The sequence below is a fragment of the Podarcis muralis genome, chromosome 6, assembly GCF_964188315.1.
Source record: "Podarcis muralis chromosome 6, rPodMur119.hap1.1, whole genome shotgun sequence".
NCBI classification, from domain to species: domain Eukaryota; kingdom Metazoa; phylum Chordata; class Lepidosauria; order Squamata; family Lacertidae; genus Podarcis; species Podarcis muralis.
The window spans coordinates 19,303,682-19,373,916 of NC_135660.1; the positions used below are offsets into that span (position 1 = coordinate 19,303,682).

At 44.6% G+C, this 70,235-nt stretch overlaps 3 protein-coding genes across 10 annotated transcripts in view; 1 reads left to right on the forward strand and 2 right to left on the reverse strand.

Annotated features, from left to right (window-relative positions):
• Positions 1 to 1,578, reverse strand: part of OTOL1 (otolin 1) — a 6,762-nt gene extending 5,184 nt beyond the window's left edge. Inside the window, exon 1 of the mRNA XM_028731853.2 lies at positions 1,212 to 1,578. Within this exon, the coding sequence (XP_028587686.2) occupies positions 1,212 to 1,578 (367 nt within the window). The remainder of the gene's footprint in view (positions 1 to 1,211) is intronic.
• A 17,061-nt stretch (positions 1,579 to 18,639) lies between these two features.
• On the reverse strand, positions 18,640 to 23,740 carry LOC144327954 (uncharacterized). The gene is made up of 2 exons (XM_077929801.1): positions 23,153 to 23,740; positions 18,640 to 19,785 (listed from the first exon to the last, which is right to left on the reverse strand). The coding sequence occupies exons 1-2, from the start codon at positions 23,736 to 23,738 to the stop codon at positions 18,896 to 18,898; spliced, it is 1,476 nt and encodes a 491-aa protein (XP_077785927.1). The 5' UTR covers positions 23,739 to 23,740; the 3' UTR covers positions 18,640 to 18,895.
• A 17,368-nt stretch (positions 23,741 to 41,108) lies between these two features.
• On the forward strand, positions 41,109 to 55,636 carry SPTSSB (serine palmitoyltransferase small subunit B). Of its 8 annotated transcripts, XM_028731455.2 has the most exons (4): positions 41,109 to 41,210; positions 42,931 to 43,143; positions 44,374 to 44,434; positions 53,614 to 55,636. In XM_028731455.2, exon 4 carries the CDS (start codon positions 53,646 to 53,648, stop codon positions 53,886 to 53,888), a length of 243 nt encoding a protein of 80 aa, XP_028587288.1. In that variant the 5' UTR covers positions 41,109 to 41,210; positions 42,931 to 43,143; positions 44,374 to 44,434; positions 53,614 to 53,645; the 3' UTR covers positions 53,889 to 55,636. The 8 variants fall into 8 exon arrangements, with proteins under 8 accessions (XP_028587288.1, XP_028587293.1, XP_028587292.1 ...); XM_028731460.2 differs by lacking the exon at positions 42,931 to 43,143 and having other exon boundaries at positions 41,168 to 41,210; XM_028731459.2 differs by lacking the exons at positions 41,109 to 41,210; positions 42,931 to 43,143 and adding an exon at positions 43,185 to 43,249.
• The last annotated feature ends 14,599 nt before the right edge of the window (positions 55,637 to 70,235 follow it).

A 70,235-nucleotide genomic window follows, 5' to 3' on the forward strand; every position in this document is an offset into this window, starting at 1 on the left:
GCAAGCAGATCACTGCACTGGCATGCAGCTGGTGCAGTGATCAGGCCTGGATCAGGCCTCCTGCCATCATGTGATGGCAGCCAGATTGTTTCAGGATCCAATAGATCCCAAGTTGGCTCAACACCCAGCTCCATGCCCCAGAAGGCCAACATACAGTGGGCAAAAGGAGTAGCTATGTATGGACTGGCCGGATACAGAGGAATGGTGGAAGGGACCAGCTAGGGAACCCCCAGGGAAAGAAGGCTCAGAGCCCAGGGATTGGCAGTGTTCAGAGGGAGAAGAGGGAGAGGACTGGAGGGAGGAGGTGTTGGAAGCTGAAGAGCTAACAGGGTTCAGTGAGCGGGAAGAGCCTCTGGCAGAGAGAAGTCCAGAAGGAGAAGCAGGAGAGGAAGGAGGCCAAGAGGCAAAGATGAGTCAGGTTGGTGAAGAAGCCAGGGTATCTCCCCCTCCTGCTGCGACAAGCTCTCCTCCCCTCTCAGATTGCTTGGGAAACCCTGGGAGAGGAGGAGACTTAGGCAGCTGTGGGAAGGCAAGGACTTTCAGTCTCCACCTCATAGGGGCAAGATCAACCAAGAAGAGTTGCTGTACCCATTAGACCTGGTACTCCTGAGCGGACCTTGCTTCTTCTAATAGTTAACTCCAGTTATTCCATGTGATTTATTGCTGGCTGGATGCTGACACTCTGCTCCAGTGACCCTGGCATCAGCCTGCAGGTGGCCAATGGAGGACAGCAGAGCTGGACAACTCTCCCCAATCCAAACCACCACCCCAAAGCAGGTTTGGACTGCTCTCCCAGAAAGTTACAGGGGTGATTTGGTTAAAATTGAGGAGCAGGGCTTAAGGATTTCAGCAAGCTGCTCTTTTTTACTCACCAGCCCCCAAATAATTTAAGAATTGTTTCAGCAACAGTATACTTCCACCAGATGCTTGAGACAAACAGATCCTGTGCTGCCTTTTTAAAAATCTATATTTTCATATATTCTAGCTTTACCTTGATCATGGCACCGCATCGCTCTTCCCCAGTGATTGACTTGTGATGAATTAAAATGTTTGCACCTATTTCTCTCCCTCCCTCCTTCCTTCCCTCTCTCTCTCTCTCTCTCTCACCCACCCACCCACACACACACACACATCCTGCTTATTTCAGTCTGGAAATAAGAATGACAAAGGGCCATGGTAAATCACTCAGTAGTGCATTAGCCTTTCCATACCTGGCAATCCTCGCTCTCCGGGTTCGCCTTTCTCCCCTGGGGTGGCAGCACAGCAATCGCAGCAGTTAAAGAAGAAGTCGGATGAGTCGAGGGTGAAGTTTTCAAAAGGGAAGAGAGTGGTGGCTGTTCGGAAGGCGTAGTTTGGAGTGGAGAGCTCCAAGGTGGAGTCGCTTGTCTCTGCTGGTTCAGTGAAATGGTTGTCTTCAGTGGGTGAAGCATCAGATGCACCAAGGCCGTCTCCGTCTTCCACGCCAGCCACTTTTATCTTTGTGAACTTGGGCGATGGGGTACTTTTGCCCTCTGTGCTCAGTTTAGCAACAGTGATTACCACTGCCAAGACAGCACACCACCAGTGCATGCTCCACATTTCTGCAGCTGCTGGAAAAGATTGATGCAACAGTCACACCTTCAGAATATTCCTACCACTACTAGTAAATATATATATATATATATATTCCCTTCCCTTCACCAGCAGGTCCCATGGAGGGTTACAACAATTCAGAATTAAACGCAGTTACAGAAGATTACAGTCGCAGGATTAGGATGGGTCCTGGAAAGACATGTCTCAGGTGCCAAAGGCTTGTGTCTTCATCATCTGCTGAAAGCTGCATAGCAAAGAAGCCAGGACCATCTTTCCAAGAAGGCAATTCCACAATTTAGGGGCTACCACAGATAATGCCCTCTCCTTGGCCACCCACCCCCATTTCTGAGGAAGATAGAAGTACCAAGAAGAGGACAGTTCTGCTGACCTTAACATCTAGGAGGATCCAGAGGGATTTGGGTGACACACTCTCAAACATTTGGGGCCTAAGTCATTTAGATCTTCAAACGCTAATGTGTTTTGCTGAAATAGCAAGGGCTTCTACCTTGTATTTTGCTGAAATAGCAAGCTAGTGCACAGTTAACGTTGCCTCTAGGTTCGCCACCTTGCACCAAAAGATAGCAAGGCCTGACTCTTAAAGCACTGTAGGTCTATCTCAACTAATTAAACATTTCTTTACCCTATATGCTTCCTTATGCATAGCCTTTCTTTATCTCTAATAACATTGGCCCACACCAAAGCAGCTGCCTGGGGACCATTAAAAAAAAATTTTTTCCACACTCCACTCAGTTACCCAGTCCCTGCTCTTTCCTACACAAGATAAGAAAACTCTTCCAAGAACTAATTAATCGCATGAGTACAAACTATCAAATACGCAAGACTGTTGGCTTCAGGAGCGGCGCCGGTTTCAGCATTATTTTCATTACAGAGCCCCAATTATGTTCTCCATAATAACTGCGTCCTTTTATCAGAACAGCCCAATCTCTGTGGTCAGTTGTATCTCTTAGGTCAGGGCTTGGCCAGTTGTCCATATTTTTTTCCCTTTGACCTATAAACAAGATGGGCATAACAATCCAAAACTCCAGCTTCTGCTGGACTGGAGGGAATTGGATTGCGTACAAGTGTCCCCTCTGCCCAGCTCTGGTGTCTGAGTCTGCCTTCCCCTGACCAATGGAGTAAAGCAAGTATTACTTTCCTTGTGAGGAGCTTCCCCTTCCACCCTCCAAATGTAAGAGTGGATGGAGAGGTAGGTGTGACAGTCAGAAGGCCCTGAAATGAGGGAGAGAGGAGGAGGGACTGAACCAGCCTTGCATCTATTGGATCCTGAGTTGGTCTGACTGCTCTTGCAAGGCACCATTGGGTCCGATCACTGTGCCAGTCTGAAAAGGATCACTTGTGTGCATATACTGGTAGGTGCATAGGCTCCCCACATAGTCAGAAGCCACATGAAGTTCACAATTACACAGAAAGCCTTCCGTAGGGAGAGGGAGAAATTCAGCTCCCAGTTAAAGACAAATCGGTCAAGCTGAACTGAAACTGAAATGCAGCCATCTGTAGACACCTGCAAATTCTGCAATGCAGTTCTCCGACCAGTGTTTACAAAAGTTGATGTAGAAATGTGGTGAACTTAATTTGAGATTGGGAAAATGAGAAATAGAGGGAAGTGAAAATGACAGATCCTTCCATCTCTAGTGTTTAGTTAGACATTTTCTTCTGAGACAGTCTAAGGGAGAAGGCAATAATTTCAGAACAGCTAGAACACACTATAGAATCTGGAGAGCACCGGTTTAGAGAAGACTGGGCTAGCATCTTGTTTTTCTAATGAAAACTGAGAGTTCAGGAAAGGATCCTGGAATATCCCTGAGTGGGGCAGGCCCCCACTGCCCTCCCTGTAGGGATGGCATTGGCTGGGGCTACAGCCAATCATGGTTTCCTCATAAGTGGCACGTATTTTTGGAAATGCGCGTGCATCTCAGGCTTTCTATTTTTAGGTGTACACTTGAAGCATGTGAAGCTTTCACAAAATGTAACATAAAGTAGCTCTCCAGTGCATGCTCAACAGGGAGAAACAGTCGATTCCATCTCCCTGGCTTTTTTTCAGCCGGAACTCTCCAGAATGGTGTTCCAGCACCTCTCAACTGGGCACCGGACTCGTGGGGAGAGAACTGACCAGCCTCAGCAAAGCCCTACTGCACCTCTGGCTCATGAGGAGTTCCTCTACAGATCCCAAAGGGAACATCCTCTACAGTCTCCAGAGAAGGTCTCTTCACAAGCTGGACGTGCAGCTCAGCTTTGCTGAAGCTCGTCAGCCTCCCAGCTTATAGCTGGTGTGTGGGGAAACCGTGTCTTATCTGATCAAGCCCCCATGCTGCTCTGGCTCACAGGAGCTAAGTAGGTGGGGGGGGCTTGATAAGCTGCTCAGCTGAGGCACAGAAACCTCTCTCCATGCCTCAGCAGAGCAGCCTCAACAAGCCTCAAAGATCCTCTTTGGGGTGGGTCTTCTGAGGAAGGTGTGTTCTGGCACCTTTTTCTCTAGGAAAAAGAAAAGGCACTGATTATACTTGTTTGGTATAAGTACTTCTTTGTCCTATTCAAATAGCTACGTTTTCAGCTATTCTCCTTTTTAAAAACTGTGTGAAGAAGCCTTTAATGCCTGCTACCTATTGCATATAGTATGGCTGATTCATTTATACCAAAAACCAGTGAATTCCATTCATATGTTTAAGGCAGGGGGCCTTCTTGGTAGTGGCACCCACTCTGTTGAATGCCCTCCCGTCAGAAGTCAAGAAAATAAACAACTACTGTATCTGACTTTTAGAGGACATCTGAAGGCAACCCTGTTTAGGGAAGTTTTTAATGTTTGATGTTTATCGTGTTTTTAATATTCTGTTGGGAGCCGCCCAGAGTGGCTGGGAAAACCCAGCCAAATGGGCAGGGTATAAATAAATTATTATTATTATTATTATTATTATTATTATTATTATTATCTGGGGGGGGGAGAAGTATCACATGGAGGAGGAGAGGGGAGTCGTGTTTGGAGAAAAAGCACTCATCTTTCTGGTGAGGAAACTTTGACAATTGCCCATATGTATGATTTTAGAGAAACCCTAAAAAACATGAGACTGCAAACTCACTATGCGAGGAGATTAGTGCCTTGAGCTGCATTTTCCTGACATTTCCCTAACTGTTTAATTTCTGCATTACGTTTGCGCTTTCGCGTGCCAAAAAAAAAAAGCCACTTCCAGAAATACAGCAAAATATAACACGTGTTTAGCACTCATTTCCGGGGCGGGGGAGAGTGGAGTTTGCAAATAACATGGAAATGAGAGATAACTTTGTGTTGTGCTTCAGTATCCCTAGTGAACCAGCCTCCACTGGGTGGGTGGAGCCTAGATGTGTGATCCCACTCCACAGTCCACACACAGGCTGCAACATTCTCCATGGTACTCCAGAATCTGTCACCTGAGAATTCCTCAGGTCTTTGGATCCCTTGCAACAACAGACCGCCTTGTGCTGTTTTACATCCAGTCTGCAGTTGTGGAAATCTGCAGCTGTGGAAATTTCAAATCGAAAGAAGATCAAGCATGAGATCCGATACTTGCAGCAATACACACCCGCTGATACAACATTGACTACTCCAACGTTCTTTTAATATTTCAGGAAGACAGTTGCCTTTGTTAGAAGTCTGTCAGTTCAGAATTCCAGGCTTTTTACAAGAGGACAGAAAGAACACAACCAATATCCAGCTCAATTATCTTTTCTCCACTGCGACATTACTAATACCAACTTTAATAAAACTTGGGGAAAAAACATCTGGTGCATAAGGTTGAGTGAGCAAGAACATTCTGAGCAGCCGAAGAACATTCAGAGTAGCTCATTCAGAGGACGGCACAGCTGAATCCCTATCAGAGATAATTCCATAATGATGATCAAGTCAAGCATAATTACACACGTTGAAAGGTTTTAATAGGAAGGAATAAATGGAAGCAAAATTAGGCCCTTTTTACTCAGTGCATTAGGAAGGTGCAATCATCTTTGGACCATATCATCTTTGGACCATATCTGATTCTCCATTTTCATAAAATTTCACATAAATTACTTATTATGGACATCTTGGGTTCAGGAAGGGTGGTGAGAAGACTAAAAAAGAACTCAGCACATTGTTTCACAGATTTCCTATCTATAAAAAAATACAGTGGTACCTCGGGTTAAGTACTTAATTCGTTTTGGAGATCTGTTCTTAACCTGAAACTGTTCTTAACCTGAAGCACCACTTTAGCTAATGGGGCCTCCCGCTGCCACCGGAGCACGACTTCTGTTCTCATCCTGAAGCAAAGTTCTTAACCTGAGGTAATATTTCTGGGTTAGCAGAGTCTATAACCTGAAGCATATGTAACCTGAAGCGTACGTAACCCGAGGTACCACTGTATACTTTCTTCAGGGAGTGCGGCTCCCCTCAGTTCAAAAACATGCAATGCACAATATGTGGTTTCATACAGTCCATTCAAATATAAGATGGTACATTATGAGGAGGCAGCCCCAATAGCCATGCAGGGGGGGATGTGTGCAGTGTCATGTGTGTCCATCCTCCCCCCCCCCCCCCGCGAGCTGTAATTCACACACACACAAGGATTGGGGGGGGTTGAAATTTTGTGACATAACCGAAAATGACAACCACTATTTAAACAATGACAGCTTTTTTTAAGAACAGGAGAAAATTAATAATAGGATCCTCTGGAAAATTCAGGGCTGCTTGGTGTTATGAAAAATCTTGAATTTTGTTTTCCTTCAGTGTTTGCGAAGAAAGTTATTGAGATTCTAGAACCTGTAGATAAGGTCTCACAAGCCCAAGAAACGTGGCAGGGGGACTTTTTTTGTATTGATGTTGTCATGATACAAAATTCATTTGAATTTTTGAGAAACTAGCTCCACACTAGTTTTTAAATTGTTAATCGTAGCATAAACTATTTTGCTTGAATTACACCTTCTGGTACCCCTTAGGTCACCTGTATCATAAGCATCCTTTTTTCTTATGAAGCAAAACAATTTGTGGGTCATTTAATTCCTGGTGTTCATAGTAAATTTCTGTGAACTTGACCTTTACATGGCCCGTCATGTAAGTTAACTCCCTCTCTCCATGTAGGTATTATTATTATTATTATTATTATTATTATTATTATTATTCAGGATTGGAAAAATGGGATTATAAACTATCCTGAGGTTGAGTACTTACTCCTAAACCCAGCCTCATGTGGACCTTCCTACCAGAATCAGTGTATGTGACAGTATGTTAATACGAAGCTGTAGAAATGTACTTTTTATTATTAACTCAATTGTACAAGTAACCAAATTCAGGGGGGTTTAAAAGAACAAAATCAGGAGAGGATTATCCAGACTATTTCTCCTGAAGGTTCTTTCAGATCTTGTCCAAATGTGATTTGCTGTCATCATGTGCACACAGAAGTCCGGCCTGCTTACTTCATGGAGCACTTTGTCTCCAATGCGGCGAGAGGGCTTTGCGCCAACAAGCTGATAATAAGGCACACATCTGCAAAGCCCCAGCTTCAGAGTCAGCCAAGAGCCAAACAACAAAAAGGCTGTTTTTCACGATGTTGGCAACAGGTTGAGGGAAGAAGGTTATGTGGTCACTTCCCTTTTCAGGAGAAGCCCTGGTATGTTCTGCTCCAAGCAGCTGAGGACAATCCGTCCCATTGTATGAACTCCCGTAACCCAAACAATTAGCAAGGTAATGGCCTGTGAGGTTTGCTGAAGCAGAACATCACCTTAAACGCGCAGGGAGGAAAGTTTGGAAAGGCCCATGGCTATCAAATGCTACACCCCGAAAACAGAAGAGAAGGGTGGTAACAGTGGCGATGCCGGGATTATCAAAGAAAAGAGAGAAAGCTTGGAAGCCCCTGAATAGCTGCTTCTTTCATGGGGACGGCACAGAAATGCAGTCAAGAAGCATATAGAATACAGTGGTACCTCGGGTTACATACGCTTCAGGTTACATATGCTTCAGGTTACAGACTCTGCTAACCCAGAAATAGTACCTCAAGTTAAGAACTTTGCTTCAGGATGAGAATAGAAATCATGCTCCAACGGCGTGGCAGCAGCGGGAGGCCCCATTAGCTAAAGTGGTGCTTCAGGTTAAGAACAGTTTCAGGTTAAGAACAGACCTCCAGAATGAATTAAGTTCTTAACCAGAGGTACCACTGTATCTGCAAATTCAGCCCTGACCCAAGTACCAGGGAGAACCTTCTCTTTTAGGCATTGGAACCTAAATATTTTAGGACCTTCTGCTCCCCCTCCCCCTTGCTCACACACTACCAAAGGGTATTTCAGATATAACACAAGAAGAAATTTTCAGATTTTTTATTAAGGAAGCAATTGTTTTGGGTTTTTTAAAGAGCATTATGCACTTTTTAAATATCTCCCCAAATTTGCCACTGGAGATAGCTGCCTCGTGACAGAAGTTCTGCGCTATGCCTGGGCACATGGCCGTCTTTACCTGGGGGTGCAAGGGGTACAGTACCCCTGGGCGCCGAATCTGGGGGCCTGCCAAGTGTTTACCTACTGCATACCGGTCTCTCTCGATCGGCGGCAGTGAAAAGCAATGGAGCGGATCCCCCCACCTCTGTTGCTCTGTTACTCCGTAGTGTCAAACAAAAGCAACTAACAACTTTAAGTTCACCCCCCCCCCCCAAAGAAAGGGGGCGCTGGGCAGATCTTTGCACCCTGGCAGTGCATATGCTAAACACGCCCTGCCTGGACAGGAAATGCCAACGTGTCAGAGCCCCAAGGTTGCATGCAGTCTCTAATCTAAGATTCTGTTTTTATCTATGTTTTATTTATTGTATAGGTCAAGTGTTTGTGTACGATTCTGCTGTACAATTTATGTTCATATGTTTCTGTTTGGCTACAACCTGTATTTTGTTGACTTATTGATAGATCTGAATTGTTCCCAATGTCTCCATCCCTGACCTTGCTTACTTTCATTCATCGTGCAGGAACATCTCTTGGGGGCTTCTAAGTGTGTTCAGCTTAACATATTTTGAAGCCTCCTGGGAACTCCGTGTTGCCAATGTCTCTGATCCTGGAGAGATTTCTAAGCATGCTCAGCAAAACACACTTGGAAGCCGCCTTCAGATCTTCCCACTTGTCATAGGAAGTGTCAGGTCAGCATCATAGCTGTCAATGTTTCCCTTTTTTTAAGGGAAATTCCCTTATTCCGAATAGGATTCCTCGCAAGAAAAGGGAAAAGTTGACAGCTATGGTCAGCATGCGCAGGGTTATCAAAGAGGGAACCCCTGCACTTGTTGGCATATATATATACACACACACACACACACACATATACATATACATACATACACCCCCAGAAATGCTAGAGTATTTGCTAGTGCACTCATGAGTTGGCTCTAGACTCTGTAAGAATAGAGTCATCAAAATCAGTAGAACTTCAGTTACTCATTACCAACTTAAGTGCCATTGATTTCATTAAATATGACTAAATCAAGATCAAACCTAATGTCTTCTTCCCCTTATAATAGAACATTGACCCCCCCCCCCCAATTATTCATTAGTCCTTGTGGTGTCAACGAGGCCCCATTGTATAAATGTGCATGTCAGTGGCACATCTAACCATCTCGTCAACTTCCTATAGACATCTGGTTGGCCACTGTGGGAACAGAATGATGGATTATATGGGGGTTTGATCTGATCTGGCCGGGCTCATCTTATGCATTTGTGTACATCCATATCTAGTCTGCATCCACATCTCCCAGTCCAGAAAAGGAATTTACATGAATCATCTCTTTTTTAAATTGGGCTAATTCATCAACCAGGAATATTGGTGTATAGTCAAATATCCTATGGGATAGATAGAAGATAGATGATAGATAGATGATGATAGATAGATAGATAGATGATAGATAGATAGATAGATAGATAGATAGATAGATGATAGATAGATAGAGATAGATATAGATAGATAGATGGATGATAGATAGATAGATAGATAGATAGATAGATAGATAGATAGATAGATAGAGATAGATAGATAGATGATAGATAGATAGATAGATAGATAGATAGATAGATAGATAGATAGATAGATAGATAGATGATAGATGATGATAGATAGATAGATAGATAGATGATAGATAGATAGATAGATAGATAGATAGATAGATAGATAGATGATAGATAGATGATAGATAGATATAGATAGATGATAGATAGATAGATAGATAGATAGATAGATAGATAGATGATAGAGGCATTTGAACAAAAATAGTGCCCATTCCATGTTTATCTGGAAGTATAACTTTGTTCCATGGGGCACATGGCTGGGATTATTTATTTACTTTATTTTTTATGTTACTTTTTAAAAATAGGGTTTACATACTGTTACATAATCATCAATAAACCTCTGTGGTTTACCTAGAATATAAACCTTTTCATTAAAAAAGAATACTCATACGATCAACCATAAAAAGAAGTTAACCTGAAATATATCAGAATGCAAGTTTTTACAAAACTTCTGTATATGTGAATAAAGCTGCATGTTGAAATTGCAGGTATAGCAGGATTGTAGACTTCATCATCACACGTAAGTCCAATTTAATAAATGGAGCTTAAGGTACTTGCAGTTTATTTGTACCACTAAGACTGCAATCCTAACCCCACTTATCCGGGAGTAAAACCCATTTACAGTGGTACCTCGGGTTAAGTACTTAATTCGTTCCAGAGGTCCGTTCTTAACCTGAAACTGTTCTTAACCTGAGGTACCACTTTAGCACGATTTCTGTTTTCATCCTGAAGCAAAGTTCTTAACCCGAGGCACTATTTCTGGGTTAGCGGAGTCTGTAACCTGAAGCATCTGTAACCTGAAGCGTATGTAACCTGAAGCATATGTAACCTGAGGTACCACTGTAATTCATTTCGGATTTACCCCTGAGTAGCTATGGTTAGGATTGCACCATAAGTCCTACTGAGCAAAGTTGCCCTGGCTGGCTACTATCCCCCCCTTTCTTCTTTTTCCATCACTGCCTTCACCTTGTTATATCCAAATGGGACCAGGGAAGATTCCTATTTGAAGATTCCTGCAGAGCTGCTGCCAGTCAATGCAAGCTGAGCTGGATGGACCAATATTCTGCCTCAATATAAGGCAGTGTCCTTACAGTGTCTTTGTAATATTTTCTTGATACAGGGATACCTCAGCAGGCCCTGGAGGGCTGCTGCCAGTCAGTGTAAACTACACTGGCCTAGGCGAACCAACACTCTAACATGGCATTAGGCATCTTCCTGTGTTCCAAGTTCATTGTATATTTATCTGGGTACCATTTGCTGTAAGAAACTATCTAATCAGCTGCCTTGAAGACCCTGTATTTCATAGAAGCCCCTTCCATATAAACATTTTTTTTGCCAAAATATCCAAATATATTTAGTTACATTTAATTTAAGTTCAGTATTCTTCTTTCCCCCCAACTCAGCTTTAATATGTATTATTATTATTATTATTATTATTATTATTATTACTCTCTAATAAAATTGGATTGTTCATGTTTTCAGAAGTTGTCTATAAAGAAAAACCTTAAGAAAATGTTTGCTTGCTCTAGTTCTTTCTCCTTTGGTCTCAGAACCTCCATCTTGAACTTTGCTCCAGGAAAAAGTCTTGTTTCATACATAATTGGTTTCATGAATCAAACTCTACTGACAACGACAGTTGCAGCCCAAAATGTTTGTTATAAAAAACCCTCCTTCAAAAGAGTGAAACGTTTTGTTATTTATCTCCTACCTTATGAATATTCCTCTAATCGGGACTTCTCACCCTGCATAGTACATTGAAGGAGCCAATCTTATTCTCTGGTAGGTTGCAATCTATTTTATTTCTTTAATTACTTTAATCATAGCCAATGAGAGGATGCGGTAGACAGGGAAGAACGGGGATTGGCGACTTCTCTAGAAAGTCAACAGCATGACACTGAAATTGGAGTAAATGCAAATTCAATGCCAACTGCGGGTCAGGAGTCGGTTTTTCAGCTGGTTCTTTGTTCTTTGGGCACTTGCTACTTACCTTTAGAGACAATAGAGTTTTCCTCTAATAGCTACATTAAAAGCAGTTGCTAGTAACTAGACGGTGGGGGGGGTTGTCAATTTAGAAAGTTATTTACAGCATATGATGTGTCTACCTTCATAACGATGCTATAAAGTAGCCTCTGTTATAAACATCTCACAGACAGACAGCTGAGGCACCCAAGACGGCAACTTGTAAAGGTATTTGTGGTGTGCAATGAGTCCACCTTCACTGCAATGCTGTAAAGTCACTTATGTTATAGTCATCTTGCATACCCTCCAACATTTTGGGAGGGCAATTCGGGGAATCCCCACCACCCCGCTGCCCCCTACCCCGTTCCTCGCCCCCTCCCTGCCACCGTCTTAGGGTCCTTCGCTCTGGCGCAACCACCTCAGGGGAGCAAAATTAGGACATTTGGGATTGGGAACAGAAGCCCCGTGGCTTCTGCCAATCCGTGATGTCCCAGGTAAATTGGGCCACTTAAGGGGTCTGAGACCAGCCCACGTTTATCATCCTCACAGATAGCATTAATCTGCTTAAGGCACTTGCATTCTATTTGCTTTCCTTCCATTTCACCAGAAAGCTTCCAAATAAGGATAACAGTAGAAATATACTCTTGTCGATTTTCTTTCATCAGCTGATGCGGGAGCAAAACCGATTGCCAACTCCAGTGTGCGCAGGGGTGTAGACGTGCAATAACATCACTGTTGCTACACTCTGAACTAAACGCACATTTGCTGGCGCAGTAAGTTTTAGGACTAGGCTATTAATCATCATGGCCTCATAGTCAGTGTGGTTTGTCAGAAATATGAGGGATTGGTGGCCTTCCATTGGCACCCACTTAGGAACTCCTGACCCAGAGCTCCTGAGGTCAAGATTTATGGGGGGAAGTGGAAAGCCGAGCAGATTCCAGGCCTCTTCGGAGCAAAACGCCTCACTCCTGTCTGTCTTTGTCAGTGAGTGTGCCTGCTAGGCTGCTTAAGAAGAAGAGTTTGGATTTGATATCCCGCTTTATCACTACCCGAAGGAGTCTCAAAGTGGCTCACAATCTCCTTTCCCTTCCTCCCCCACAACAAACACTCTGTGAGGTGAGTGAGGCTGAGAGACTTCAGAGAAGTGTGACTAGCCCAAGGTCACCCAGCAGCTGCATGTGGAGGAGCGGGGAAGCGAACCCGGTTCACCAGATTACGAACCCACCACTCTTAACCACTACACCACACTGGCTCTCTTAACTGATGGTTAAACAAATCTTCACCTCTGCACAAAAACTCTGGGCGTCGTGAGAGTGACATGCTAAATGGAGAAAGGGAAATATGCAGCATGCAAGTCAAAATATAAATGTATTTATTTAAAACATTTATAAGCCACCTTTTTTTTCAAGTGGTGCATTACATAAGACCAGTAAAACAGCAATATAAAAGCAAGGATTCAAGGAATTAATATGGATTTTTTTTTAAAAAAAGGGCCCAAATCTTATGGGTCAGAGAATTTACTTATTGCGTTTGTATCCTACCTTTTTGTCCAAGGAGCTCAATACGGCATATATAGTTGCCCCCCTCCTCATTTAATGCCCACAACAACCCTATGAGGTAGGTTAGGCTGAGAGGCAGGCTGCCCCAGCATCACCCAGTGAGCTTCATGGTCAAGTGTGGTTTGAACCCCCATCTTCCAGGTTCTAGCCCACCGATGCTCTAACCACGATACCACACTGTCTCTCGAGGAAAGCCTAGGCAAAAAAAAAAAAGGTGTCTACAAGACACCTGAAGCAACTGATGGCTGCTGCTGCTTCATGCATAAGATAGGGAAGAACATTCCCTAGTACAGGGTCAATAGCAGGAAATACCCACTTTGGGGTTGTTGCCCTGTGATATTCTGTAGGTACCACAAGTGGAATTTCCCCAGGTGATTATGTGATCTTATAGATCTATATAGAGGCAGGTGGTCCTTTAAGGTAGCCTGGTCCTGAGCTGTTCAGGGCTTTATATGTTAACAGTTAAATCATTTGTTTGTTTGTTTTTAAAACTTCCTATTTAGGACTTCCAGAAGCTGAGCATGACGTGGGTGGTGCTGTGGTTAAACCACAGAGCCTAGGACTTGCTGATCAGTTCGAATCTCCGCGACAAGGTGAGCTCCCGTTGCTCAGTCCCTGCTCCTGCCAACCTAGCAGTTTGAAAGCACATCAAAGTGCAAGTAGATAAACAGGTACCACTCCGGTGGGAAGGTAAACGGTGTTTCCGTGCGCTGCTCTGGTCATGCTGGCCACATGACCCGGAAGCTGTACGCCAGCTCCCTCAGCCAATAAAGCGAGATGAGCGTGCAACCCCAGAGTCAGTCACGACTGGACCTAATGGTCAGGGGTCCCTTTACCTTTACCTTTATGCCCATCTACTCTGCATCCAGCATGCACCCACCACTGGTTTGGGAAATGGTATACACAAGGCATTAGCTACAATCCATAACTATCCTGTCATTTCTTGTGGAATACTGCATTTTTGTTACGTTTCCCCCCCCCCCCCCAAACTAGCTTCAATCTGAATTCAGAAAAAGGAGGACCTAGCTGGTAGGTAATGTTTGAACAACCAGCTTTTAGGACAAAGTCTAAGCTCCTGCCACAATGAACTGCTGGTGATGCATGGGCAAGAATCTCCCTTTAATGGCTATAGAGTTTAAAATGTTTCTAATTACACTCTATTGTAAGTAGCAATAAACAGTATGAAACCAATAAAGTGCATATTGCCTTTCATTTATTGTTCAGGGTGATAAATCTACTGCATTATGAGAGGGGTGGTGAATCTTTTTTTTTTTCCCCTAATAGCTTTGCATCCAAAAATTGGAAAGAAAATGAAATATAATAACAGACGCAAAAACTGCAATGTTGTTACAAAAGGGCAATTTGCACTTGCAATTTGGAAGGAAATTGCTTGCTTGGGTTCAATCAATTGCATCTTAATTATGATGCACACACACTTTGAATCAAAAAGTTTAAATTTTACTTGTGCATCAGCAAAGTTACCCACCGCTTTTAAGAACAACATCTCGATTTCATTCCTCATCCATTCCTTGGCTGGCATCATTTTTCTAAACAATACCGTTTATCTGAATTGCTTTATGGTGTGAATATCTAAAAGAAGGGGATGTCTATAATTATGTCCAGCCCTGGAAAGCGATGAAGTGCAATCTGTTTTAAATAGTAGATCAAGCTGCTGATATGTTTCTTTTCCCCCCTCCCTTTTTTTTCATTTAAAGTAAGAAAGTTCGGGACAGTATCACATTCATCTCTCCTTTTTCAAACGACTTACTTTTGCCTGCAATACTCAAAATGCTTCTGCTCCCTTGATCTTAATTAAAGCTGCCTGAAAAGACTGCTGAAGGAATCATTGAATCTGGCTTTTTTTAAAAAAAAAATATTAGGATTTGTTGTCTCGTTTTTTTATTATTTTATTGATAGGATTATGATTTATGGATTGTGACCTACTCTGGGAGCCTTTTTAAACTGAAAGGTAACATTGAAATCACTTGACCGTGATTCCTGCATTGCAGGAGTTTAGACTAGATGATTCTTTGGGTCCCTCCCAACTATACAGTTCTGAATCTATGACACACTTTGCAGGGGGCAAACCTATTAGCTACAAAGAATCGTCAAAGCAATCCTATGCATCAGGCTGGGCAATCTGGGGTCCTTGGGCCCAATATGAAAAGTCATCTTCAAGCAATTAGTTCAGATCATATTCCTTCCATGTGCAGCCCTCCAGATGTGGTTAGACTTTAACTTCCATTGATCTGATGTGTAGAGAGCTATTCCTATTCTAATTAATTCAAGAGGTTTCTGGAAGCTTCTCTGTGTGAAAGAAACTGGTGCAAGCTGGAAGTTTCTGGCTGACATGTAAGTTTCTATTCTGCCTAGAAACAAGCAGAAGGTTCATAATGTTTGGGTTATTCCTTCCGAGAAGCTGAGTGCAGCTGGCTTAAACTGGTTCTGTTATCTCTTTCTGTCAAGGTCATGCTGACTATAATATTAAAGCCAGAAGGAGCATGGGTTTTCCTTTCTATCTCTCTTTCCTTCTGGCGTGATGGTTTGTATATAGTATGCTTAGTGTTAAAGTTTTAGTCTTATTATAAGTCATTGTAAGTTTAAATTAAGTCTGCTGCAACTGGATTTCTTATGGACAGTGCCAATCCTGAATGTATTGGATTTGTGACCGTTATGTTCATTTGCCTTCAGTAAAGCTCTGCTGGATGAAATATGAATTGCCTCTGGTCTATTTTCGGGAATCCTGCAACGTGTTTAAGTTTTTACTCTGCTGACTATACGTTGGAATCTGCTCTGAATCAATATGAGTAGAATTCACGTCACCATCAGCCCCAGGCAACATGGCCGATGGCCGGGAATGATGAAAACTGTAGTCCTAAACAGCTGGATAGCTCAGTTGGTTAGAGAACGATGCAGATAACGGCAAGGTTGCAGGCGTGATCCGCGTAAGGGTTATCTGCATATTCCTGCATAGCAGGGGGTTGTACTAGATGATCCTCAGGGTCTCTTCCAACTCTATGATAATGACCTGGAGGGCACTACATTAACTACCTGAAGCTGGAGATAAGGGCAGAGTGTGTGGAATCAGCAAGGGACTGAAGACAGGGACAGCAGACTAAGAAAAGGGGAATAAGAAAGGTGGGACTTGAGAAAGCAGAGACCCAAGAAAGAGCTCTGGGGAAAGTCAGCTGAGAACAGGAAAGGGAAGCTAGGAATGGCCTCACCCTCCCACTCGGCCACAAACTATCTTTCAGTGGGTCAATTTATGCTTTCCAGGCCAGGTAAGGAATTAATTGGTCTATAGGAGCAGTGCAAGAAACACAAGGATCCCCGCAGAAGCTTTTGGAGTCATCATTCCAGGTGTCTCTGTTAGAACATCAGCAGTTTTTGACTAGTTGGAGGAGCTGTGTAATGTGGGATCCATGAAGAAGATGGCAGCTCTGGGGAATATCACTGCATGACAGAGAACTGAAGCACGTATTCAACGAGTCTAGAGCAAAGTAAACTCAGGAGTCAACAGCTGAAACAGCCCATGCTCAGAATTCCAGTTTATTATTTTTAAGCCATCAACTTATATAGATCAAACCATCCACATAACACAAAATAAGTAAATCGTTTTGCACAAAGGTTCGACAAGACACTGCAGTTCTGATAAAAAGGGGCAAAGTCATGACGCTTCACTAAAATTTTATTTCTTAAAGAAAGGAATCAGTTACCAAAAAGGGAGAGTCAATGCATGACTTTTTACCCTCCACGACCATCACAAATGAACAATGACAGATAAATACCTCCAGGTAGGGCTGAGGAAAACTCCTTTGAGAACCACTTGAGAGTCACTGTGGACAATCCTGAGCTATGTGGACCAATGGTCTGGCTCTCTATAAGGCAGCTTCATAAGAAGATATAAATGGAAGGGTGTAAATGTTCAGTAATTCAGGACAGGGTGGGATCTTCAATCTTGCAATTCAATCCTATGCATTTCTACTCAGACTTAAGCCACATTGCATTCAGCGGGGTTTACTCCCAGGCAGGTGTGTGCAAGAGGGGGTGCCAACAGTTTTGAGGCCTGTGGGCACGTTTAGAATTTTGAGAAAGTGCCCTGAACACCAATCACAAAATGGCTGCCATGGGGCGTGTAGCATGACACAAAATGGCTGCCACATATTAAAGAGCAGGAAAGGAGACAGGGCCACAAAAATGTGCAGCCATGCTCCCCCATCTGCCATACCCATCAATGGGAAAATGGCAACTACATCAGTGGCCACAGCACTTGCTCACCGAGGCACCCATGGGTACCACATTAGTGAATTCTGAGATGGTGACAGATCTAAAATCTTCACGTGGACTTCATCCTCGAGTGAGGATTTCAACCTGGGTCTCCCCAGCTCTATGAATGATTTTACTTTATTTGGTCACAGGCCAGCATAAGCAAAACATCTAAATAAATAGCATAACAGTATGAATCCAAGTGAATAATTATTAAATAAATGGGAGCAAGAACCAACCATAGATTAAAACATATACATAGAATATTTGATTAAGCATTAAAAATGGGTGAATAAAAACTTATAAGAAGAATGAAAAAAGACCAGTTAAAACAGCTATATGGGGTGGGGCTTCAATGATACAGATCTAACAATATGGGGCTTCATTTTGGGACTGATTTGTAGCATAGACCTTCCTTCGATGAGTATCTATCATGGCAGCACAGGATCTGGCGACTAAATATGTGACTTCTGGGCTTCCGTCCTGTAGTAATAGGGAGATGTTGTCTTGTTCTGAACGCCCTGGGAATTATATAGGATGGGCTGGATAAACCTGGCTCGAATCTCTATATAATACTGGCAACGAAGAAGGGCATGCTCTGTTGTTTCCTGCTGCCCAGAGCCACAGGGGCATTTCCTCTCCCCGTAAGGTTTCTACCTATAACGGTCTTCCTGAATTGCTGAAGGCAGGGCCTGACAACGGGCCAAGGTGAAAGCCCTTTGCTGTTTTGGTATTTTGAGATTAGCTATGTATGGCATTTGGGAAGTCACGTATCTTCTAGTTTCACTAATTAGAAATTTTGGGACCTGGCTAGGTCAACCTGTCGTTTAGTATCTACCACTCGCTGTTTAGTGTTGTTTTTTGCTTGTTCGTACCCCATGTCAAGTAAGATCTGTGGATTAAATCCTAAAGTTGTTATTATATTTTCCACTGCTTGTTTCCATGTTGTTTGGAAATCGTCTTTAATGGTCAAGGAAGCAAGGCTGCTCGGAAGGAAGCCTGGTCTCAGCCAGTAATTAAGAGTGGCGGTCCCTAGGTCTAATCTAAGCAAGTAACAATGATACCACACTGACTCTCAATGATGAAATGCTGCTTCATAATAATAATAAAAATAACAAAATAAAAACACAGTAATTTTAGAACTGACAATAAGCCACTGTCAAAGCAAGAGTGAAGAAGTTTAACCTTAAAGTCACCCTTTAGGGAACAGTTTAATCAAAATCTAGAAATCTAGTGTAAAATCTCACAAGTCTATTAGAGTTTCTGGTTTTAGGCCTCTAGAAAGTTCTGCACGTGCTAATCTAATGGTAAAGCTGGAAGAACTGGCCACCGCTGTTCTACAGCTTAGTACGCTAGCAATAAAACTGAAACTGTGAAATTGAGAAAAATGTGAAAATATTAGGTATGCTATGTGATCCAAGACACAAAGCTGTCAGGTGTGGGATGCTTATTCCCAACCCTATATGTAATAATGTTAAATTTCATTAATCAGGGTATAACAGAAACCCTGAAAATACAGAATCAGTGGTTTCATCAGCCACCAGCCCGTTTTGAGAGCCATTCAAAACCTGAAGCCAAATCTCATCATCTTCAGAGAGGTGAACCAGCATCGATCCAGAGACCTGGGAAACGCTCTGTGGAGGCTGCCTTACGCTTGACACCTGCATAAGTCTTTCACCGTTGTGGAAGAGCGCCGCCCTCAGCGCCTTGCCAGAGACACTCAGGTGATAACTGAAAGAATAGACTCCTCCAGTGTTGGCAGTAAATATGCCCGATTCCTCGTGATATGCTTCATTTTCATTCAGGAAAACCTTTTCAAATCTCACTGGGGATCCTGGCAATGGGAAGCTTCTCCTTTTCTGAAGGCCAGCTGAAAAGGCTACAGGTTCAACCGATCTGCAGTCCCCCTTCTGGCCCTTTTCGCCTCTTCGGCCTGGAAGTCCAGTTAGCCCTTCTCTCCCAGGGGCACCAACTGTTCCCTGCATCCCTGCATCTCCTTTTAAACCAGGAGCTCCTTGAATTCCTGGTGGCCCTCCTGGTCCTATCTCCCCCTTCTCACCTGCTATGCCTCTTTCTCCTTTCTCCCCAGGGTCACCTTTCTGTCCAGTGTCACCTTTTGGGCCTGGTTCTCCACGTTCCCCTGTGTCTCCCTTTGGCCCCGGAATTCCTATGGGGCCAGGGCTCCCAACCTCACCTTTGTCACCTCTTGGAAAAGAAAAATCGGTAGAGCCACCATATTGTTCTGCCTGATGAGGGGACACTGGTCTACCTACAGCAGCCCTGGATCTGGAATCCCCCCTTTCCGCTGTTCTGCCTTGTCCGACGTCTACCAAAGACCGCAGTTCTCCTCTTCTCCTAGCAAGTCTCAGCACATCTGGAAGGAAACAGGAGCAGATCTTTATCCACTGTCATATAAACTGAGAAAAATTCTCAATCAAAACATATAGCAAAATTGCACTAAGCTCAAGTATAAACAGTAACATGCTTACACACACACAGGACCAAACGAATCTCAACTAGCATCATTGCAGGTCCTCATTTATGTTCCAGTTTCCCCTCTATAAAACATGCAGCTATAGGGGAGGGGGCACTTCAGTGGAAGTGCTTTGTATACAGAAGGTCTCAGACTCAATCCTTGCATCTTTCCTTTAAAAATTCTGGGGAATGTCGCTGCATGAGACCCTGTGAAGCTATTGCCACTTCACAGTAGACAGATCTGGGCTTGATGGACAAATGATCTTTCATGGTGCAAGGCAACTGTCTGTCTTCCATGGGGGCAAGAAACAGACTACAAAATCTATTACTATAGACCTCCCAGTTGGGTTGGTCCTGTACCTGCAGCGTAATGCAGCAAAATGCAGCTCTTTGATCTACATTGACACTATTCGAGGAGGAGCAACAACAAATAGTACTGCTACATTGCTATATAACTGAAATGCCATAACCCAGCCCTTAACTGAACAACTTCTGCCCAATGTGTTCTACCTTCACCAGCCTATGAGTAACCCTTACATATTGCTTTGTGATGGGTGCTTAAATCTAACACCCAAAAGGTCCAAGAAACAGCTTCAAATTTTACAGTTAAATGTATGCATGAAAAGATGGTATGAGCATCATGGTAACTATCATCATACTTTGGGTCAATGACTGTAACCATAGGAGTCCCTGAGGTCATATTTAAAGAATCATTAAAATGTACTCATTTATATGATACTCTGGTGTGTCTCCAAATGAGCCATTACAGCTCCGTGTGGTGAATTATGCACCCCTCTAGAAAGGATTGTGCTTTTCTCAATTACTGCACAGGAGGTGCCGAACACATTCATATTCCACGCTGAACTGAGCACCACCAACACTTCTGAAACATAATGGTTAATGCCAGGACATGAATCCCCTGGCATTTTCACATGAGGCTGAAACCACCTTTGAATATATCTTATGCTGTTTGTGTTAATGGTAGGGATGCAATACAATTAATAGTTAATAGTTAGGTTAAATGTGCCTACACTTACAAACGTGTCTAACCAATAGTTCTGATTTTGCATTGCAACAGAAATCATCTTAAAAGATACAATCTTCACTAGGTAAGGGAAGGGGATTTGTTTAAATGAAGAATGCAGTCTGAAGTTTTATAAGCATTTCCAAAAAGGTGTGCTGGTTTAATAATATATCAAAAGTTTTTAAAGCAATTAGTCTGGTGGATTAATCAATAAACACCACAGCCACAGTTCATAGTATTCATGCAGAAGAAAAGAAAAAAAAGCATTTGCAAGCCTCATGAACATTCTGCCCAGTGTAGATCAAAGAGCTGCTTTAAGCTACATGTGGGAAGCTTAAACCCCCACCATGCTTTACTAGCTGGGCTGTAGCTCAGTGGAAAAACTCATGCATTGCATGCACACACAAGGTCCCAGTTTCAATCCCCAGTGTCTCTAGGTAGGGCTAGGAAACACACTTGGTTCAAAACCCTGCAGAGCCTACTGAGGTGGATGGACCAATGGTCTGACTCAGGTCCCATCTGTACAATACATTTAAAATAGTGTCTTGTCCCTTTAAAGAACTCCCTGAATCCTGGGGAGTGTACAGTGGTGCCCCGCAAGACGAATGCCTCGCAAGACGGAAAACCCGCTAGACGAAAGGGTTTTCCGTTTTGGAGGTGCTTCGCAAAACGAATTTGCTATGGGCTTGCTTCGCAAGACGAAAATGTCTTGCGAGTTGCTGCAGGGTTTCCCCCCCCCCCTTTTCCCAAGCCGCTAAGCCGCTTATCAGCTGATCCGCTAAGCCCGCTAAGCCGCTAATAGCGCTAATCCACTAAGCCGCTAATGGGCTTGCTTCGCAAGACGAAAAAACCGCAAGACGAAGAGACTCGCGGAATGGATTCTTTTCGTCTTGCGAGGCACCACTGTAGTTTGTTAAGGATGTTGAGAGTTCTTGGGAGACCCCTATTCTCTTCCACTCACAGAGCTCCAATTCTTAGAGTGGTATAACAAGCAATGGTTCTTCCCAGGGAACTCTGGGAATTGGAGCTCTGTGAGGGGAATCGGCGTTTCTTAACAGCTCTTAGCACCCTTAATAAACTACAGTTCCCATGATTCTTTGGGGGGGAACGTCATGACTGTTTAAAGTGGTAAGATACTGTTTTAAATGTATAGCACAAATGGGGCCTTAAGCCTTGGCCTAACACTGAAGATCCAGAATGCTTTTCTTCTGAGAAGCCATGATGTCTTCAGAACCAGTCATTGTTAGTCTGTTGTCTATCCCAATAGTTTTCCAACTTTCTACTTCCCAGGAACTCTTCCCACATTGACATTCGTCAAGAATCTCTTGCATGTCTGCCACGGAGACCCTGTGGGTTGCAGAGGAGTCTGGGAAATGTTTTAGGCTGCACACACATACAAAGTGCATGAAGAACATTGGCCATTCCTGGTGGGCCTCATTACTGCTATGCATATACCCAGGGCTGTTTGTTTGTTTGTTTGTTTGTTTGTTGCAGCCGGAACTCTCTGGAACTCAGTTCTGGCACCTCTCAGGTGGGCGCCATTGCCATTCTGAACGAACAAGGGAGGTGTTTGTGGTGAGTTCCAGGACCTTTTTTTCCTAGAAAAACAGCGCTGCCCCAGATTGCTGCAGCTGAACATTTTGTAGTACCATCAATAGTGGAGGGCAAGCTTTCCTGAACAGGAACTTGGCAGTTGTTACTGAGGTTCCTTATTGAGGAAGCCTTGCTAAGATTACAAGGAGCCCTGGGATTTCCCAGAACACTGTTTGAAAACCACTCATTTATCTCAGTCACCTCACGCTGTAGTTACATCTGTCCAAGTCACGCTGCTTCATTGCAGGTGCTTCATGAGTTCAGCAGAGTCTTGGGGCTTATTATAAAATTGCAGATGGTCTGCTACCAAATACTACCAGATTATGAGAAGGAGAACATGGGTGTTATGGGTCAGGCAGCTCTGCTGGCGTTTGGTGCTCTGCACACCGGCAAGTTTGTGTGCGAGACGCGAGGGACACAATTTGTCCATTTACCCGCCGCCGAGTATCTCTTTACTTCATTGCACAGAGCATTTGGATTTGGGGGGATTTTCAGTATGATACTGATCCGGTTGTTTTTAATTAGAAAATAAATGAATGGCGTTCAGTTTTGGTTTTTTTGTTGTTGTTTTTAAAAAAGGAAAGAAAGAAAAAGATTTTGGCAACCTGAAGGCATTAAGCGATACAATTACCCGCATTCTCTTTTTCACCTTGGTCTCTCTTTTGTCCTTCGGCTCCTGGAATTTTACAGAAGCAGCGTCGCTCAGTATCGGTGCTGTTTCCCTTTGGTGCATTTGAGAAGGCAGGATCTACGCGGTCGCCAACTGCAAGGCCTTTGTTAGTCGCAGAAAATGGAACCAGGCGGGTAGTACGGTTTTCCTCCCTGGAAACACCCATAGCTGGGGAGGTATGCTCTGTGTTTGGAGCAGTGAACAATTCCAGGGCCACCTGTTGTCTGGATCCAATGGCAGTGGTGGTTGTGGTGGTGGCCCCTGGTTCCAGAAGGTTCTTCTTGCTTCCACCCACCCCGTTAAAGAAAGAGGTTGCCGCAGGTGTCACGGCGATCTGGGAACTCGCTCGACTCCCACCATCTGTGACCAGATCAATTACATTGGTCTCTGGGTCCTGATCAGGGGGAACAGTGAAGGCTTGTTTAGGGTCTTCAGTTTCAGCGACACCGCTGAGTGACTCCATTGTGAAGAGAGGGTAGGGAGAAAAGCTGACGATGGCTGATGTCCTCGCGGGGCTCCAGAGGGCGCTGGAGAGCAGAGCTTGGATCAGGAGTATGGGAATCATGTCTGAAAAGGTGCAAATATAGATAGATGATAGTTAGATGGTGATAATAGATGATAGATAGATATAGATATAGATAGATGATAGATAGATAGATGATAGAGATGATAGATAGATAGATAGATAGATAGATAGATAGATAGATAGATAGATAGATAGATGATAGATAGATGATAGATAGATAGATAGATAGATGATAGATTAGATAGATAGATAGAGATAGAGATAGATAGATAGATGATAGATAGATAGATAGATAGATAGATAGATAGATAGATAGATAGATGATAGATGATAGATAGATAGATGATAGATAGATAGATAGATAGATAGATGATAGATAGATAGATATAGATAGATGATAGATAGATGATAGATAGATAGATGATAGATAGATAGATGATAGATAGATAGATAGATAGATAGATAGATAGATAGATAGATAGATAGATGATAGATAGATATTGAAATGAACGTGACTGAAATAAATTACTATTATAAACCACAGCTGGGAGGAGGGCAGTCATGTTGTTTTGCCGGGGTTGTGTTGATTATGCCGATTCACAGGGCTCATGCCTCAGACCATCAAGAACCAAGGGTAGCATGATGCTCAGGATGCCAGACTTGGACCAGAGATGTCATGGTTCTAACTCAGGGGAAGAAAGACCAGAACATCTGCCTTGCATGCAGACAGTCCCAAATTCAATCCCTTGCATCTCTGTGTAGGGCTGTGGATGTTTCCTGTCTCAAACCCTCGAGGGCCACTGCCAGTCAGAGCAGACAGTGCTGAACTTGATGGACCAATGGCCTGACTTGGTGTAAGGCGCCTTTCTATGTTCCAGGGTAACTCCTGCTCAGCCATGGAAGGTCACTGGGCCACCCTTCTCAGTCTAGTCTGCCTCACAGGGTGGTTGCGAAGGAGAGAAATTCTGTGCCTCCCCCTTGAGCAAATTTAAGATGGACTTGGGCTGAGCAGTCCTTGAAATACAGAACAGTCCTCCGGGACATCTTAGAAGGGATAAAGGACTCTCCCCCACCCTTCCTTTACTTCCTTACCCTTTGTGCTATATAAAGGGGCTAAAAAAAAAAAAAAAAGGTAAAGGACCCCTGACAGTTAAGTCCAGTCGCAGATGATTCTGGGGTTGTGGCGCTCATCTCGCTTTACAGGCCAAGGGAGCCGGCGTTTGTCCGCAGGCAGTTTTTTTAGATCATGTGGTCAGCATGATTAATCCGCTTCTGGCGCAATGGAAGACCAAAACCAGAGCAGCACACAGAAATGCTGTTTACCTTCCCGGCGGAGAGGTACCTATTTATCTACTTGCACTTTTTGGCATGCTTTCGAACTGCTAGATTGGCAGGAACTGGGACCGAGCAACGGGAGCTCACCCCATCGCGGGGATTCGACCCGCCGACCTTCTGATAGGTAAGCCCAAGAGGCTCAGTGGTTTAGACCACAGCGCCACCCGTGCTCTAAATCTGAGCATTATATAATTATGGGGCGGCGGGGGGGGGGGTAACACAGTTTTACATACTGAACCATTTCATATATAAAGTGCAAGGGGGGGAATTAAAAACACATACAAATTCCAACACCATTCCAATACCCTTCTTCTTCCAGGATAATTATTATAAATTGCTAGGGGCTTGAGCAGGCCAGTTCCTTCTCACCACCATCCTTTGTGTTCCTTTTCTGGAAGCGTGGGCACCCTAAAATTCCATTTCTAAGCTGCTTATTTCATTCATTCATTCATTTTATTTATATCCCACCCTCCTTCCAGAAGGTGCCCAGCGTGACAGACCCAGCAGTGATAAAATATTAAAAAATACAACAGCAACAAAACAACAACACCAGCAACTAAAACAGTTTAGAACACTCTAAAACAATTTAAAACAGTCTAGAAACAATGGGTGCCAACTTGAATAAAATATTGGGGGGGGCAGGTAAGCCCTACCCCGCATAATCAGTCACGTGATACAGGGCATGCACACCATATGAATGGGGGGCTCTAATATTTTATGGGGGGGCAAAGGGACCTCGACCCCTAGGAGTTAACTCTTATGCTAGAAACCACCTAAAACACTCTAAAGACTACATTAGCCATGTTACAGTGTTATAAACATGCGGCACTAGATGGCGCTACAGAGCACAAAACTTTGTCCATGCATTTTGCATAGAGTTTTTTTTCTTCTTTTGTTATAATGATTTTATTTATAACTTATTTGTAGCAGGGCGGGGGGCTTCCCTGTGTGTAGATCCAGCCTAGGAAATACTTTAAAATGTTCTCAATCAGTGATCTCATGTTTGCTAGGAACAGTGCTTTTCAGCCATCAAATGCCTGGGGAACCTGGAATGTTTTTTTTACATTTTTCCTGAAAGTCAACAATGAGGGAGACACATGCACCTCACTAGGGAGGGCTTTCCACAAACTGGGAAACTCCAACAAAAAGGCCCTGTCATGGGTTACTGCCAACTACCTAGACTCAATAGACCTTTTGTTTAAACACCAGTCCATCTGACAGCCCACCAATGGTTTGATTGTACAACATGGAAGCAAAATCATTCTGAATTCCTGTAGGGGGGGAATGGTTAGTAAGCACAAGTAGTAAATTCAAGATGGATGGTTTACCTGGAATGAGTCTTCAGAATACTCAGATGCTTTCCCCACCACATCCGTGATGCTGAAATGGCAAACTGAGCTGACTTAAATACTAAAACCTCAAACAAAGATCACGTATTTCGTACAATAAAGAAAAGCATGCAGGAGGGGCTAAGCTACTCTTTGGTATAAATAATTGCTTCCTAGAAAAGCCTGCAAAATGCACTGTTTTGTTGTATTTTAATAAATAAAACTTGTTCTTAATGACCTCTGTTGTCTGAAAAGATAGGTTAGTTTTCCAAACCGGTGATTGCTTCTCAATACCTGTTATTAAGAGGAATAAGGAGCGACTGTTTCCGCAGAACTTTCCGCCCTCTTTTTTGTTTCTTTCTTGAAAGAAATTAACTTTTTAAGGATTAGATACAACATTTCCAGATGTATTAAAGGCCCAAACTAAAGCGTTACATCAAGAATTATTTTTAACTAACTGTGCTTAGAACTGGTTGCAGCCCTTTGTTTGGGGAGAGGAGGACAGATACAGGGGACCCAATCCAAAGAAGTGTCCTAGCATGGTAAAAGGGAGGGAGGGGTTTTAACCCTTTCTGCTCCCATGCCATTTCACTGCTCAAATTCCCCGCTACCAAAGCCACTACCAAGGCTGCTACTTCTCCTCAATGCTGCTATTCGGAGGCAAATGACATCTGGGTGGACAGGTTTTGGAAGAAAAACAGCACAATAGAAGTTCAAAATAATAATAATAATAAATCATTCCCCCATCCCATACAGTTGCACTCTGTATCAGAGGTCCCCTTGGCTAATTTTTTTTCTGGGCACGCACACTAGTTGAAAATGGTTTCAGCCAAAAGTATTGCAAAAAAGGAAAAGAAATGGAGAGGAGGCTGAAAATATAGTCCAGAAGTCATGGCCTAATTATGAGAAGAGCAAGTGATCCCCAGTTTGTTTTATTACTTACTTACTTACTTACTTACTTACTTACTTACTTACTTACTTATTTCATAGAATTTATATACTGCTTGATTGTAAAATAAAATAAAATAAAAGAAGGTGGTTTGCAAAAAAAAAAGATAAACAATAAAAATGTTAGCAAAAACAAAACATTCAGAAAATTTTGTTGTTGTTGTTTAGTGATTTAGCCATGTCCGACTCTTCGTGACCCCATGGACCAGAGCATGCCAGGCACTCCTGTCTTCCACGGCCTCCTGCAGTTTGGTCAAACTCATGCCGGTAGCTTCGAGAACACTATCCAACCATCTCGCCCTCTGTCGTCCCCTTCTCTTTGTGCCCTCCATCTTTCCCAACATCAGGGTCTTTTCCAGGGAGTCTTCTCTTCTCATGAGGTGGCCAAAGTACTGGAGCTTCAGGATCTGTCCTTCCAGTGAGCACTCAGGGCTGATTTCCTTAAGAATGGAGAGGTTTGATCTTCTTGCAGTCCATGGGACTCTCAGATTAAAATGAGCAATAAAATAAAAACACTTCGGGATTCTAAATATCTAGGTAAGCATGTCTAAACAAAAAACATTTTTGGCAGGTGCCAAAAGGAGTTCAATGAAGGCACCTGTCTGATATCAATCGGCAAGGAGTTCCACAGTGTAGATGCCAACGCACAAAAATATCAGTTTCTTGCAGATGTGGAATGGGGATGATGTGGGACCTGTAGAGTCTAGCTCAGTCCTCTCCCCACATACACAACAGGGTTTCTCCCCAAAGATGTGGAGGGAGAGCCTCAGTATTTGCCACAAGACCCCTGATGTTTACATAATTCAGTGACAACAACAGTCTGTCCTAAAATTCTATAATTGCAGCAATAGGCAAAAGGAGTACTATGGATTACCTGGCAGCACCCACAAAAAAAGAAAACAAGGAACAACTGCCAACGTCCCAATGAATGAGTTCCTTATTTATCTTTCCCAGCAGCAACTTCTATTGTGATTGCAGGTTTAGCACATTGCAGGTAACTTCTAGTCCACTAGAGAGCAACAGTAGACCATTTTTTTTATTGCCTTGTTTGCTTCACATTTTTGGAAAGGCATCTCTTCAGAGGCCCACACATTTATCTCATTTATTTATTTATTTATTCATTCATTCATTCATTCATTCATTCATCCATCCATTCATCAAAAAGTGGAGAAAATCACACTAAAGTGATGGTAAATTTTCACGGGGACTTTAAAAAAACCAAAAACTATGTGGAAATGTGGAGTATGGGGAAAAGGAGAAACTGAAATTGACAGGTTTGCCTATATTACCACAGTTAATTTATATGTCGCCAGTTCCCCATGGACACTAACACATGCCTCACAATTTTCAGGTGAGACCTTTAAAAGACAACACAGAGCAGGATGCAAGGTATACTGCAATTTCGGTGCTGAGTTCTGTGAAAGCATGAAATGTCAGAAATAGTCAGGCACTTGCACTAAATGTCTCATGTGAATGCCAGGGCCTGCCCCCATCCCTACCCCCAACTAAAATTGACCATGTTTGCCTATCCTTAGGGCTGGTGTACATGTACGCGGGTGGCGCTGTGGTCTAAAGCCCTGAAACTCTTGGGCTTGCCGATCAGAAGGTCAGCGGTTTGAATCCCCACGGCAGGGTGAGCTCCCATTGCTCTGTCCCAGCTCCTGCCAACCTAGCAGTTCGAAATCACGCCAGTGTGAGTAGATAAATATGTACCACTCCAGCGGGAAGGTAAATGGTGTTCCGTGCGCTCTAGTTTCTGTCACAGTGTTCCATTGCACCAGAAGTGGTTTAGTCATGCTGGCCACATGACCGGGAAAGCTGTCTGTGGACAAACACCGGCTCCCTCAGTCTGAAAGCGAGATGCGCACCACAACCCCATAGTCACCTTTGACTGGACTTAAGCATCCAGGGGTCCTTTACCTTTTTACCTTTACCTGCATGTACCCACTCCTCCTCTATAACCATGCATGCTCTCCTGAATGTATGGAATGGCTTGTATAAACAACCAGGGAGGATCCAGACGAGAAAGGTCTTCAGAAAACTGGAGTGAAATTGTTTTCTCCCTTCCTGCATTCATTACTTCCCTGGAGCAGAAGCAAATCACAGTAATAATCTTTGCCCAAAAATGCAGCACTCCCACAACAGACCCTGTGATTATCCCATGGAAGAAACTATACTTTACAGACTGAAAATTAAGCTCATTTCCTCTTGGGCGTTCTGAGCCTCTACCTTGGATATCCTTGAACGAACTGGAAAGTTGCCATGAATCATTACCTCCCACCCAAAAAAACAAAAACAAAAAACCCTCAGAGTAATAGAAATTGGATTAAAAGATTATCTGTTTTTTAGGTTGCAATCCTAAACACTCTTTCCAAGGAATAAATCCCACTGATCTCTCAAAGGGGCTTATTTCCGAATAGACATGCAAAGCATTTTTGCTGTTATTTACTTAGATACATTCAGGGCACTCCCAGACTGTTACAATTTCAAGTGGGATTCACTTTCCTAACAGCAAATTCAAAGCGTACAATTACAGTTTGTTTTATATTCTTGGACATCAAACCCACTTCCCCAAAAAACCTGACTTTTTTGCAAAAAGGAAAATGACAGGAAAATGCAATGGAGAGTGTGAAGTAACATCATTGATACAACATCATATAATCTCACCAAAACCAAATAACGATGAATGTTCAATAAAAACAGGTCATCTGGAAGGGATCTCAGAATGGCCTTTTGCACTATTAAGGAAATCGATAGCATTTAGCCTCTTTGGGGTCTGTTTTACAACTATTGTTTTGGATCTGCTTTTAGTGGTTCACGGCCCAGGTGAGATTTGCACTTGGGACTTCACCGCTCAGAGTCTTCAGTACTGCATCAAAGATCACAAAGGTTTGTATGATTTGTTTGTGTATTGTGAATTTTCCCACAAAGCATTTGGAAAATATTTTATGACTTGCATTGCACCAGAAGGACCTTAAGAAAAGCCCTGTTCGCCAACTGATTAGAAGGAGAAGAGATAGCAAAGTGATGCCAACTGAAAATAATTGAAGGCTTATATGAGAAATGCTGCGGTAAATGGAGCCAAACAAACAAAAAAATCTGAATAAAAGCAGCCTTTCACCATCCTCAGGAGGAATGCTGAATAAACAGATCATCTTAGTTGTTTGTCTCTACTCAGGTTGCCATATTTCAAAAAGTAAAAACCAGGACACCCAGAAAGTTGTTGAGCCTTTTTAATTAGAAAACCACTGCATGTGCTAAATGAAGACATTTGTGAAGCTATTCAACCCAAAACAGCAAGATATATCCAGCAGATGGCAACCTTACCCAATCAGAAGCATTTTTGCGATGAAGAAGGCAGCAATACTTCAAAGCAAACTACCTTTATGCCATGCTTATTCCACTTGCATAATATGGATCTATTTTAATACCACATAATCCATACTGCCTGGTACTATAAGGCTGGCTTGTCTTGTGAGCCACAGGCTCCACTGATTTGTACATTGCTTTTGTCCTGCTCCATTACATTGCAAGGCTGGTCAACACGGACTGAACATGTGCCTGCAAATTGTTTTCCACAAAAACTGAACGCTTTGTAAAATAATGCCCCTGAAACAGAATAAAAGGTAAAGGTACCCCTGCCCGTACGGGCCAGTCTTGCCAGACTCTAGGGTTGTGCGCTCATCTCACTCTCTAGGCCAGGGGCCAGCGCTGTCCGGAGACACTTCCAGGTCACGTGGCCAGCGTGACAAAGCTGCATCTAGCGAGCCAGCGCAGCACACGGAAACGCTGTTTACCTTCCCGCTATAAAGCGGTCCCTATATATCTACTTGCACCCGGGGGTGCTTTCGAACTACTAGGTTGGCAGGCGCTGGGACCAAACGACGGGAGCGCACCCCGCCACAGGGATTTGAACCGCCGACCATGCGATATAGACCGTCCAAACAGAATAGACCGTCCAAAGTTAGCAACAACAACAAAACGTGACAGTAATCCATGGTGGGGGTAGATTTACTAGCAGGATAAGGAAGGGCCAAACCAGATGTGACGGTGGCTTCTAGTTAGTGTGCTTAAACCTGGATCTACTACAATCATGGATGCGGGTAGCACTGTAGGTTAAACCACAGAGCCTAGGACTTGCTGATCAGAAGGTCAGCGGTTCGAAGCCCCGCGACGGGGTGAGCTCCCGTTGCTCGGTCCCTGCTCCTGCCAACCTAGCAGTTTGAAAGCACGTCAAAGTGCAAGTAGATAAATAGGTACTGCTCTGGTGGGAAGGTAAACGGCATTTACATGTGCTGCTCTGGTTCGCCAGAAGGAGCTTAGTCATGCTGGCCACATGACCCGGAAGCTGTACACCGGCTCCCTCGGCCAATAAAGCGAGATGAGCGCCGCAACCCCAGAGTTGGCCATGACTGGACCTAATGGTCAGGGATCCCTTTAACTTTACTAGAATCATATAGTAAGCAGAGGCTGACTCTAATTTAAGGAACAATAAAGTGATGGGTAACGGGAACAAGGAAGTGCAAGTAAGGAGAAAGCGAAGTGTGTGTGCACTTGTTTGCTTTCTGTCTCTCTGGGCAGCTAATCTGGAGGAGTGGGGAGAAAAGTGACCAGAGGCAGTGGCACCCACAGCAGTCACTCAAATCCAGAGGTGCCTGTGAGCCTAAAAAAAGCTTTGCATGTACATGGGGAAGTGTAAATAGCAAGTCGGGGGCGGGAGGGGAGCGAGTCTGATTGATAGCACAACAGGGCCAAAGGACTAACACGCCCAGTTTTTCCCTAAGCCAGTGCCCTGATCTATCTCAGTACTGCCCATCCCAAGGCTGTTGCAGAATATTTGTTAAAGAAAACTACATAAAGGCTAGCTACATGAAAAAGGTCACGTCAATTTGGGCCTCAAGGCTTTGTGCAAAGTATGCCTCCGTGAGCAGTTGTGGAGAAGGGTGACCAAAACTGTTAAGCAGCTGTAAATAAACCCGAGGCCCCAATGAGAGATGAAACCATGAGGGGGCTCGACAGCCCTTGAGGCAAGTTGAAGGGAGCCAACACTGCTACAGACATCACCAGACCTGGCCATTAGAGATGAATAGACCCACAGCTGTAAGGAATATATGAGCCTTCCCTAGCGCTGTGGGCAAAACCCTCAGGCACCGGTGAAAGAAATACTTGTACTGTTTGTTGATTATCGTTCTCTGCACTTTTCCTCATTCTTGTTTGTTGGCTACAGCTGTTCCCTTGATTTTTGTTTTGCTTCAAATACTTCCGCACGTAAACATTTGGAAATGTCATTCTTCTAATGCCAACGTTTGAGGAAACCCTGAAGGCAAGAATTGAAGTGGCACACCATCTCCCAGGGTTAAGGTGGGAGAGGACACTGCTCTCACAACACAAACACTTTTGTTTGTTTGTGTTAGGTTGTGGGAGAACATATCAGACGACACAGCAATTCTTCAAACAGCTCTTCTTTATTCTGAGGCCAGAACTGAACAGCAAACAGCTCAGCCGGCCTGCTTTTATAAGCAAGCCGGCTGTCAACATTGTTGCAACAACAACCCAGGATTTCCCGCCTAAAATAACTGACGTGGACCTGAGTGAAAACTACATACACAGTACTCCTGGTGGCCAGGGGGAGAACTTCAATACATAACACCCCTCCCCACCGAGATAAGGCGTTAGTTACAATCGTAATGGTTTCCTTATATACAGCACTACACGTAATGGTTCAATTAGGCACAAAGCATATCGGTTACATTTCACATGCTTCCATTAGACCAACAGTGTTACATGTCCAACAACATAGTCCTTTAAATACGGTCTACTGGCCTTGTGGATTTCCTGGGCGGAGAGTTCAACAGCTTCTGAGGCCACGGCCTCCTCAGTGGCTTTCTGCAGCGTGAGGTCTGGCTTGGCGAGGAGATGCCGTTGCAGACGGATGTCCCAGACCCCGCAGACGATTTGATCCATCAGGGCATCGTCTAAGTCTCGGAACTCGCAGTGCATTGCAGCCTGTTGGAGGGCGGTGGTGTAGTTGTTGATTGACTCCCCCTCTGCCTGGTTCCGGTGGTAGAACGCATGGCGGGCAGCAATCTTGGACGGCTTTGGGGCGTAGTGGTTGCGGAGCTTCTCTTGAATCATGTCCCAAGGTGCTGCCTGGACTGCTAGAGGCGCAACCAATGCTCGGGCCGTCGCGAACACTTCGGGGCCACAAAGGCTGAGGAGAGGCCCCGCTTCTGCTCTACAGACCCTCTTGTCAGCTCATTTGCTTGGAGGTAGCAGTCAAACCGAGCAAGGTAGGAGTCCCATGATTCAGAGGCTGGGGCAAACGGCGGTAGAGGCACGAGTGAAGCCATGGTTCCGATGCCGACGTGGAGGCAATGGATGGAACACTGTGCTCTAGCCAGAACAGTCAGCTCTGAATTGGTTCTACTCCGCAATTTCGCTCAGTGTTTCAGCTCCGTGATTCAGCTCATCTCAGAGGGTGGCTGCATCTGGCTGTGCTCTGTTCGCCAGTGTTAGGTTGTGGGCGAACATATCACACGACACAACGATTCTTCAAACAGCTCTTCTTTATTCTGAGGCCAGAACTGAACAGCAAACAGCTCAGCCGGCCTGCTTTTATAGGTAAGCCGGCTGTCAACATTGTCGCAACAACAACCCAGGGTTTCCCACCTAAAATAACTGACATGGACCTGAGTGAAAACTACATACACAATACTCCTGGTGGCCAGGGTGAGAACTTCAATACATAACAGTTTGTCTGCTTTGGCTTTTCATTGTGCAGTTAACTCACAAGTTATGTGCATTTCACATGCGTGATCTCAACTGCTGAAGGCCAGCTGGTTGAAATTGCACAAGTCGAATGCGCAGAAGGCAGACAGCTTAAAAGCTCTTTTGTGCAGGCGTTTCCCAGCACAGAAGGAGCTTTTCAGCTCTCTGCTTTGCTTAAAAGCTGTTTGCCTTGTTTGCGGGAGTAAGGTCCATTTGGTGCACTGACTTTGGAAGGTAAGACTGCTCGCACAGGGTGGTTCCAAGGGGGTGGCGTGCAAGCATACACATTTTTGCATAAACACACTATCCCCAGAACATAACCCCTGCGTGAGATGTGGGTTACCTGTAGCTTGAGATGTATGGGGTGTTAAGGGGAGGGGTAGTACCTCTGGCGGAGGACACCTGCTCCTTCTGGGGTAGTTTGTCCACCTTTGGTCCCCACCCTGCACTCAGCTCTCAACTGTGGCTTCTAGAAGCTGTCAGGATGCGACAGTGGCCACACCCCAGGAAACAGCCGGGCTGTCATGGGGTTAATTACCTTTGGATTTCTTCCATCTGTACTTTGTGTGTTCAAGGGGAATACACTAAGATGGAATGGAGAATCAGAGATTCTTGGTCCGTGCTGCAAGGGGCAATCACTGCCTCATGGCACTAGCTTTACTATGCAGCCTGCTAAAGGGGTTTGTGGATGCAGAAAAATATATTTCTAGCTTTCAGCCTGCAGCAGTGACCACAAACACAGAACTCAGCCACACCTGACCAAAGGAATATTCCACTCCAGCCAATGTTGTTTTTCATGGACATTATTACTATGTTTTCTGGACCAAATATTTTCTTTCTGGTTTTCGCTTTTCTGACATGCATGTGTGTTTTTCCTTCTCACCCCCCTCTAAGGTAAGAAAGGAGCTCCATACCTTTGGGTAAATGACAGTTCTGCCTAAATAACCTTGGAGCAGAATCCTTCCCAATGTGGCCGCTGCTGCCACACTGACCAAGACAGCAAGTGGAAGTGCCTGTTTCTGAATAAAACTGCAAGATTCTCATTTACAAGTAAAAGAAGAAGAATGTCCTGATCGGCTGCTTGAAGGAAAGGGTAGTAAATGTATGTGCAATGTATTTACTCCCTCAGGTTTACTGGAAGTGCAGATTACAGCCTGGAAAAGGGTGTGGTCTCTTCTCAGGTACACATATACACCTGCATGCTATCTTACGTTTACTTGTGTTAAACCTTCAGCATACATAGATTGTAGCCAACTGTGGGTGGCCCTGAGATAATGCTTCAGGTTATAGCCAAGAGAACAGTCCCTGAAAAACAAAACTAGGGTATGCACTAAAAGGTTCAAACACATGCCAATTTCAAACCCAGAGCAAACCCTCAGGCAACTGGTGAACTTTACAGCCAGAAGCATGGTGGAAGCCTCAAATATAGGCAAGGCAGTTCGCAACATAATGTACAAAAATGAGAATACAAAATACAACCAGGTTTTTTTGTTTTTTACTGTGCAAGTTTTATACTCCATTCTAATGAGCTGCTACTGAGCAAAATCAAACCTCAATTGCAATCCGATGAATATTGGTTCGCTGGCCAGTTTTGGGCATGATGTTGATTGACTCACCAGATTAACACAGAGGACTAGAAACTTTCAGGGGGGAAATTGTGTCCACCATCCCGGGGTTGTCCCCACTTTCGGTGTTTCTCCCAACCACTGAAAGAAAGTGTGGTTTTATGGAAGTAGTGGGCACAAACTTCTGGGTCATATTTAAGCAACACATGCATTGCACATCTTTCCATACCTTGTTATTGCTTATGCAAGATGTTAAGTTGTGGGTGAACATATCAGACGACACAGCGATTCTTCAAACAGCTCTTGTTTATTCACAGGCCAGAACTGAACTGAAATGAAGGGTTCAGTCAGCCTGCTTATATAGAGCTCCAGTACAACGTAACTGTAACAATTTTCTAAAACTATCCAATCACTGAACGTCACTTTCGATCCCTTATTTGCATAACTATCTACAGTATCCCCCTGCTGGCCCAGGGTGAGAACTTCAGTACATAACACAAGATCTGCAAGTTTAAGGGCAAGGAGTCTTCATGTGAGATATCTGTGCTTGTTGGAACATGAGTGAATCTGTATGAGTAGTCTGTTTGCCCCCTTTTGAGCAGGTGGATTTGCGGGTGGGCCCTGGACCTCCCTGGTCAACTGGCCTATCGCAGGCCAGATCGTATTCCTGCAGCCAATTGGGCCAATGGCTCTGAACAACCACAAGCAACACGTGGCTAATAATGCACTCACAAAATATTTATAACATTATACTGTTTCACAATTCATAAACAGAAGACATGTAATCACAAATAATAGGAGTCAAATAAACAGAAATGGTAGGTGTGGTCAGTCACTATCAAAGAACACTAAGATGGAGGCAAAAATGCCTTTCCACAGTCAACACCCTGCAAATGTGTGGTGATAGGTGCTCCAAACATAGCAATATGGTACTCCGAGCACAGCAGCAGACAGAACAGTTCTTCCGGGATAATGAACTGTTTCAATGATAATTCTTCATCAGCTGGCAATAATATGAAATAAAATCCATTATATTCAAGTAATACAGAAATTGAAATGACAGACCTGCATTTAAACAACCAATAATAAATACATACCAAATAAATTGTCCTTGCGGGTACATCAAATAGCCATGGATCAGCAATCACTTAAAAGTGTAGTAAGCGGATACTGTTGGCAGAATCCTAGTAGCATTATAAAGGCAACCCACAGGTGCACTGATTCACATACAATTTCAGGAAATTTAAAGATACAGTATCCAAAATCTAGCATAGAGAACACAAACAGTAGCCATCTTGTCTGAAAACTTAAATAAAACAATTAAAATCTAATTCAGTGTTCAAACCCCTGGGTGCAGGGATTTAAATAGGTAAATCAATTTAGTTTCTTGTTGGTTAGTAGTAATTTGTAGTAATTTGACGTGATCTCTCCTCATCCCAAATTTTCTCTGATTAACCCACAGGACCGTGTAAAGTAGGTTTGTATCTGCATGATGGTCTTTTACAAAGTGCTCAACTAAAGGTGCCTCCATGACTTGATTCCTAATGTGAGATCACAGACACCGACCGCTTGTGTGGTCAATCCAATGTATAGCAGATTGCAAGGGCATCTTATTAGGTATCCCTAATACCATCTTTGGTCTGACACGTACTGAAATGGCGGGTGGTAAATCTAAAGCTAGAGTGAGCATCATAGATCTCTTTCGTCTGTAAAACAAGAGGACAAGATACACATCTATCCCATTTATGATGACTCAATGGGCTGGAACTAGTGGGAGAACGTGCCAATGTAAGGTCAGAATGGACCAATATGCCTTTAATTGACCGAGTTTTTCTAAGGCCAATAAGTGGGAAATCAGAACAGCCTTGGACATTCCACAAGATATGCCAGTGTTTTCTTATGATCCTAATGATCCTATCTGAATACGTGGTAAATTCTAAGGATTCCGTGATCCGTGTACTGGACGATGTTTGTGGCGTTAGGGAAAAAAGTGATGAGCAATCCTTAGCTAAGGATCTTTTTTTCGCCAAATTAATCACTCGGTTAGGATATCATCTGGAAAGTAAAGAATTGAACAGGCCATCAACTCTACTTAAAAAAATCATTCTGTAATGAGGAATTCCTCTTAATTCTCAATAGTTGGCCGTACAGTAAGTTATCCTTAAGATGCCTGGGATGGAAGGAGGAATAATGCAATAAAGAATTACAATCAGTGGGTTTTCTAAAAGGTTTCACAAGTAAGTATCCATCCTGTTTTACTACCTCAACATCTAGAAATGTAGAGGAAATGGTACTATGATGTCCTGAAAAAGAGAGTTGGGTGTATTTTTCCCTCATCTTCCTCTGAGCTGTGACCTCCCTCAAACCCCTGTTGTAATTCTGAACTGTCTTCTTCTTCTCTGGAAGGGTCAGGCTGGGGAGGTGGTCTCCACCATTCCTCCTCTGCCCAGTGCCTGACATGTCCCTACCTAATCTTTCTAGGAGTAGTACAAATGGAGCAGAACAGAATTCAGAAAACATAACAGAGCTAGGGCAAAATTTTCCAAATTCCTGATGGCCAGGTCACAGTTGTTTTTCTGGATTAATGTGGAAACATGTTTTACTTGTTCAAACCCAAAAAATGATGTGTCTTAAATGTCTTGATCAGCTCCTAGAACAACAAGCAGGCAATCTCCTTCAACTGCAGGTCAACCCAGCTAACATTGCCCTCTTACATAAATCAGTTTAAAGATGGGACTATACTTTAATTCTGGGCAATAGTGATGGATCTGAGCATCCAATACCATCCAATTCAAAAAACACACAGAGTACAGTATAAACAGGGTTTGGATTGCACCCTTACTTATTTAAATATACAACAAGAGTTGTCAGAGAAGTAGTAAGTCTTTGCAAGCCAAAACAATATAATACCTGCCTTTTGTAACACAATAAAACAATATGAGGCTCACCCACACAGCACTAAACTATGGATTAAGTTAATGTCAGAACATGGCATCTATTAATTACACTTCCTTGTGATGGAGTTGTAGAAAAATTACATCCCTCTGCATCATTGGGGCCATTGCCATTTAATAGCATTAGAGCAACTTTTATTCAGCGTTCACTAGGCTTTATATAAGACCTATTAATCTTAGTCCTTTGAAGGTATCATTATTGCAAATATGACTCTTCTTTTTGCAAACCTAGCAAAGGGTTACGATTCTGACTCATTTGAACTAGCTCCAGGTTGTCAGTCTTCTGACAAAAAACTGGGATCTCATTTGTTAAGGAATTGCTGTGACACTCACATTTCCCATTTAATTGTTTTTAAAGCACGATTCAATCTACTGGAGCAAAGGACAAGATGTTTTTATTTGTGGCTTCCAAGAGTCTTCTTGGAACTGCTTTCCACATAATGAGGAAAGGAGAGTTACTCAAAGTGTAAAGAGAGAATGTGTAAAGAAAGAGTGTAAAGAGACACCCAGAGAGGAGCTCACACCTGTTTTGCTCTGCCACTTTCCTTTGAGCTCAGGGCAATGCTGAGGTGAGCCTGAGTGTGTCATCCGAACCTAGGATCACGGTTCTATTCCTTAGCAATTATTAGTAATCAAGAACACACCTTGTGCAGTTAAGGAAAACAGTGCATAACCACTACCCCAGGTTTGAGTGGCATGCTAAACCAAACCTTGGTTTAACTGCCATCAGAGCCGGCCCACCAATGAGGCGTGGTGAAGCACCTGCCTCAGGTGGCAGAAGTACAAGAGGTGGTGCCCCACACTCCCTACCACTGCCGGAATGCCCGTCTCACCAGCAAAAGGGAGACATTCCAACAAGCAACAACACTTTGTGGAACGCCACAGCTCTTGCCGAGTTTGGTGAGAGGTGGTGTGCCTGAGAACAGCATCACCGCTCATCTTCTCCAGCCCGGTTTGGCAAGACGGGGGCATTTGGGGAGGAGGACAGGGAGCTAAAAGGACTGGGAACGAGCAAAGCAGCTGTAATTTCCTCCCTGTAAGCCAGCACATTCACTCTAAGTAAGCCATGGTCTTCACACATCACATAGTTAAACTTTGGAACTTGGCCCCACAGAAGGAAGCGATAGCCACCAACTTCTTCTTTTTTTGTAAATGCTTTTTATTGGTTTTTCCTTTAATACAGACCAACAAAATACAGTGAAATTTAACAGTCGTTTACCCACATTCTTTCCCCACACTCTGCCGAGTGTTGACTTACTTCCCTCCCTTCAACAGGCTTTCTTATTTCAATTACCACCAACTTCGATGGAGAACCGGGCAAATTCAGAGAAGATAAGGCTACCAATGGCTGCTACCTGAGATGGCTATGCCTACCCACAAGGTCGGGGGCAGTATGCTTTGGAATATCAGTTACTAAAAACCACAGGAGGGGACAATGCTGTTGACTCAGGTCGTGCTGGCAGACTCTGGTTGGCCACAGTAAGCAGAGAATGCTGGACTAGATGAGACACTAGCCTGATCCAGCCAGCTCTTGATACATTATTATGTTTTATCTTATCATTACATTTGTTCCCATGTAATGCTAAGATAAGCATTACATAGCATTTTGTTCCCATGTAATGCTAAGATAAGCATTACATAGCATTTTGTTCCCATGTAATGCTTATCTTAGCATTACATGGGAACAAAACCAATGTGTGGGATGATGGCAGACCTAGACCACATTGTTTTTTAACCAGCTATCTGTGTGAATTAGTACAGGTCTGCATAGTTAAAGCTATGGTTTTCCCAGTAGTGATGTATGCAAGTGAGAGCTGGACCATAAAGAAGGCTGATTGCTGAAGAATTGATGCTTTTGAATTATGGTGCTGGAGGAGATTCTTGAGAGTTTCATGGACTGCAAGAAGATCAAACCTCTCCATTCTTAAGGACATCAGCCCTGAGTGCTCACTGGAAGGACAGATCGTGAAGCTGAGGCTCCAATACTTTGGCTACCTCATGAGAAGAGAAGACTCTCTGGAAAAGACCCTGATGTTGGGAAAGATGGAGGGCACAAGGAGAAGGGGACGACAGATGACGAGGTGGTTGGACAGTGTTCTCGAAGCATGAGTTTGACCAAACTGCGGGAGGCAGTGGAAGACAAGAGTGCCTGGCGTGCTGTGGTCCATGGGGTCACAAAGAGTCGGACACGACTAAATGACTAAACAACAATTAAGAAGCAAGCTCCACCGTAGGACTGGTTTCCAAGTAAGCATATGTAGTGCTGCAGCCTTATACCCCACCTTTCCTAAAAGTCTGAGGTTGTTCACATGACACCTGATTGGCTCTGAGGACACTAGGAGGGTTGGTTTTTATGTATACAGGAAAGGACAGTTAACAGCAAGAATCAGGAGCTGTAACTGTTGAGACATCTAACAGCCTCCAACTGTCAAGTTCTAACCTTTTGTGATCCACAGTACATCAGCCTGCTGCGCTGTCCCATCATCTGCAACGTAAAAGATCGCCATGAAACAAGTTCAAAAGTGAAAAAGCAGCCTCAGTTAAATCCTCAAAGAGATGTCCAGCATTATAAAGTTTGCAGCACAGTGATCTTAACATAAAAAGGAGTGGCTGGTGAGTGTCCCTGGGTCACCTCCAGGTTCCTTAAATAGGTGCCACCTGGTTCTTCAGTTAACAAAGAAAGGGATGGGAGGTTTGTCACCACAGGCCTGCAAGTGCAAATGGGATAATACACACCTAATTGACTTTGAGGACACTAAGAGGGTTGCTTGCTATGTATACTGGAGAGCAAAAAGCAGAAACTGTAACTGTTGAGACATCTAACAGCCTCCAGCTATGCACTTTTGAGGTAACCTATGCAGGGCCATCTTTACCCTGTGGTGCAAGGGGTGTGGGGCACCTGGGCACCGAATTCTGGGGGCCCCAGGCACCTGACGTTGAAGCCACCTAAGCTCTTAACTATCTACATGTAATGAAATAATAAATAATTATTATAATTATGATCAAGCTAGAAAAACAAAATACATATATACCTAGGTATTACCGAAATGTATCAACTTTATGTGCTCATTTACCAAAAATGCGCCGCGCTAGCGGCGGCGCTTGTCATTCACAATGGTGCCGCTTGTTAGACTCAACGATTTGGGGGTGCTGGGCGGATTTTTGCACCCCAGCGGCACATATGCTAAAGACTCCCCTGAATCTATGGAGAAACATTTGCATGTTCCCTCTTTTACAAGTGCAGGATCTCTTCATGATAGTCACAGCCGTGCCACTTCTAAGATCATGCAATAATCTTATATTTATACAATTATACAATAAAAATTAGGGGTGCATTGCAACAACTGTTGCTATTCTCCACGGGTTGCCTTTCTGCAAGATCTACTATTTTCTCTGTGCATGCGTGGACAAATTATTGCGAGTACGCCAACATGTTCTTGACTTGTGTTTTCTACGAAGTTCCATTGATCATGACAGAGCATGTAGACCATTCTTATGAAATTGAAGCACATGGTGTCCTCACTCTGTGTACTTAAATGCTTGACTTTGGAGCATACAGCTGCTAAGAAGATCCCCTTTCATGTGGCCCTTTCCAACCGCATTGGGAACATGTTCCTTCCCTCAAAGAATTCTGGGCACTGCCGTTTGTTGACGGGGGTGGGGGTGGGAATTCTAACTCTGCAAGGTGTAAACTTCAAGGCCCAGAATTCTTTGAGGGAAAGAAAGGGTTTCAAAGGTGCTTTGAAGGCACAGTGTGTGGTGTGAAGGAGTTTGCAGTTCTCTTTTATACAGGTATCTCCAAGGTGGTTGGTGGCAGCAGGCCTTTTCTCGAGGGTGGGGAGTGGGAGCAGCCTTCAGCCTACCAGCTATTGCTGGACTGGGACATGGGTGGCAGTGTGGTCTAAAGCACTGAGCCTCTTGGGCTTGCCAAAGGTCGGGGGTTAACAGGGTGAGCTTCTGTTGCTGTTCCAGCGTCTGCCAACCTAGCAGTTTGAAAACACACCAGTGTGCATAGATAAATAGGTACCACTGTGGCGGGAAGGTAAATGGCATTTCCATGCACTCTGGTTTCCATCACATTTGTCTGTGGGCAAATGCCGGCTCCCTCGGCCTGAAAGCGAGATGAGCGCTGCAACCCCAGAGTCGTCTTTGACTGGACTTAACAGTCCAGGGGTCCTTTACCTTTACCTATTGCTGGACTACATCTCCCATCACCCCCCAGCACTGGCCTGGCTGGCGGGGATTGAGAAGTCCGAGAACTCCTGGAGGGCCACAGGTGCCCCCCCCCCTTTTATTATTTTTTAAGGATGGCTGCTTGTTATTCCATTCATAGCGTAATGACCGGGGTGCTCGGAATTAACGCAGCGCAAGATTCCTCCCCGGGCGGCTTTCTCCTGCCGAAGGAAGCTAGAAAGCGTCGCCCCCGCGCCCGTGTGCCAGACGCCGCCCAGACGCCGCGCTCCCTCGAATCGAGGCGACGACCCTGCGGCCGGAGGCGAGCGCTGGGGATGCCCTCCTTCGGCATGGAGCAGAAGAGACTTTAGAGGTAGGCGGCGGCGGGTCGAGGGAGGGATGCTCTCGCGTCTCCGAGCGCGGCGGGAATCCCGAGGGGAAGGAAGCCCGCCTCGCCTCCGTCGCCATGCGCCACTGCGGTAACGGCCTCCTTCCCCCTCTTCCGAGCGCGGCGCTGCCTTTGCGCTTGTGTCCTCCCTGCTCGGAGCTCTTGCCATGCTGCCGTCTCTCTTTTTCCTCCTCGCTATGCAACACGCAGCAAGGACGGCCTGGGGACGAAGTAGCGAGCTGGCCCTTCCCTTTTCCCTTCCTTTCCTCCGGGCTGCGGCGGGGATGCGGCTTCCCTTCCCGAGCGAGGCGGTTGGAGGCTGGGCAGCCCCACGCCAGCAGCGCTGGGGATGATCTTAATAGGATGATTATTATCTGTCGTAGCAATGCCAGCAAATACTCCTGGGCACCTATTATTTTATTTTTTTAAAGAACAGCAACAACAACTTTAACCACGCTGATTATCATGCTCTTAAGTTGCTGTGGAGCCCAAATGCTCGTGCCATAAGAACGGCGTTAAGCCGTTTAAGGTGCTTAACTGTTTTATTATAATAAAGGTTGGGGGGCGGAGGGAGCGATCTTGGCAGCTTTTACTGCTGCCTTTGAGTATTGCGGTTTGGCGCATCCAACAGCCTCCCCCCCCCCCCCGAAAAGGTGGGGGGAAAGAACCTGCTGAAAGCAAAATGAAAAGGCTTCTTCATTTCTCTCTCTCTCTCTCTCTCTCTCTCTCTCTCTCTCTCTCTTTAAACGCCTGCAACCTTCCTGGTGTTTTTCCTTCTCCTGGTTTCGTAGACACACGTCTGTCTCCCTCCCACCTTACCCCTGCCGATGTGATGCCCTCCTTCAAATATCTCTGGCCATAGAGGAGGAAACAGCCTTTTCCCAATATATGAACTGAAGCTGCAGTACGGTGGAAGCATCAACAGTGGCTCCATGTGCTCAGGGTAACACCCACACACCCAACGGTATAGGTGGTGCATTTTTGTTGGTTGTGTTGGCTGTTGGGGAGGGTGCTGCTTGGCTCTCAGCCAGTAGTGGCAAAGGAGAATTCGCATGCTGAGAAGCTGCTTCCTAGGAAGGTGGACCAAGTCCTGTGTGTGTGTTTGCGCTGTCAGTTATTTGTTCTGGAACTGGGTTGGCAGTCAAAGTGGGTGGATAGCAGCCCAGAGAGTAGGTGGAGAAATTCCTTACTCGGTTCTCTAATCTCTCTGTGCAGTGAAGAGTCCAGTCGGTAAAGAAGTTTGGAGCATCCTTCGCCTAACTTGTGAAGCACTGTGGTGAGTTCTTTCTCTTTTTTTCTATTTCTATTATTATTACTATTAAGGAACATACCATACTTTCTAGAAGAAAGGTAAAGGTACCCCTGCCCGTACGGGCCAGTCTTGACAGACTCTAGGGTTGTGCGCCCATCTCACTCAAGAGGCCGGGGGCCAGTGCTGTCCGGAGACACTTCCGGGTCACGTGGCTAGCGTGACATCGCTGCTCTGGCGAGCCAGAGCCGCACACGGAAACGCCGTTTACCTTCCCGCTAGTAAGCGGTCCCTATTTATCTACTTGCACCCGGGGGTGCTTTCGAACTGCTAGGTTGGCAGGCGCTGGGAACGAACAACGGGAGCGCACCCCGCCGCGGGGATTCGAACCTCCGACCGTTTCGATCGGCAAGCCCTAGGCGCTGAGGCTTTTACCCACAGCGCCACCCGCGTCCTTCTAGAAGAAAAGCACTGGTTAAAAGTGTGGCACGTACTATAACAACTTCATGGTGAGTACTGGCACCATTTGTTCTAGAAGAAAAGCACTGGCAACACACACCCCAGATTATTCCAGGAATATATTACAATAGACACAGTGAGATTTATGGTGCAAACCTATGTATGCTTACAAAGAAGTAACCATGTCATCACAACCCTTGCTGAGCTGGGTGTGGCTTTCTCCAAAATAAGTGGTATCAGAGAGGATCCTAAGACAGCACTCTTACCTGCAATTACCTGGGAATTAGTCCTGCTGAATCCAACAGGACTTACTTTTGAGTAGACGTGGTTAGGATTATGCTACAGGTCTGCTTATCTCTTCTTTTACTCCATCTTATGACCCAGCGCAGGGGCTTGTGGCAGCAACATCAAGCCAGCTTTGCCAGCCCGTCTGGTGAAGCATTCTGGAGAACTAGAAAACTTCCCCACATTGCTAGAGTCAGAGTGGTGTGGTGATCAGAGTGGTTCAGATCTCTGCTCAGATATGAGCAGATACGACCTTGGGGCACCCACAGTCTCTCAGCCTAACCTACTTTACAGGGTTGTTGTGAAGATAAAATGGAGAGGGAGGGAACCAGATATGCCACTGTGAGCTCCTTGGGGAAAGGGTGAGATATAAATGCAATAAATAAATATTTTGTGACATTATCGTTGGTCTTCATAAAGGTATTGCCTGACTGGATTTGGGAATTTTTCTTGTGGACTGACTTCCAAGTTAGGCATAGGATTGTACTGGTAAAGCACTATTTATGTATGGACTGCATCCTTTTAAAAAAGTATAATCGGTGAGGCAAGCAGTCTCTTGCTTGGTCAAGCTTCAAAACACTGCTCTGGACATGAGCTTTTGACAGCCACAAAACTGTCCTTCGGGGATAAAGGTGGTGTGTTGTTCTTTAGGGAAAAAAACATTATTTTAAAATTGTTGTTGCATCTTGTGGGCTGGTGCCTTGATGTTATAGAACAAAAAGCTTCACGTGAGTTCTTAATTGCTTATAAACTACCCAGCCTAATGTGTTTCACAAAACCCAGGAACAAGGTAGTTGAAACATCTCTTCCCCAAGAAATGGGAGAGGACTCGTAAGGCTACAATCCCACCCACCCCTTTGCTTTGGGCTGGAGTTGGGGAGAACCTCAGCTAAGCAGAATAAATGGTTGGACAGCAGATGAGCCACTCAATCCAGGCTGGCCTTTCTTGCTTCAGGTTAGCCCAGTGATTTATCTGCTCCACTTTCTGCCCCACAGTTTTGTTAAACCTTGCCACTACTGCCTCTAGCTGTCCAACCACATAATACCCCAGGACTTTTTTCCTGAGTCCATATAATGCAACAGTCTTGCTGAAGCTAAGAAGGTCTGGTTGGTTCCCATGTAGGGAGGACTAAGGAACCCAAGGTATAACACACAGAAGAAAGGTTTGGTGTAAAATGTAATAAAGAGGTTGTAAATTTCCATTCTTGCACATAACGGGATGGTAAAATGACGGAATTCTTGAACTGTGCCAATTCTTAATGCAAGAGGAGCTGTGTGTGTGTTTTAATGTGGCTGTAATTAGACCACTTCCCCAACTTGCCAGTTTACAAAGTTTTTTCCATAGAGGAACACTGAACATTGAACACAGCGAGACCCGCTAGCAGTGGAGACTAGACTCTCAGGGCAAATGGGACACTGCCCCACCAACCTCAGTCTGCCCTCAGCCTCCCCCAGCTACCTGCCATCTTTACTTACAGCCAGCCAGTCTCGCTCTGTCTCTGTCTCCACCTACTGCTTGCCTCTCTGCCCTCCCAGTTGCAATGTGCACCACCTACTACTGTTTCTAATCCAAGATGCACAGGAGTGCCCCATGAAATAGCACGGGCATGACACCGCAACTGTAATCACTCATGGAGTAAAGTTTGCTTTGCCTGAGTATACAGGAAACAGTATCATAGTGCCTTTATCGGAATGACCTAAAACCCATAAAGCAGAAAGCTAAATTTTGAGTTTTGCAGAACGCTTCTTCAAACTTGACGTGTGTTCAATTTTTGCTTTTGATTTTTTTATGGGGGCATTTTAGAAGTCCCGTTTTGTTTAGGAGTGGAATATTCTGAAAACCTTGATATCAAGCTGATTTGCACAGATTCTCTCCCCTCCCACCCAAAAAAAATCTCACACCTTGACCTCAACAAGAAGTGAGAAACTATTCCTGTTTGCCTCTGTGGCGGGGGACCTTAGCATGTGTCTTGAATTCTCCTAAGCCACTATCATTTTGACTGCAATTTGCACCTCACGTCTTTATCCTCTGCATTACATTATAGAATTGTAGAACTGGAAGGGACCCTGAGGTTCATCTAGTCCAGCCCCCTGCATTGCAGGAATATGCAGCTGTCCCATACGGGGGTCAGATCTGCAGCCTTGTCGATATGAGCACCGTGAATGGATGTTTTAATTATCATGTTTTTATTCTTTGTCTGTTTTGTTTGAATGAGTCTCTGCCCATATAATGAATGATGGATTGAGTCGTCCTGAGCCAATGGCAGCCCAGGAGCCACATTGAGGGCAGATAGAGAGAGGGTGAGATTGCAAAGAAGACGCATGGGGAAGACGCATTCCAAATGGGTGCCAACTTGGATAAAATATGGGGGGGGGACAGGTAAGCCCCATCCTACATAATCAGTCACGGGATGTGGCTCTCACACACATCATCTGAATGGCAATGCCCATCAACTTGGAGGCGGCAGCCCCCTCAAATATTTTATTGGGAGTTGGCTGCTATGAGTCCAGAGATGCTCAAATGCTTTTTTTTTCTTGACTGTGGACCACTCTGAGGCATCACACATGTGACCTCTCCAGTATTAAAGGCATGCAGATGAAATACAGCCTGCAACCTGTGAACCTGGTTGGTTTTAAACCCTGATTCCTTTGTTTTGTTGTTGTGTATGGAAAGCATATGCAAATATGCTTATCCTGTGGCAAATATGCTTATCCTGTGGCAAAAGAAGTTAACACTTACAGAACAGGGATGACCAACGTGGAGCTCTCCAGATGTTGTTGGACTACAACTCCCATTATGCCTGACCATTTCCTATGATATTCGGTGTGTGTATGTTGTTAATAAACCCGGTACAGTTGGGTTTCTCTATGGTATATCCTAAAATAATAGCTAAACAAGTCTTGCAAATCAGGTTGTGTTCCCTTAAAAAAAAAAAGTGTTGAGAGCAATGAGTCAGTGCGTCCGGCTGTTAACCAGAAAGTTGGTGGTTCAAGCCCACGTAGGGACAACTGTGGGCAGGATTCCTGCATTAGGGGAGGGTTAGACTAGATGACCCCTGGGGTCCCTTCCAACTATGATTCTGTGGATATCCACTCCCCCATGCTTTGCATTGGATAGATAGATGTGGCAGTGATTTAAGATGCAGATCTCAGTGTCATTTTCTCCTTCCACCCCTACCTTTTTTTAAAGCACGTGTTCATGTAAATTCATTGCTTTAAAGGTTTCAAAAACAACAACAAAGAGCTGGAAAGCTGCAACTGGAGAGTGGGTTCATGATGTTACTTGAGACAGTCAAACTTTATTGTATACAATTGGTTACTGCTTCACATTTGCAGGTCTGGTTGCCTGTGAACTCAGTCCTCTGCAGGGACTATTTTCTTATGTCCATTGACAATTTATCGAGTGTGCTTTCACAGCTCAGATTGATGCCTCAAGCAATGCCTCGAGCCAGTGTGGTGTAGTGGTTAAGAGCGGTAGTCTCGTAATCTGTGGAACTGGGTTCGCTTTCCTGCTCCCCCACACGCTGGGTGACCTTGGGCTAGTCACACTTCTCTGAAGTCTCTCAGCCCCACTCACCTCACAGAGTGTTTGTTGTGGGGGAGGAAGAGAAAGGAGAATGTTAGCTGCTTTGAGACTCCTTCGGGTAGTGATAAAGCGGGATATCAAATCCAAACAACTTCTTCTTCTTCTTCTACTACTACTACTACTACTACTTCTGCACACACTGTAAACTCATAAAAGTTGCTAGCTTTGTTTTGCCAGTTTTGTTTTTTACTAGCCTGCACATACATACATGCATCCCTCCATCAGCCACGTGTGGCTTGACAGAAGAAGATGAGAATGGGGGTGGGGGAGGGAGGGAGAGAGAGAGAGAGAGAGGAAGAATTTGTGTTTTTATGGCCTGCCTACCTTGTTGCAAGTGACTAGACCAGCCTGGTCAAGTACGCTCTGGTAATTATTACTTCCAGTGGTGCTAAGATTCTTCTGAGTGTCAGTTCAAAAAAATGAAAATAAGTACAGTGGTGCCTCAGGTTGCAGACGCTTCAGGTTACAGACTCCGCTAACCCAGAAATAGTACCTCGGGTTAAGAACTTTACCTCAGGATGAGAACAGAAATCGCACAGCAGTGGCACAGCAGCAGCAGGAGGCCCTATTAGCCAAAGTGGTACCTCAGGTTGAGAACAGTTTCAGGTTAAGAACAGACCTCCAGAACAAATTAAGTTCTTAACTCGAGGTACCACTGTAGTTGCAGGTAGAGGATGGAGCAAGCTTGTTTTCTCCTGCTCTGGAGGGAAGGACTCAAACCAATGACTTCATCTGATTCCTACTAAACACCAGGAAGAACTTTCTGGCAGTAAGAGCTGTATGACGTTGGAACAGACACCCATGAAAGGTGGTGGACTCTCCTTCCTTGGAGGCTTTTAAGAAGAATTTGAATGGTCATCTGCCATGAATGCTTTAGCTGAGATTTCTGCATTGCAGGGGGTTGGACTAGATGACCCCCGGGCTCGTTTCCAGCTCCACAATTCTCTGGTTCTCGGTTGCTGTAATCTGACTAAACTTAACAAGGAACAGTAGAAGAGCAATGGATAGTTGGTGTGATAACCCTGGGAGCGGGGCGCTCCTTTCCACTTCTTGTGCATAAGGTGAGATACTTGACTGGTACCTGGAATTTTCCAAAACTGCTGTCAAGATGTGGCGAAGAGAGCTAAAATCAAACAAGAGAGCAAGCACAAGTAAGGGTGTCTCCTGCCTCAAGTTGCTTCGTTCCAACACAACAAGCCAAAACTCTACACAGTACAGAGACCAGTGATCCACTCTCTGGCTGTTTTGTTAAGCCTTATAAAGGAAGGGCAGGATAAATTAGGTTGGGGCATTGTGACACTAGAGTTAATCCTATCTTTTTGGCCAGGGGAATCGGGCACAATGCAGATGCCATAAGCAGGACCATAAACTGTTTGGGTGGGTGTTGCCATCAGGAAAACATTAACTCTTCTTGTGGCACCATCCTAATGCAACCTGTTCCTATTCTCCATCCACGACAGAGCTGCGTTGATTTCCTGCTTGGCAGGGGGTTGGACTCGATGGCCCTTGTGGTCTCTTCCAACTCTATGATTCTATGATTCTATGATATTTTTAGTTATCCTTTTAGTTACCCATATTTTTAGTTAGTATTATGTGTAGCTTGCCGCTCAGGCCCCAATAATTAAATGGGAATTGACCAGGAATAGAAATATTTCTCTAAAGGAGACAGGCAGTAAGCAAGATGTGAGCCTCCCCTTCAGGAAGAAGCCCTCGATCTTTCACTTAGTAGATCAAACTGATCTGAGCAGTGGTATGCAACAGATAAGCTGGAAAATCTGGTTTTGGGTGCAAGGAGCCAAAGCCATTTTTCAGATTCTCCTTATAATGTTTTGCTCCAAGGCTGTGGTGCAGTGGCAGATTCTGAAGTGCAGGTGCTCTTTTACGACAACCCTCATAGTTATGCCCCTGTAGCCATGCCCCTCCTGTGCAACAGAGATAAATGTTTGGCCAACGCAGACATTATGGCCTCAGTACCAAGACAGCTTTTTCTCCCCATCCCATCCACGCTTCTGTTTTGTTAAAATTCAGCCTGATTAAGAGTTTTGGTGGGCTCAAAAGCTTAAACACACTTCTGGTTCTGGTCTCCCTTAATGGATGCCACTCCCATGATAGCGGAGACCGTACGATTCTGGGATTCTATGATTCTCCTGCAAGGAAGTGAAGAGACCCAGCAATATTTTGTCGCACTTCCAATAATAATAATAATAATAATAATAATAATAATAATAATAATAATAATAATAAATTTTATTTATATCCCGCCCTCCCCAGCCTTAGCCGGGCTCAGGGCGGCTAACAACAATAAAACAGTACAAAAGTACAGCATAAACAACACTCTAAAATCATTCATTATAAAATTAATAAATTCAAGCCACTGGCAGCCATTGGGCCAGAGCTCCGCGAAGATTGCTGAAGGAGGGAGTCAGGCTGTGCCCTTGCCAAAGGCCTGGTGGAACAGCTCTGTCTTGCAAGCCCTGCGGAAAGATGTCAAGTCCCGCAGGGCCCTGGTCTCTTGTGACAGAGTGTTCCACCAGATCGGAGCCACAGCCGAAAAAGCCCTGGCTCTCGTTGAGGCCAGCCTAACTTCTCTGTGGCCTGGGGCCTTCAAGATGTTTTTATTTGAAGACCGTAAGTTTCTCTGTGGGGCATACCAGGAGAGGCGGTCCCGTAGGTACAAGGGTCCTAAGCCGTATAGGGCTTTAAAGGTTAAAACCAGCACCTTAAACCTGATCCTGTACTCCACCGGGAGCCAGTGCAGCTGGTATAGCACCGGGTGAATGTGATCTCGCAGCGAAGACCCCGTAAGGAGTCTCGCTGCAGCATTCTGCACCCACTGGAGTTTCTGGGTCAGTCTCAAGGGCAGCCCCACGTAGAGCGAGTTACAATAATCCAGTCTGGAGGTGACCAATGAGTACTCTTTAACAGTGAGCCCAGTGTGGCCCATGGAATTGGGAGACTGTTGCACCCTGACTGGAAGGGAGTTCCATAGAATTTGGCCTGCAGTGCTGAGTGTTCACACAGCTCTTTTGGTTACAGCCCTTCAGATAGAGGAATGCCCTTTGCAAAGTCAAGGCACATGGCCGCCCTCCATTTGTCATGCCCTCAAACTTGGTTAACTGTTCCAGACAGCAAGGAACCCGAAGTAACGTGTGCGACGATAATTGCTCTGATCTCCAGTTACTTGGTACAATACATGATTTATTTGGATGACCCCACCCCCTCCATTTTTCAAAGGGATTCAAAGTAGCTTAAGGCGTTTCTGGTGCAATCTGATAATTTGGAAGCTTTTTACATTCATAATGCTGGCACTCAAGCCTTCTTTCAGTGACGCTGCCACCAGCTTTGTTGGCTTCTGTTCGGATGCTGACAACAAAGGATTAGCTCAGAGTTAATAAGGTTGTTTTGAGCATTTGAATCCTGCAAATTCTTGCGGTGCTGTTGGAGTGACGCTCTGGGATTGTGACATTGCACTTATTGGGCAATATGGCTTGAGTTGAGACTTGGAGCACTCAGGGATAAATACTTAGGATGACCTAATTTTACTCATAGAGTACACCCATGGGGGGGGGGGGGAATAGGTCCATTAATTTCAATAGGTTTATGCTGAGTTAAACTTAGCTGAATACAGTGGTACCTCGGGTTACAGATGAGAGTGTTGGAGATACGTGCAAATGTGTATGTGAACCCGGTCTTTGGGTGGGTGTTTGATTTTCGTTGTTGTGTATACTGTGTATATACGGACAATGACAATAAATTTATCTAATCTACAGACGCTTCGGGTTACAAACTCTGCTAACCAGGAAGTGGTTGCTCCAGGTTAAGAACTTTGCGCCTGGATAAGAATGGAAATTGCGCGCCAACGGTGCAGCGACAGCAGGAGGCCCCATTAGCGAAAGATCTATTTGCAATCCTTGTTTTGCTGATTTCATTTAATATTCTAATTTTCTGAGATTGTTAATTTGGGGTTTTCATCAGCTGTACGCCATAATCATCACAATTATAACAAATGAAGGCTTGACATATCTCGCTTTGCATGTCATGAGTCTATCTCATATATTAGTTTCACCTTTCAAGTTGAATTACTGAAATAAATGAACTTTTCCACAATATTCTAATTTTTCAAGTTTCACCTATATGTATCTGAAGAAGTGAGTATGCACACGAAAGCTTATACCAAGAACAAACTTAGTTGGTCTCTAAGGTGCTACTGGACAATTTTTTTAATTGTCAGAACAACACAGCTACCTGCCTGAATTTTGAACTGTATAATTACTGACAAACGCACTCCTGTGACACCTTGAGCTGTGTGAGCTCCTCAGCAATCTGGACATCTGCAAATACTCTCTAGGATGTAGAGTGCTAAATCCCTCAGATGGTAATGATGGCTATATTTATGAATCACCTTTTATATACGTCTCAAGGCAGCGTAGAAACATATCATAAAAATGGCAAAAAGAAATGCTTTTTAAGATAAGTCTTCATTTTGTATTGTTTTTAAACCTAAGGCTGGGGGGGGAAACAAAAGCAACTCTCATAAGCCTCAAGCCAGCAGGCAGGGATGCTGGGGAGCTGTTCTCCATAACACCTGGAGGACATAATCTTGGCTACCCCTAGGATAGTCACTTGTAGACAACCTCCTGCACCCAAACATATATTCAGCCCATGGCCTTTCACTGGTCTTCCTGATGATGGGGATTAATGGGCAGCTGTGAAATAAAAACCCAGCACCCCAGATTATTTTTAAGCCGTTCTGCAAATAAGGGTAGCAACCCATTTGCCTTGCAAAGAGCACTGGTAATTCTAGTCTTGCAGATTCCCTGCTGCAAGGTTTTCCCCTATCCTCTCTGCATCTATACTCTCCTGTTTTCTCTCACAGATCCGCTTTCCTGAAGCCAGCCTGAGCCAGCGATGGATCTGAAGCGAATGAAGGATTACATCTACTGGCTGTATTACCAGTATCTCCTGATCACCTGCAGCTATGTCCTGGAGCCCTGGGAACAATCCATGTTTCACACCATCACAATTACGGTGGTTGCCATGGTGGTCTACACGGCTTACGTCTTCATCCCCATCCACATCCGCTTGGCTTTTGAGTTCTTCTCGCAGATATTTGGAAGTCAACCCGAAAGTACTGCTTCACTTATGGAGTGATCCCACCAGCACCAGTGAGCAGTTCTTTGCATGCAGTGGAAAAAACAAACACCACAGTCTTCCTCTTTCTTTGACTGTATTTGTTTTGGAAGCAATTTTGAACATGTGGGTTGATGTGCATGCAGATTCCGCCTTCTCTTAACCAAGCCAGGCTGTCATTGCCCTAAATACCAGCTGGTTCTCTCTTATTGGACCATCTTCTATTCTGTTTAAAGCTGCAATCCTATCCAAGCTTACCTGGGAGTAAGACCCATCAAACACAGCTTACTTCCAAGTAGGCATGCGTAGGTTTGGGATGTTGGTGACAACTTCCACTTGTAATGTGTTGCTTTGCTAAGAACCTCTGTATGGATTGCATTCCTATGTGACACATCTTAAATGCCTAGTGAACCTGATTCATTATCACCTTTTGGGGACCACTGTTGGGTCAGGCTTGCATGTGGTTCACCCACCTGTCTTGCACACCTCATACCTTGAGTGTTTTCCTATCTAGCAGGAAGGAATCTGTGAATATTTTTGTTTAGGGGTAAGAGAAGAACTCTTGCAATTACTACGTTTAAGGCTTTTTCTTTTGAAAACGATGCTTTTATAAAAGTTCAGTAACTTTTTCTCTTGTGATGCTTCCCCAACCCCAGTTCCTCCCTGATGACACATATAAAGTAGCTCTTTATATAGGACTTTACACCTGGATTTAAAGGGGAGACTTTCAGCTTATGTATTCTGAGTAGAGAAGGGCAAAATTGGGAAACACATACCTGGTTTGGCGAAGGCTAAGCAGAAATCTGCCTACACAGATGGGTATTCTCTCCCCTTCCTCCTATAGCAGCCCTTTTGCTTCCCCACCTCCCAAAAAAGCTGGTCCTGTGAGGGACCCGCCACGAAAGTGATGGATGTATTGCAGATGGCTGCCACTGAAGGCAAAACGTGGCAGAAATGGGGTGGAGGGCTGACTTACGGGAGCAGAAGTGTTTTTCCCTCAAGTAAAGCTCCTTCTGGGTCCCAAACATGAAATAATCAAGAGCCTGTATCTCAAATATAGTTCTGTCAGGGCAGGAAAGTGTATCTGGGTTTGAGGGGAGCAGCCACTGCAATATATATGTTTTTAAAAATCTTGACATTTTGCAGGAAACAGACTCCGAGCTGTACCTGTTGTTTACGGTGAAGGTTTTGTTGTTGTTTTGCCTTGCAGCATGGAGTTCACTTTGCTGAATGCCAAATACAGAACTGCGTCCTATTCTGTTACTTTTCACACGAGGTAAATAAAGCATGTGCTCATGCTATTCTAGAAGTAGAAGCAATATCCAAATAGCTGCAAAGGCTCTAAAAGCATTTATATGGAAGATTCAGTACTGAGATTTCCTTTTTAGAAAGCAAAAAGTAAGCTGCCCTTGGGCCGACTTTTCTTTTTGCCTTTTAAATGTGTCAATGTTATACTTTTATCTAAATGAAATATGAATGCCACACAGGGCAAGCTTGCATATCTGCTAGATGTGCTTCTTGCAGCAATGCACAACTCTACAACTGCTGGAGGCGATTTTAAGTGTTAAATGTAAATAACACTCAGTGTTTGCAAAATTACATGCAATATCAGGAAATTGCTTCTTTTATGCAGACTGTGTGAGACACTGCATGTAAAAAAAAAAAGCAAGTTACATTGTTTCTGTCACAAAGACGTGTCTTGAAGATTTAAGAGATCTGAACATGTGTGCTGTTTTGCAGAAACAAGAATAAAGTTAAGTTTATTTTAAGAGGTGCCTGTGTATTATTTGTTAGGGATGCAATTCTGCTCACTCCATGCATAGTGAGAGAAGGGGTGAAGGCAGCTCTTAAGACAGGTTCATTGTCACTCCTTGTAACGCTAAATGAACCCCAGGCAATTTTTATGTTCTTGTTTCTTTGCTTCTTAATTGTTGTTGGCCTCCGTCCATCTCGAGAGAGAATGGAGTGTTCATCCGTGGGTGAAGTGAAACTGCTGTGTTAGCAGCACTGAAGTGACCTCCCCGGGGTGCAAGCCTGGGCAGTGTGTATAGAGGTCCTGGGCTACCCAGATGACAAGACACCCCCCCCCCTCGGCCTTGCTGATGTGGTCCAAAGGAAAGCAGAACAATATGTTTGTTACCAGCTTGGCTGCAGGAGTTGCCAAAAGGAGGTGTACAAGGCACCATCCAACTGTCTTGGGGACTCCAAGTTTGTGTAGGGTTTTCTCCTTACCCTTTTCTTTTCCTGAAGATGTCCCTCAAGGCAATGGAGGTTTAGGATCAGAGTTTTCCTTCTCCTAGATTGGCTACCTTAGATTGTCGTGGTGAGTGGGCTTGCATGTTCCTATGACCCTTGTGAGTGAAGCCGTTGGGAATCTCATACTCCTAGCAGGGTCACCCAAGGTGGTAAGGTCAAAGGGAAGGAGCTAGACAAAGAATGAGCCAAGAAGTCCTCAACAGCAGAACAGGCGGATGATAGCAAGTGGTATGTTACAACAGCTGTGAAGGCGGATGAAGGCTACAGTCGTGACTACTTCTTGCCATAGGAACAGAGCCCTACTGTGAAGACTGTGCGTTGGTCAGTGTGCACTGATCTACACAACATAAAACAAATTCACACACAGGCGTCTTCCAAAAACCCAACCCAAACCCCAAAAGTCCCATGGCGATTGGCAAATGGTAACGGGGGCAGGATTGTGAAATCTGGAAGCCCCTAGTCATGAACCGGTGCATGGGCAGTGGATACAGATTCAGTCGTTCTGACTCAAGGAACGAGGCAATTGAGCAGCTCGGCAGCTGTATCCATGACTGAGCAGCCCTTTTTAGGAACCGTGTTTATGGAAAACAATTTTACTCAGCTACGAGTGATTGCCAAAGAAGAAGAAGACCTTCCCAGGTTGACAAGCCCCATCTGCCCCCTCTACAGCATGTGCAGAAGCCACCTTCTTGACCATTGGACCCACTATTGGCCTCATCTGCTCAATCTGTCAGAGCCTGTCTTCACATGCAGGGGAAGTCCCTAATTCACCCAGGGTTTGAGACCCATTGGCTACCCTCACCTGGTTTAACCAACCAGTCTAAACCCTTTCCTGGGGTGTGGCCTCTGTTGCATGCTGGCAGCTTCTAGGAGCCACTGGTGATGGCTGATTGCAGGGTGGGGACCAAAGGTGGATGATATAATCATTGTATTGTGTGCATATGGTAAGGTAAAGGTTCATCTAGTTCAGTATTATCTCCAGTGGCTGGACAGTGGCTGTCCAGAGTTTCAGGCAGGGTTCTCTCCCAGCCCTGCCCAGAGATGTCCCAGAGATGAACCTCAGACAAAAGGGGAAAGGCCATAGGTCAGTGGTAGAGCATACAAAAGGTCCCAGGTTCAACTCCCCTGTTGCACACATGCAGATGACAACTCCATTATACAGGAAACAAATCAGGTAATGTGCATCAGGTGAAGACGTCCCCATTCTCTCTCCTCCTGGTGTGTGGAGAGCAGGGGGAAATCACCTTCCTGAGTTTTAAGCTGCTGGTGTGTACATAGCCTTATTTTACTGTCAGTGGGAATTGTTAAATGAATTCCTAAGGATTTAACAGACTCCGGAGTTTTGACTTGCCCTTTTATTCTGATAGATTGCTAGGTTTTGCTTATAGCATTTGAAAAATCGCTATGTTTTGCTTTGAGTGATCCGCATTTCTATATTTAGTACTGTTTTCCTACTTTGGGTTTTCCTCTGGAAGAAATAGTAGATATACAAAATGGGGAAGAAATGAAACGATATGTCCGTTGGGAGCTCTTCCCATCCTCAGATGCATCCCACAGCCCCTCCTAACTGTGTGAGCTGCCAGCAGATCTGAGGAAGAAGGGGTTATCGGATGCTTCTGCAGATATTAATCATCTGTGTTCAATGTTCCAAGCACATCAATCCATGTGCCCAATATAGCTGCATCTGGACAGAGACCTCCTATGGGAGCCACTCCTCACCCTGTCCTCCTGTGCACATAGGTGCAGGATTGCAGCCCAGGTTGGAAGAGGGGTGTTAACATCTGCAGTTGCTGTTTCCGTATGATGCGTTTATTGTGGAATTGCCATGCCTCATTCACTCACATTTTGCAGGTTCTGCTTCCATCTTTTTTTCCTTGGCACAAAAAGTCTGCCTGCTTTTTTGTGTGTGTGTTTTTTAAGGAGGACAGAAGATTGGTGCAAACTCAACAGTTAATAGATGCTCTTCCCATTCATCCTCTCTTTCTTTCAAAAGCAATGGTTTTGATGTGGGCAAGGATGAACCCATTACAGCTTTTGGCACATGTTCACTATTAACTTTTCCAGAAATACTATTTTATAGGCCAGTTAATGTTTTAATCAGTACATTAATTAGTGCAAAAATACTTTCCCAGCTATATATATGTTTAAATATAATAGTGGTTGCATGCTTTTCTATGAGAGTTTTATAACACTGTAGTAGCAGTAAATGCTTTAAAAAAAAGAGCTGTTTTCTAATATCACCATTTTAGCAACGTTTTCCATTAAACAGTTCTAATTCAAAAACAGTAATTGAACACTTAGCCCATTACTACCCATGAGATGTCAAAAAGCTACCACACTTAAATGAATAAAATACCTAATGCAAAATTAATAATTAGTTCTTATTATTAAGGATTGCTCAGAATTCCCCCTGCCCCAAATGTCCACTGAGGTGAATTGGACCTTCCTCTCCTTACAGAAAGTATGTTACACTCAACACTGTGCAGTAGATGGAACATAACAAGATGAACATGCAGAAAAATGCAGTATCCATAGTGTGGAAAGCCAATTGGGATTCTGCTTATAGGCTACAGAAGAAGAGTGATTTATGAGTACAAGACCTCCCTGTCTGGAAGCAGCCAATGCAGCCTGTTTTAAATTCATTCTGTGTCTGTCTCTAGGTAACTTTATACAGCACAATTTCCTTTCTTGATTATCTCTGTTTCGGAGGAGGAGGAACTGTTTCTACTTTGCACAGAAATAGTTATTTGCTAACGGCCTGTGCAAAGCCCTGTTGTCTGAAGGCTTTCTGTGTTGATGCTTTGTAGCAACATCCCTGGGAGGCAGGAGCTTCAGGGGTTGACAGTGAAAGCCCGTCTTGCTCAGATGTTTTCCCTTTTCTGACCTTAACTGCTGTGGTACTTCTTCCGAGTCCCCTGTCTCATTAGCTCCCTCTTGCCCCTCTGCACATTTTGAATGAACGCATGCTATGCTTCTGAATGCCTCTACAATTTGACTGCAGTCGCCATTAACAAACATCAGCCTAAAGTGCTTTGAGGCAAAGACAGCCTTTGAAAGAGGCTGCATGGAGCCTTTAGGAACAGAAAGCCCCTTGTGCAATGAGGCTTTCCTGTGCAATAAACAAAAATCTGCCCTTATTCCCTTCTGGAGGCCTTATAGAGTACTTTGTAGGTTCTCCATCGGTCGGAGAAAATAACAGAGGGCAACCAGAGAATATTGAGAAGCAAAGCAGCTTGATCTTTATTGAACTGTTGCAACAGGGTGCCCCCTTCACATGCAGGAGAAGGAGGAGGACCCAGAACCCAGGTGTGCCCGCCCTTGTATAGACATTTTAAATTGCCCGCCCTGGAGTCCAAGACCACCCCCAGAAACATCATACATACATAACAGAAGGAGTGTAGTTCAAGACCACCACCCCAGACACATCATACCTACATCACAAAAAGGGATGGTCTACACCAGAAATCTGTTGTTTATCTCCTGTCTGGCAGGTTACCTGTTAATGCTTTGTTGTTGTTGTTGTTGTTGTTGTGTTTGTTTAGTCATTTAGTCGTGTCCGACTCTTCGTGACCCCATGGACCAGAGCACACCAGGCACTCCTGTCTTCCACTGCCTCCCGCAGTTTGGTCAAACTCATACTGGTAGCTTCGAGAAAATTATCCAACCATCTCGTCCTCTGTCGTCCCCTTCTCCTTGTGCCCGCCATCTTTCCCAACATCAGGGTCTTTTCCAGGAAGTCTTCTCTTCTCATGAGGTGGCCAAAATATTGGAGCCTCAGCTTCACGATCTGTCCTTCCAGTGAGCACTCAGGGCTGACTTCCTTCAGAATGGATCGGTTTGATCTTCTTGCAGTCCATGGGACTCTCAAGAGTCTCCTCCAGCACCATAATTCAAAAGCATCAATTCTTTGGCGATCAGCCTTCTTTATGGTCCAGCTCTCACTTCCATACATCACTACTGGGAAAACCATAGCTTTTACTATACGGACCTTTGTTGGCAAGGTGATGTCTCTACTTTTTTAAGATGTTAATGCTTACTTGATTGGATACCCTGGAGAGCCTGGCCAGTCTTTCGTAATGATAAATACTTAGTTCCTGAGACAGGTCACAGGCTCACCCTATTCATACACAGACATACCCTTAAGACAGGATTTGTGAATGAAAAGACCATGGGGAGGCTTTTCTGTTTTCCTTGACCTTGCAGAGAAATCATTTGGTCAGTTTGGGAGTCAAAATGGTTTCCGGGCTGTTTTCCTGCGCTGCTTCAGACACGTGGTTCATATATTTATGTACGTGTTTTGCTTGGTACATTTATGAACATTTTTTATATATATAAGACCTTAATTTTTTTATTTCACCTGCCTGGAATGCTGTCCTGGTCTGGCAAAAGAATCCTGCCTTGCATTAGTTTGATGAAGTAATGCCATTAGCATAAGGATTTTCATTTGTGCAATGGAACATCTTCTCCCCATGCACAGGCTGTGCCTTCCCAGATCTGTCAGGAGGCTTGGGGATACACCCAGAAGGGATGGGAGGGCGGGGCTGTAGTGGGCACATGGGGAGAGGAGAGGGGGAAGTTCCACTGCACAGCGAGAAGCACCTTGCACTAGTGGACCTGCCAAGAGTATTTGGAAACCTGAACAAAAGGCTCCACGCTGCAACATTTTGTAGCAGGGCCTCACTTGTTCCATTGCATTGCTGTGGGCTGGACCTCGGCTAAGTTAGTTATGCCTTAGTCTCAGTGAAATCAATGGGATTTAATTAAGTCATAACGAACGTAAGCTTGATTTCAGTGGGACTAAGGCATGACGTACTGTATCTAATCACACATGCTTGGAAAAACCGAACTTTCAACATCAGAATGTCATTGTACAAACCTATAGTCTGTCTCCCCTTCATGGATCACTGCCTTGCCGTGAAAACGAAGATAATGGCCACTGGTCCCATCACCTCCTGGCAAATAGAAGGGGAAGAAATGGAGGCAGTGAGAGATAGAGATTTTACTTTCTTGGGCTCCATGATCACTGCAGATGGTGACAGCAGCCACAAAATTAAAAGATGCCTGCTTCTTGGGGATGCCTGCTTCTTGGGAGAAAAGCAATGACAAACCTAGACAGCATCTTAAAAAGCAGAGACATCACCTTGCCAACAAAGGTCCGTATAGTTAAAGCTATGGTTTTCCCAGTAGTGATGTATGGAAGTGAGAGCTGGACCATAAAGAAGGCTGAGCGCCGAAAAATTGATGCTTTTGAATTATGGTGCTGGAGGACTCTTGAGAGTCCCATGGACTGCAAGAAGATCAAACCTCTCCATTCTAAAGGAAATCAGCCCTGAGTGCTCACTGGAAGGACAGATCCTGAAGCTGAGGCTCCAATACTTTGGCCACCTCATGAGAACAGAAGACTCCCTGGAAAAGACCCTGATGTTGGGAAAGATGGAGGGCACAAGGAGAAGGGGACGACAGAGGACAAGATGGCTGGACAGTGTTCTCGAAGCTACCAGCATGAGTTTTGACCAAGCTGCGGGAGGCAGTGGAAGACAGGAGTGCCTGGCATGCTCTGGTCCATGGGGTCACGATGAGTCGGGCACAGCTAAACGACTAAACAACAAAATAGTCTGTCTGCATTTGCAATAATGTGTGCAGTTTCATTCACCTCACCTCAGAAATGATATTGTAGAGGTGGGGAAAGTTACAGAAAGGGGCAAGCCAGTTGATCAAGGAGGTGGAGTGTCTCCTCTGTGAAGAAAAGTTGCCGCATTTGGTTTAGAGAAAAGGTGAGTGGGAGCAGATATGATAGCAGATGAAATAATGGATGGCGTGGAGAAAGTGTTCCCCCTCTCTCATAACATTAGGACTTGTGGGCATTCACTGAAACTGAATGTTGGTGCATGGTTAAACTATGGCACTTGCTGCCATAAGAGGCAATCATGGCCACCAACTTGGATGACTTTGAAAGAGTGCAGCAGTGAGTTCTGCAGGCTTAGGTTGGAAGGTCAAACAAGACTACAGCCAAGAAATTGAAGCAAACCAACAGCCAGGAGGCCTGATCTTTATGGTTGCAACTAGGCTCCCAACTATATAGAAGAAGCCCCAATCAGTGGGTTACATTTCAAAGTTTTCCATAATACATCTCAGGATATAGATATGTCACAGCAAAGGTGTGGTCTCAGGTAGAACCTGAGATCTAGGCATGCCCCTGTCACTCAAATGTAGTCTTTTACACTTACTCCATCACAGTACAAAGGAAAGCATTTAGAGTTTCCAGGTTCCTGAGTCGAGTCAACCACACCCCTTTGTCTTGACTGGGCTTCATCCCACTATGGGGTAGGTAGGCATTGTGACTGAGGTGGTTATCTGTCTGGCACTCTTGGGGCTGGATATCACCAGTCAGGACTCCTTGGGAAGGCCCTGCAGACATGACTGTACATCTCAGGGATTATGGTGGGCTCTCTCACTCCTCCCCTTATACCTCACTTCCCGGGGTCCTAATGCCATTAGAACTGAGAAGATTGATACGAGTGATTTCTTATGAATTCCTAAGGTTTACCCATTGAGCGTAGATACATTTATCAGTGAATTTGGTACTGACACTTTCCCTGTTTTCCTTTGTTGGAGACCTGGGGCTCAGTGGGGAATCGCAGGCTCCTGAGCTGAGCTTCCATGCAGAAGCAATGCCTTTGCAGATATGCTGCTGTTATTTTCCCTTGACACTAGAGCAGTGGTGGCCAAACGTGGCCCTCCAGCTGTTTGGGGACTACAATTCCCATCATCCCTGACCACTGGTCCTGTTCGCTAGGGATGATGGGAGCTGTAGTCCCAAAACAGCTGGAGGGCCAAGTTTGGCCATCACTGCACTAGAAGATTTGATTTGACAGCTGAAAGGCAGGGAAATGTGCGTGAGCAAATGGTTTGGTAATGTGCAGTGGAGACTCTGTAGTCTCTCACCCCGCCTTCCACTTTTCCGGTAACAAGAGGACTGGACAAGTTTGTGCATCATAAGGCTATAGATGGCTACTAGCCATGATGCACACACTCTGCCTCCACAGCATGCTTCTGAACACCAGTTGCTGGAATCCAACTTGTTGGTCACTGTGAGGACAGGCAGCTAGACTAGGCTGGCCCTTGACAGCCTCTTCATATGTTCATAGTCTTCCTGCAAGTTGAGCAACAGCCTGTATCCAAATACTTAGCATATGTCAGGTGTTGCCGGATTGTATTTGGTCTAGTGATGGTCAAGCCTGATAAAGCTGGCAGTTCAGGTTTGGCTTGTATTGCTGTTTAAACATCCTCCCCCCATTTTTCTGCACATACCAACCCTTCCTACCTCTCACAGGTCCCCCGCTTGCCCTCTGGCAACCCAGTGAACAGAGAGATGCTGAGATAAGTCAAGTCTGTGATTAAGAGAGTTGCAACAGGTTTGCACACAGATAATCCGATAACCACTGGTCGGTATGATTATAGACCCTTGTAAAAAGCACAGTGGAGGAATATTTGAGGATTCTAAAGCACCCAATGGAAATATCAGGAGTAGCCAATGTGTCCTCCAGATGTTGTAGGACTAGAACTCCCAGCCACCAAGCCAATTTTCACTTTGCACCAGGCTCCCAGGAAGAAGTTATTTAGCTTGTGCACCCTTCTGCCACCACCATCCCTTAACAGACACACAATGGTGGGGCTTAGCTAAGTTGTCACCAAATTTTGGAGACTTCCTTGGTATGGCAGAAACTGATGGCTTTTTAGGGAGGAATGGGATTGACTGTAGCCCCCATCACTCTGATAAGCCTTACCTTTCAACTGGATGGACCATAATTCAGTGGTACAGAAAAGGCTTTGAATGATGCAGGGAATGCTTTGAATGATGCAGTTAAAATGATCTGGATGCAGGCGATGGGAAAGACTTCTGCCAGTCAAAGCAGACACTGCTAAGGTAAATGTACTTCTGCAGGGCTGTCTTAAGCATATCCGGCACTGTGGTGCAAAGATCCCTCGCCCCCCCCCCCGACCCCCGTTTCCCACATCATACATTCGACACACATTGAAAGCACATGATTCCCCCCAGAGAATCCTGGAAACTGTAGCTTCCCACTCACAGAGCTACAGTTCCCAGGATTCCCTAGAGAAAGCCATGTGCTTTAAATGTGTGGTCTACAACTGGTGTCAGCAGCTGAACATCTGCTTCACATGCGGAAGGTCCCTGGTTCAGTCCCTGGCATCTCCAGGTATGCTGGGACAGGACCGTGTAAAAATCCCAGAGGGCTGTTGTCAGTCAGTGAAGACACTATGGAGCTAGGTAGGCCAGTGATCCAACTCTGATTACGTTATCTCTCTATAAAAGTAGTATTTCATTTCTTCAGGTCATGTGTCCCTTGTTAAACTGGCATTGTGGAGGAGGTTGTCCTATATAATGGACAGGGGGAGGGGGAGGATTCTCCTTTATGGAAAAAAATAGGTGTCAGGGAACTGCCACCGGCTCACAGACAAGAGATGGAAGGGCAGTTGTGTTACAGGGAGCCTCCGAAAATCTTGCCAAGCGGTTCCTCTTCCGGCGAGGAGGAAAGCCCCACCTCCAGTGGAGAAGAGGTGCAAGGGCCAGTGGATGCTAGGGAGAGCCTTAATACTGAGCCTGAGCAAGCCGGAGAGGCGGGGAGCACGCCCTTGCCATCGCCCATCCTGCGCAGTAGTCTTCAGCGCAGGGAGAGGCGGAAAAGGCTGGGGGTGATGAGACTTTTATGCTGGGGGAGGTACAAAAACAGACCACTCCCGGATTCTGCTAGCGATTGAGCCAGAAACTTCTCCCGGTTTCTCACCCCAGGAGCATGTGCTGAGCAGGGCTTTGCTAGGGAAAGGGGTGCTAGAGCAGAGATACGGTGTTGGGAGAGCCCTTGATCTTGGTGTAGAAAGTTAAATCTGCTGGAAGTGGGGAGAGGGCAAGGCTGCTTAGTTTGGAGATCACAATTTACAGCGAGCCGAGGAAGGAAACACGGTCCTAGTGCCTCCTACGGGCACTGGAGGCACGCAGGCACCAAGCCCCCACTCCGCCTCGCTTACCTTCCTGCTCTCCCCTCCCCAGATTCTCCTCCTTGCACCCTCCACAGCTTGGCGCCCTGGTTCACTGCGCCAAAGCCCCTGTACTCCGGTATGGCCTAGGCTGCTTTGTTGGTTCCTAAAGTAAAGGGACACGTGATCATTAGGTCCAGTTGCGGACGACTCTGGGGTTGCGGCACTCATCTCACTTTACTGGCCGAGGGAGCCGGCGTACAGCTTCCGGGTTATGTGGCCAGCATAACTAAGCCACTTCTGGCGAACCAGAGCAACCCACGGAAATGCTGCTTACCTTCCCGCTGGAGTGGTACCTATTTATCTACTTGCACTTTGATGTGCTTTTGAAGTTAGGTTGGCAGGAGCAGGGACCGAGCAACAGGAGGTCACCCCATCGCGGGGATTCGAACTGCAGACCTTCTGATCGGCAAGCCTTGATTTAGACCACAGCACCACCCGCATCCTTGGTTGGTTCCTAGGAGCTACAAAAGCTTCTTAGCATGGTTTGTAAGCAAACACAAATACATCTTCATGTGGCAAATGAAAGCACTGCCAATGTCCCGAGCTAACGAAGGGATCAGAATAATTATTTTGAGCGAAGAGAGCTGAGGTTCAGCATATCTGTGGTTAAAAATAAACCTGTAATGGAAGTGGAGTCACGTCAAACAGTTCTGACTTCACAAAAGACCCATTTCACACAAAGGATAGGCTTTGTACCATCTCTTCTAGCACTAAGTGAAAGCCTGTAATTTCGAAAGCTGTATTTCAAGCTTCAAAAGAATCACAAAGGGTTGCAAATGAGGAGGGTACAGTACTTACCACAGGGCAAAACAAAGCAGAGTGCTGATGGCCTGAAGTCATTTCAGATGAGGTAGCATAATCAACAGTTGTTTACAACTCCATAGTTCATGAAAAAATGAAGAATTTCGTGGAGACGTACCATTTGTCTTTAAGTCGCCAGAAGATTCTCTGCTGCTTTCCATGCAATATTGTAGCACAGCCAGCTATCCCTGTAAAACTGTTTCAGACATTGCCCTATAACTGGCATTTAAGGTCAGCCTCCATGACATGGATGGGAAAACTCAGGCTGATGGTGGGGCAAATGTGGCCCTCCAAACCTTTATATCTGGCCCACTGAACTGCCCCCTAATCCACAAATATTACTGAAATTTTTCAGTTCGGATGACCATCACATCTACTACTGTGGGCAAGAAACCCGTAAAAGAAATGGAGTGGCCCTCATAGTCAACAAAAGAGTGGCGAAAGCTGTACTGGGATGCAATCTCAAAAATGATAGAATGATCTCGATACGAATCCAAGGCAGACCTTTTAACATCACAGTAATCCAAGTTTATGCACCAACCACTGGTGCTGAAGAAACTGAAATTGACCAATTCTATGAAGACTTACAAGACCTTATAGAAGTGACACCAAAGAAGGATGTTCTTCTCATTATAGGGGATTGGAATGCTAAAGTAGGGAGGCAAGAGATAAAAGGAACAACTGGCAAATTTGGCCTTGGAGATCAAAACGAAGCAGGGCAAAGGCTAATAGAGTTCTGTCAAGAGAACAAGCTGGTCATCACAAACACGCTTTTCCAACAACACAAGAAACGACTCTACACATGGACATCACCAGATGGGCAGCATCGAAATCAGATTGATTATATTCTCTGCAGCCAAAGATGGAGAAGCTCTATACAGTCAGCAAAAACAAGACCTGGAGCTGACTGTGGCTCAGATCATCAGCTTCTTATAGCAAAATTCAAGCTTAAACTGAAGAAAGTAGGAAAAACCACTGGGCCGGTAAGATACAATCTAAGTCAAATCCCTTATGAATACGCAGTGGAAGTGAGGAACAGGTTTAAGGATTTAGATTTGGTGGACAGAGTGCCTGAAGAACTATGGATGGAGGCTCGTAACATTGTACAGGAGGCAGCAACAAAAACCATCCCAATGAAAAGGAAATGCAAGAAAGCAAAGTGGCTGTCCAACGAGGCCTTACAAATAGCGGAGGAGAGAAGGCAAGCAAAATGCGAGGGAGATAGTGAAAGATACAGGAAATTGAATGCAGATTTCCAAAGAATAGCAAGGAGAGACAAGAAGGCCTTCTTAAACGAGCAATGCAAACAAATAGAAGAAAACAACAGAATGGGAAGAACCAGAGATCTGTTCAAGAAAATTGGAGATATGAAAGGAACATTTCGTACAAAGATTACCATAATAAAGGACAAAAGTGGTAAGGACCTAACAGAAGCAGAAGACATCAAGAAGAGGTGGCAAGAATACACAGAGGAATTATACCAGAAAGATATGGATGTCTCGTACACCCCAGGTAGTGTGGTTGCTGACCTTGAGCCAGACATCCTGGAAAGTGAAGTCAAATGGGCCTTAGAAAGCACTGCAAATAACAAGGCCAGTGGAAGTGATGGTATTCCAGCTGAACTATTTAAAATTTTAAAAGATGATGCTGTTAAGGTGCTACACTCAATATGCCAGCAAATTTGGAAAACTCAGCAGTGGCCAGAAGATTGGAGAAGATCAGTCTACATCCCAGTCCCAAAGAAGGGCAGTGCCAAAGAATGCTCCAACTACCGCACAATTGCACTCATTTCACACGCTAGCAAGGTTATGCTTAAAATTCTACAAGGAAGGCTCAAGCAGTATGTGGATCAAGAACTCCCAGAAGTGCAAGCTGGATTTAGAAGAGGCAGAGGAACCAGAGACCAAATTGCAAACATGCGCTGGATTATGGAGAAAGCTAGAGAGTTCCAGAAAGACATCTACTTCTGCTTCATTGACTATGCAAAAGCCTTTGACTGTGTCGACCACAGCAAACTATGGCAAGTTCTTAAAGAAATGGGAGTGCCTGATCACCTCATCTGTCTCCTGAGAAATCTCTATGTGGGACAAGAAGCTACAGTTAGAACTGGATATGGAACAACTGATTGGTTCAAAATTGGGAAAGGAGTACGACAAGGCTGTATTTTGTCTCCCTGCTTATTTAATTTATATGCAGAATACATCATGCGAAAGGCTGGGCTGGATGAATCCCAAGCTGGAATTAAGATTGCCGGAAGAAATATCAACAACCTCAGATATGCAGATGACACAACCTTGATGGCAGAAAGTGAGGAGGAATTAAAGAACCTTTTAATGAGGGTGAAAGAGGAGAGCGCAAAATATGGTCTGAAGCTCAACATCAAAAAAACGAAGATCATGGCCACTGGTCCCATCACCTCCTGGCAAATAGAAGGGGAAGAAATGGAGGCAGTGAAAGATTTTACTTTCTTGGGCTCCATGATCACTGCAGATGGTGACAGCAGCCACGAAATTAAAAGACGCCTGCTTCTTGGGAGAAGGGCAATGACAGGCCTGGACAGCATCTTGAGAAGTAGAGACGTCACCTTGCCAACAAAGGTCCGTATAGTTAAAGCCATGGTTTTCCCAGTAGTGATGTATGGAAGTGAGAGCTGGACCATAAAGAAGGCTGATCGCCGAAGAATTGATGCTTTTGAATTATGGTGCTGGAGAAGACTCTTGAGAGTCCCATGGACTGCAAGAAGATCAAACGCATCCATCTTAAAGAAATCAGCCCTGAGTGCTCACTGGAAGGACAGATCGTGAAGCTGAGGCTCCAGTACTTTGGCCACCTCATGAGAAGAGAAGACTCCCTGGAGAAGACACTGATGCTGGGAAAGATGGAGGGCAGAAGGAGAAGGGGGCGACAGAAGACGAGATGGTTGGATAGTGTTTTCGAGGTTACCAGCATGAGTTTGACCAAACTGCGAGAGGTAGTGGAGGACAGAGGTGCCTGGCGTGCTCTGGTCCATGGGGTCACGAAGAGTCGGACACGACTAAACGACTAAACAACAACAACAACATAACATATCAGTGAGATTGACTGTAGTTGGCTTTTGTTCTCATTACCTAATAAACAAACTGTATGAATAAACTTTTTAAAAGCAACAATTGAAAAAGGGTCTCTAGCCAGTGACTACTCTGTTTAGTCCAAATTGTTACAGCAAAGATGTTAGTACAGTGGTACCTCAGGTTACATACGCTTCAGGTTATATACGCTTCAGGTTACAGACTCAGCTAACCCAGAAATCGTGCTTCAGGTTAAGAACTTTGCTTCAGGTTGAGAACAGAAATCGTGCTCCAGCGGCGTGGCGGCCCCATTAGCTAAAGTGGTGCTTCAGGTCAAGAACAGTTTCAGGTTAAGTACGGACCTCCGGAAAGAATTAAGTACTTAACCCGAGGTACCACTGTACCTGCTTTAGTTTAGACACAGCATTTCTGCCATCTGCTGGGCACCTTCAGAACCACAATTTCATTCAAGCCATCAAAGCAATTGTGCCTGACAAAGGACGGACAAAGCCGATTCCTGCTTTTAAGCCATAGCCTGGGTATAACAGTGGGGTTTGTTTGTTTTTTGCCAAGGCTGCAGTCAGTATTGTAGACCTGTTTTAAGGGTGAAAATTCCAAATCAGTGGCCAAAGCACCAGGCCCGTTGGTAGACCAGCTCTGTTACAAAGATGTACCTGCAAACATGAAGCCTGGCAACGTTCATGGTGACATGGTTGAAAATCATGTATAACAAGAAAGGGTAGCAAAATTCATGCTTAAAAGATGGTCTGACAGTTGGTACCAGAGGAGAAATGGGACAGAGGAGAAATACACCATGATTGATTTTTGAACTCTTGCTTGTTTGGAGATTTGTTTGAATGAAGGGTGGCAGAGAAATATAACAAATCTTTAAAAGTGTGTCACCAACATGAAAAGTTTGGAAAGGTCTGTTCTAACCCTCCAGAGCGGATTTGGGGAAGGCGTGGGGCAGGGGAAGAGGTGAAGGCCCCACTGCCCTGGCAGGAGCCCTTGTGATGTCTTCCACTTGCTGAATCTGGCCACTTGAAATTAATTGGCCTAAATTACTTGTGGAAATCAGTGACCACAAGTAAATTAGGCCCATTAATTTTGATGAGTCTGAGTAAAAAACTTAGATGGGAATTCCACAACAACAACAACAACAACCCAAGCAGATGGGCGAGGTATAAATAAAATTATTATTATT

Coding starts and splice junctions, on each gene's coding strand:
- LOC144327954 (XM_077929801.1), bottom strand. CDS start 23,738: ATGATTCCCATACTCCTGATCCAAGCTCTGCTCTCCAGCGCCCTCTGG. Junction 19,786..23,152: donor AGGACAAAAGAGAGACCAAG/GTGAAAAAGAGA, acceptor GTTTCCTTCCAG/ATGTGCTGAGACTTGCTAGG.
- SPTSSB (XM_028731455.2), top strand. CDS start 53,646: ATGGATCTGAAGCGAATGAAGGATTACATCTACTGGCTGTATTACCAG.